The sequence below is a fragment of the Arachis stenosperma genome, chromosome 4, assembly GCF_014773155.1.
Source record: "Arachis stenosperma cultivar V10309 chromosome 4, arast.V10309.gnm1.PFL2, whole genome shotgun sequence".
NCBI lineage: Eukaryota > Viridiplantae > Streptophyta > Magnoliopsida > Fabales > Fabaceae > Arachis > Arachis stenosperma.
In genome coordinates, this window is record NC_080380.1 from 49,403,092 (window position 1) to 49,465,945 (window position 62,854).

The window sequence follows — 62,854 nt, forward strand, 5'->3', positions numbered from 1 at the left end:
AACGGTCATAACTTGAGCTACAAAGGTCCAAATGATGCGGTTTCAGTTGCGTTGGAAAGCTAACATCCGGGGCTTCACAACGATATATAATTTGCCATATCTTCTCCGAAGTTAAGTGATGCGAACGCGTGGATGACGCGTCCACATCGCATCTGCAAACTTCAATCCACGCAAACGCGTGGACGACGCCTCCGCGTCACTTTGTCGCGACCTGTACGGACCAGAAAGCGCTGGGAGTGACTTCTGGGCTATTTTTGACCCAGTTCTCGGCCCAGAAAACACAAATTAGAGGCTGGGAGTGGAGCAGAATCAGATCATTCATTCATAATTCACTTTTCATAGTTTTAGATGTAGTTTTTAGAGAGAGAGGTTCTCTCCTCTCTCTTAGGATTTAAGATTAGGATTTCTCTTAAAGGATTTAGGATTTCAACTCTTCATCAGGTTCAATATTCCTTTTACTTTATATTTCTCTTTTATTTTCAGATACTTTAATGCTTGTATTACTTATGTTGCCTATTTGGCTTATGAGCCATTCATGTTAGGATTTTCTTTATTTAATATAAATTGAGGTATTTCAGACTTATATGTTATGGATGCTTTGGCTTTATCCAAATTATTTTCATTTGAGTAGATTTTCTTCCCTTTTGGCCTTGGTTGATTAATTGGTAACTCTTGAGTTGTCAAACTCATTGTTGACTGAAAATTGGCATTCTTCATAAATTAACTCGAGTTCCAATAACTCTAGCCTTTTCCAAGGAAAGACTAGGACCTGAGGAATCAAAATTATTTCATCCACTTGACTTACCTTCATAGTTAGAGGTTAACTTAGTGGGAGAAAAATCCAATTCTCATTACAATTGATAAGGATAACTGGGATAGGACTTCCAGTTTTCATACCTTGCCAAGAGTTTTATTAGTTATTAATTTATTAATTCCCTACAATTTATTTCTCTTATTCAAACCTTTTTCAAAACCCCGAATTATACCTTAACCAATAATAATTCATATTTCCCTGTAATTCCTTGAGAAGACGACCCGAGGTTAAAATACTTCGGTTATCAAATTCAAAGGGGTTTGTTACTTGTGACAACCAAAACGTTTGTAAGAAAGGACTTTTGTTGGTTTAGAAGCTATACTTGCAACGAGAATTTATTCTAAATTCTAGACCACGCAAAAGTTCTCTATTCAAAATGGCGCTGTTACCGGGGAATTGCAAACGTGTGCCTTATTATTGGTTATTGTAAATATTTTTCTTTTACTTGTTTATTTGTTTTTTTTCTCTTCCCCCTTTATTTCTGATAACTACTATGAATTTTCACCCCTCTCGCTTTGAGTTTGGTTCTAATTTTGTTGCAAGGAATGGAAGCTATAACAGGACTATGCATCAAGGTCTAAGCAATCAAAGATGGATGAAGCCAAAAGGATCTGATCACCCCTTTAGGCAACAACACCCTCCTAGATATCATGGACAGAGACCATTCTACAATGCATACACAACTGATAGATTTGGTGGACCACCTTGTAGCTACCAACAAGCCCCACCCTATGCTCAGAGACCATCCTCTAAATATAACTTTGAACCACCACACTCACAAACTTCTTTTCACCATTCACTACCACATGATCCTTACCCGCCCCAACACCAATCCAATTACTCCCAAGAACCACCACTCCCCTATACACCATGTTCACATTCATCGAGCCAAGAATCACAGGTTCGCTTCGAAGAATCAGTAAACCAATTTAATGCAACCCTTCATCAACTGGAGCAAGCAATAAATCAATTATCTTCCAGACGTTCAGACACTCAACAGACTCCCATGGCTTCATGTGGGGAATCTAATGAGGAACGCAGCACGAAAAAGACACTAGAAGCTCCTGTGGATAGTATAGAGCATAACTTCATACTGGAACAAATAGAGGAAGTTGTCATTGTAAAAGAAAAAGAGTTGGTTAAAGATTTAGGAGATGCCGAACTGCCACCTGAATCCAGAGTTGTGGAGAATTTCGTCAAGGATGTTACAATTGATGCTAAAGAGGATGTTGCGCAGTCTCCAATGCAAATATCTTATGAAGAACTGGACGGAATAACCCAAGAAGCAAGTTTTCTTGATGATGACGATCACAAGTCAAGTTCTCTTAGCAATGAACTTGCATCTACAAGTGAATTCTTTGAGACAGAAGAATCTTCCCCAAGTGAATACGAAGATTATGCAGAGGTCGACTTTTCTCAACCTCCTAATTATGACTCGAGTGATGAGGAAGATATCGAAGACTTTGATCAAAACATGATTGAAATTGAGGAAATTTGCAAGGAAGTGGAGGAATTCACTGAAGACCACAAGGGAGTAGAGCTTGCAAGACCACTGAAAACACCGATCCCAAGGCCATTACCACCCAACACAAACTTCAAGTGGGTACAATCTTTGACCTTTATCTTCAATTTTCCACTTGAATATGGTTTACTTGAAACAGATGGCCAGCTTAGAGCTCTCTGTGGCTTTAAGAGTAAAAGAGAAATAACTCGCACTTAGGGCTGGTACGCAAGATTCAATGAGGTTTCACACTTCAAATTGAGGTGCAAGGATTGGTGTCAAGCTCAATTGAAAGGATCTCGGAAGCTGTTTGGTCACTGTAGTGAGAATTCAAACTACTCACCATCCGACTGGAAAAATGTAGATCAAGACAAACACAGGTGTAAAAGTAGAGTTTAGGATCCTGGAATCTATTCTGATATTCAACACCCCGGGAGCCTTGAAGCTTGTTTGAACTTATCTAAGGGCTTTACGTACCTTGTTTGGGACCCCGGAGGATGTTGGCATTCCAAACACTGGTGGAGATTTCTGGACGAATTCAAGCACAAGCCACCATAGCAGGAAGCTCATCAAATGTCCAACTTAAGGACTTTAACTAAAAGTGCTAGGTGGGAGACAACCCACCATGGTATGATCGTTCCTTTTTCAGTTTGGTCTATTTTTGAATTCTAATTGAACCTGGAATTGTGCATAACATTCATTGCATTCTGCATTCTGCATACTGCATTACTTAAAAAAAAACAAGAGAGCACGCGACGCGACCGTGTCGCCGATGCGTCCGCGTCATAGGTGATGACAAGTCATCTAAGCCTAGTTTCACTAGTCTTTTTCTTTGTTTTCATTAGGTTTTATGCACTTTCTTGCATTTTAAGTAAGTGATTTGGAATGGAAATGCATGGTTTCTTTGAATCAAACAACCACCATATAATTGATGCTAAATCATGAGGTTTAGGCTAAAATTTAATTGCATTTTAATGATTTATAAACCTTGTGAATTTGGTGATACTTTGATTGGTTGTTTTGATTAATTGTAGGTGAAGAAAAGAAGAAAAGAAGAAAACGTGGCCTAAGAAGTGTGGCTCAAGAAAGGAGGAAGTGTGGCGCATGAAACCTTGAAGCTCACTCCAAGAGCACAATGCTCACTAAGTGAGCGCTACACTCACTCCCATGGGACCAAGGCACAATGCTCTTCTCACTTTGTGAGCTGAGCACAGTAGGAAGCCAAGAAACAAGGAAAAGAAAAACAATGCTCAGCTCACCAAGTGAGCATTGTCGAAAGCATTGAAGGAATAATTCAAAGAAAACAAGTTGCAAGTGCATGCCCCAAGACTTGAACCCATGACCAAGGGGGATGAGGGAGGCGCTACTCACAAGGAAAATAAGCTAAAAATGGCCAAAATGCATCCTCCAAGGTTCGAACCCCACACCTTGAGGAAGCAAGGAAGCAAGGCACCACAAGAAAACCAAGGAAAAGCTTCAGCGCATGCTTCCCATGGGTTTCGAACCAAGGACCTTCCCTTGAAAGAGCCAATGCTCAGCTCACTTAGTGAGCAGAGCATTATACTTGGTGCATCACAAGAACATCTCGGCACGGCCAGGGGAGAGGAGCGTGCACCAAGACACGGGCCAGCAGCACAAGACGCGCACCAACTTGGCACGGTACAAGGCAAATACACACAAGGCCTCAATGCTCAGCTCAACTTGTGAGCTGAGCATCCTCCTGGGAGCACATCTCAACTTGGGCTGAAATTCAATTAAAAATCCAACTTAATTCATTTCTTCACCAAATCAAAAGCCCATCCAAATCCCAAAATCCAAGAATAGAAAGTGTATAAATAGGAGCTAGTTTGATGTAATTAGGACCTTTTTTTTTACTTTGGAACCTCTAGACTTTACTTTGAATTTTGCATTTTAATTGGGAGCTTTTACTTTTGAATTGAGATCTTAGAGAATTGGGGAGGAGAATTGATCTCTCTTCTTCCTTGTTCTTGTTTGAGCACTCTCTACTTTTCTTGCTTTTGATCTTGGGTGAAGAATTGAAGAACTTCTGTTTCAATCTCACCTTGAGATCTCTTCTTTAATTTTCTGCAAAATTGAATTATACTTTCGGTTCATTGCTTCTTCTTCTACTCTTTCTGCAACTTGCTTACCTTTATTTTCTTTTGCAACTGTTCTTGTTGGATCAAGGAAGGATTTGAGATCTAGACTTGTTATCTAGTCTCTTCCACTCCTAAGATCTTCAACCACTTTCAATTTGCTACAAATTAAGCACTGCTTCTCTGTTTTAAATTCTCCAAGGCATTTCACTCTTCTGTTTGAGACCCACTTCAATTCAATTCATCTTCTGCTTTTCTGTTTGTTGCAATTTACCTTTGCTTGTTTAAATTCTGCAATCCAAATTCCCAATCCCTTTTATGATTCAAGCAATTTACATTTCTTGTACTTTAAGTTTCAGCCATTTACATTTCTTGCAATCTAAGTTTCTGCACTTTATATTACTTGCATTTTAAGCTTCAACTTCTTTTACTTTCCTGCTATTTAATTTACTGCAATTCTCCCCTCTCCCTTTACATTTCAAGCAATTTAAATTTATGTCAATTGCAAACAACTCAACCATGTGGGATCGACCTCACTCTAAGTGAGTTTTACTACTTGATGCGACCCGGTGCACTTGCCGATGAGTTTTGTGTCGGATCGTTTTCCACACATCAATAGGTGCGTTAGGAAGAAAATAAATTGAACAGAGAGTCACGCGAAAGCGTGGCTGGAGGCGTGCCTTTGGCACAAGTTGATCTACGCGACCGCGTCGCCTACGCGTCCGCGTCATGTGGGAAAAATGCCTCCCACCCGTCCACGTCACCCACGCGAACGCGTGCCTAAAAATCGACGTAAAAGGGTGTATGGCCGAAAGTTGAGCTAGAATTGGGCTGGACTCGTGCTAGAAGCACAAGCCTTGCCATGCGTACGCGTGCCCCACGCGTCCGCGCCATTTTTTAGAAAAAGGCCAACCACGCGATCGCGTCCCCTACGCGACCGCGTCACTCAGATTTTTGGCAAAATGCATTTAAACAGAGAGTTATGCGAACGCGAGGCTGCACTCGCGCCACTAGCACAAATCGAGTCATGTGTCCGCGTGCCACACGCGTTCGCGTCACTTTCTCGAAGCGCTATCCACGCGACCGCGTGCCCCGCGCGTCCGCGTCCCCTGCGCCGCACAGCCTATCCATCCAAGTGCCAACTATCTTATCTTTTCTTAATCTTTTTCTTTCCCCTTTTTTAATTCTTTCTTCTTCCTTCTTTACTTTCTTCTATTATCTCTATTCTTCATCTTATTCATTCTTTTTCTTCTTCTCTCTTTACTCTCTTCTTTCTCTTCTTCTCCCTTTCTTTTCTATATCTGCTGTTTTACATTGGTGTTACAATCTTTTTACTCGTCGGTTGCATATCTCCTGCATTATTTTAGGTGCTTCTTAACTTGTTTACTATTTAGTTGACATGCCATGTGCTTCTATTATTTTCTCACTTGCATGTTGTAGCTACCATGTAATTGAGACCCTCATTATTAGGCATTAACCCACCCAGACTTTATTTATATTCTTACTTTTATTTCTGGGTTACTTTTTCTTCTTTTTCCTCTTCTTTCAGGCTGGCCACCAAGAGGGTAAAAGACGAGTTTCTAACTGGAACTGTGAACAAGTTTACCGCACAATCTTTGGAGAAAAGCATCAGTTGGAGCAACCCATCCACCTGCACATCTCAGCATGTACCAAGGACGATGCAATCTTTAAGTGTGGGGAGGTCGATACCGATCTCCATGGGTTAGCTATTTTCTTCTTTTCAACACCATTGTTTCATTTGTAGTTCATTGTTGCATTTGCATGTTGCATTGCATGTTTGTTTGATTTTATGCATTTAGCTACTGCTTGGTTAAAGTAATAAGTTTCTTTTTAAGATCCTATTTTTGAAAAAATTTTCACTAATTTAAATAAAAAAAATTTTAAATTTTTCTATATGTTAAATTTGTTTGAAGTTGTATTTGGAACATGGTTTTTTTTTTTAGCCAAAGAACACACAACCTGTGAGATTTGAGCTTATTTACATGGTTACATTATTTAACCATAAATTTTTATTCTTGTGTGTTTTCTTCTCTATGATTGCAATCGTTGCTTTGTGGCATTCTATATGTCCATTATTTAGTGTATGTACATGCTTGCATATGATTGAGGCCATATTTAATTATTAACTCACTTATCCCAAATAAAGCCTACCCTTTTATGTCACCTTTGTTAGCCACCTTGAGCTTTTTACTCCCCTCTTATTTTATAACCACATTACTAGCCTTAAGCAGAAAAATAAAATAAAAATCCCAAGTTGAATTCTTGGTTAGCTTAAGATAGATATTGTGTATAATTTAAGTGTGGGGAATTTTATGGGAACATGGGATGATAGAAAAAGTAGGGAATTGAATTGAATAAGTTATTTGAAAATTTGGGAAGCATGCTCATGTGAAATCAAAATAATTAAATTACCATGTGCATTGATAAGAAAATAAAAAAAAATAAAAATAAAAATAAAATAAAAAAAATTATTAAGTAATTAAATAAGGGAATACAAAAAAAATATATTACCCCAAATGCAAAATAAAAAGAATCAATGCACATGGGACAAAACTCAAAAACAAGTTTGATACATGAGCGTGTAATACAAAAGTGGGAAAAATTTGGGTAGCTAGGTAAAGCATTTTAAATTATATAAAGTGTGTATGTTAGGTGAGATCTTAGACTAATCAAGGATTCACTTTGTTAGCTCACTTAGCCTTATACATATATCCTCACCTTTACCTTAGCCCCATTACAACCTTGAAAAGACCTCATGATATTTGCATTGGTATATTAAATATTTGTTGATTGGTTAGATAAAGAATAAAGTTTTAGAAAGCATGATTAGAGAAGAATAGAGTGATTGACCCTAGACACTTGAGAGATTAGAGTGCATATACACTACCAGTAAGGGTTCAATGCTTGATTCTATGTTTCTTGCTTTCATTAGCTATCTTCTTACAGGTTTACTTGCTTTTTATTATATAATTTGAATTAGTGGAATTTGATTCATATTTGTCTTGAAGAACTTATTTACTTTTAACCAAGAAGGTAGAAACATTTTGCATGTAGTTGTATTCATATAGATAGGTTGCATTTCATACATTCTATCATTCCTCTTCACTCTCTTATAGCTTCTCTTGAGCTTAGCATGAGGACATGATGCTAATGTTTAAGTGTGAGGAGGTTGATAAACCACTATTTTATGGTTTATCTTGTGCTCAATTGAGTGGTTTTTATCAAGCCTTTACCCACTTATTCATATGATTTGCATGGTTTTACATTCTCCTTCCTGATTTTGCACTATGATTAAAAACATGCTTCTTTGCCTTTTATTTTCTCTTATTTAAATTCTCTCTTATTATCATTCGATGCCTTGATATGGGTATTAAGTAATTTCAGGGATTACAGGGCATGAATGGCTCAGAGGATGGAAAGGAAGCATGCAAAAGTGGAAGGAATACAAGAAGTTGAAGAAACTGCTAAGCTGTCCAACCTGAACTCTTCGCACTCAAACGGTCATAACATGAGCTACAGAAGTCCAAATGACGCGGTTCTAGTTGCGTTGGAAAGATAACATCCGGGGCTTCACAACGATATATAATTTGCCATAGCTGCCTCGAAGTTAAGCAACGCGAACGCGTGGATGACGTGGCTGAAAAGCGCGAACTGCCAGCTTGATTTTACATCTCTCAGACGGCTAATCCATGAATTCGTTGGGGACTTCTCGAGACACCAGTTCAGCCAATTTACAGGGAGATTAGGGTCTCTTTGGTAAAGGCTAGAACCCAAAGGAGCAGCATTCTCTGATCCGGAAGATTCGACCTTGTCTGTGGCATTTTGAGTAGGATCACCAAAGAGAATGAACTGCTGGAGCTTCACCCTCGTTTAGATTGGATGACCACAGCCATACAGTGTTTGATCTGAAGCAGAAGAGATTAATGACTACGGCCATATGGTGTTGATCACATACAGCCTGCCATAGAAGAAATCATTCACAAGCAAAGGAGACAGTAATACTACAGCTGATTCAGAAAGACAAAGAAACTCCAATCCTTAACCATCTTCCCATTACTGATTACCATTTAAATTCACAAAGTATTTTATACCCTTTTCTTTATTCCTTTTACTCTATCAAACAGTCAAATCAATAACCTCTTGATTTTGCCTGACTATGACCTGCAAGATAACCATAGCTTGCTTCAAACCACAATCCTCGTAGGATCGACCCTGACTCACTCAGGTATTACTTGGACTACCCAGTGCACTTGCTGGTACAATTGTACAGAGTGTGGGGATTCGCGCACCAGCACACCATCTCCTTCCCTAGTGCTTCTGTTCTGTTGCTCTTTGATTATTCTTGCTCTGCTACTTGAGTTTCTTATCTTTAAAACCTTGCATTTCCTTAAAAAAACTCTGAAACTTGTTAAGCACTAATAGTTTATTTTAATAGGATTGAAAGAGATTTATGTATTTAAACTAAAGAAAACATAAAGAAAACATAAAAAAACATAATAAAAATTACTAAAGATGCGGATGCATCAAAATCCTCCTATTTTAAAAGTTTTTAAGCATTCTTACTTCAGAAAATTATAAATTTTTCTAAAGATCTTAAACATTCCTAATCTTTGGAGACAACATGTAACACTCTACCACACAGAACCTTTCGCTCGAGTCGTAAAGCAGAGGTGTGGTGAGGTATTACGAGTTCTAAAAATTAAAATATATACATAGTAATAGTTGAAAGAAATTTTATAACGAGGAACCTTTGAAGGAAAGTTTAAAACAAAGGGCGCAATGCTCACATAAACGGAAAACTTGTGTACGAAAAAACGTAATATATATATATATATATATATATCAAAAAATACAAAATATTCAAGCTCCAGACTCAACCTGCGAAGCCAAGGTTGGCCAGAGAATATTTACATAAATATACATAACCCAAAATAGACAAAACAATAACCTATTTCTCCACATCGACCTCTAAGATAGACAAATTAAAGTTAAACATACAGAGGAGAATCTGAGTACAGAATACTAAACGTAAGTTCAAAACACAGAGTCCCAAACATAACACTTCGCTTGCAGAATGAACTCCAGATGCTTATCGAGGTGCCACTCAACCTGCATCTAAAAACAACAGCGTATATATGGTATGAGAACCGGAAGTTCTCAGCATGGTAACGGTGCACACATAACTAACATATAAGGTCCCGGGAAAGCCAAAGGCAATCCTAGAACTTCTGACAAGGATTCAAACTTAAAATTATTCTTTACAACCATAAATAAGCCAAAAACAAAGTGGGGTAGTTAAGGATTCAAAAATTCTAACTCAACCTGTAAGAACTGCGAATTAATTAACCGATTAGTTAACATAGAATAATAATAATTTAATTACCCGAAATAGGTTCAAAATTTTAGAATATTAATTAGAAAATTTAAATATGATATTCAGACTCAGTAGATTTTTCTGAGTTGGAAAATGTGATTTTCTGCAAAAAAAACCCCATAAAAACGCGAACCGGTAAATGAACCGGAAGTACTGGCTTAGATCTATCTAGTACTATGCGAGAATAATTAAAAATTAGTAGAAAACATTAGGAATACATTTAGAATTAAAAACCAGGTAGTAATTTTAAAGGTTTGGCCCGAAATTGGGCCAAACGGGCCAAAATTGCTAATAGGTTGGACTGGGCCCAAGCCCAATATATAACCCTCCTTTAATGAACCCATCAGCCCCAAACACACACACACACACACACAAGGGTTTAGTGGCTGAAGTGAAGAGGAGAAGAAGAGAGAAAAGTCATTATTCACATACAACTTCAATCGACCATATCTCGAGCTACGGTGCTCCGATTTGCGTGCCATCAACGGCTACGTGAAGCTCTCGCCGAGCCCGTTAGTTCTATGTAACCTTTGTTGGTAAGATTTTAAATTTTCATCTCCTCTCCTCTGCCCTAAAAATCCAAAAATGTGGGTGATGGTTTTGAATGAATTTTTGTGTTTTTAATTGTTTAGATGGTACTTAAGATTGGGCAAATGGTGGTTTGTGCCCCAAACACCATCGGGAAAGGTAAAAAAACTCTTTACCTTGTGAAATTTTAATTATGATGAACCCTGGGTTGATTGGTTATAAATTATGTGCATATATAGCTTGAAGTTGTGATTGTTGGCATTTGTTTGGAGCTTTGGATTGATTGTGGTGATTGAAGGCTTGAGTTGGACTCAATTTTGAGATTTAGTGCATATTAGGAATCGGCCAAGGTATGGTTTTGGTTTTCTCTATCTAATATATAATATTTCTGGACACTTAGGCTAGTGACCCATAGGATAGGTTTAGATTGAATTGGTTGTTGAATTTGTTATATGATGATGTATGATGATTTGATGATGTTGGTTGTTTTGATGAATTGTGGGTTAATGTTGATAAATGAGGTTGGAGATGGAAATTAAGGTTGAATGAGGTTGATTTTTATGATTGATAGTGATAGAATGATGATTGATGAGTGTGTTTGTTGAAAAATGGTTTTAGTGTGATAAATTGATCATTAAAGTTGAAGATTATGTAATGTGAGTAAAAATTTGGTAAGAGTGGTGAATTGAGATACAAAAAGGGTAAGTTCTGATGTGAATAAGAGTTTGACGTAGTTTTGATTTGGTTTGGTTGTGAAATTTGGAAGTTGAGAACCATGTGAATTTTGGTGAAAACCAGTTTTTAGTGAACTTTGATGAATCATAACTTTAGCCTTCATTTTCAAAATTTGTTGAAATTTGTTTTAAATTAAATTTCATTGAAAGATCTTTAAATTGATATAAAGTTTGATGAAAATGAATTTTTGTAGAGGAAGTTATGAACATTTAAAGTTTAGGGTTTAAAACTTATTTCTGCAACTTTGTAAAATTTTCTAATTCTGGGAGTGTATGCATACACAAAACAGCCCATACGTATACGTGCAATTCTGTTTGGCACCAATGCATACGTGAACGCTTGCATGCGTACGTGAAATGGAAAAGTTGCATGTATGCGTACGCGTAATGTATGCGTACGCATAGACCCTGTTTTTCGAAAAAATGCTTTTTCTTCGTCTCCAAGGGTTCTCTAGTTTTCTAAACGTCCTTCCATACTATTTTAAGAATACAATATAATCATTAGGAGCTAATAATACTAAAGATAAGTTAGTGAATTATTTTAGAGAATTTCTATAAAAATTTAGAAAACGGAGACTTAGGTTTCTGGAGTACTGAGGACGGATTTAGTTAAGTGAGAAGGCGGGTTATTGTGTTGATGATCACTGATTATGAATTGTGGAAATTTTGAATTGATGGTGGTTGAGACGAGTATGGGACTTGGAATGGAATGATGGATCACTGATATACTGAAAAATGATTTCTGAAAACCACTGAATTACTCTTTTATACTAAGATTGTTGAGACGTTATGCGCCTGGCAGGGATGGCGGTTGGATCCCGCCTGTCGAGGTCATGGCGGTGGTGTAAGGGCAGTGGTTAGTCCCGCTTACATTGATATGTGAGGTCCGTTTCAAGAGTATCCTGCTCGCATCCCTTCGGAATCACTATAGTGTGCAGGCACTAACATCCTGGACCGTCATCCGAGCACGATATCTCGGGGGTTCCCATTATGAGACCAAAGGGCAACATCTCCACAGAGGTGTATCGGGTTGGCAGTTGAACTGACGATGTGATATCACAGCCAAATAGGACAGGCATTCATCATGTGTATGTTCTATCTGTTTGTTTGCTTTGCCGACTTGAATTGCTTGCCTAATTGTATGACATGCCTAATTGCCTACTTGAATTTATTGATATACATGCTATACTTGTGCTTTATTTGCATTGTTATTAATTGTGTATTCTACTAGGATTGAGGAGGTTTGGAAGGCGGTGGCGATGGGATTACATGGCGGTTAGGTTGGCGAAGGCTGTGGGACAGCGGAAAATTGTTAGATTAGAAATCCACTAAGTTAGATTACCCTTTTCATTATGGTTTTAAAGTAAATGTTTTAAGTTTACTTATGGTTTAAGCTTGAATCTCATGATGGATATAAAGCTCTAGGATTGCCTCTGGCGTCTAGGAGTCTTATATCATACATCATTGGACACTATTACCATAATGAGAACCTCCGGTTCTCATTCCATACTCTGTTGTTATTTTTCAGATGTAAGTCGCAACCCACCTCGATGAGTTGCTTTGATGGTGACAAAACGGAGGATCCTTGCTATATTTTGAAGTCTTTTGATTTATTTGGTTTAGAACTCTCACTTTTGTATTTATTTTGCTTAGAGGCTTACTTTGAGAGGAAGTTTGTATAAGTTGTGTTACTTTCTAAACTCTATATTGTCTATATATAACTAGCCGGCTTAAACTCCGCGAGCCACTGCTAGACTCTTATGACTATTATACTTTGATATATCTATATATATGTCTTGATATCTATATGTATATCTTGTGCCTTACATTATAGCTTTGTGTGAAAGTTTTGCGCTTTTCAAACTCTGTTTTTTAGCTTAATTTTCATCGGGCTTCTAGAATTATTATTTCTTTCTATATATAAATATGTACAAGCTTTAGAATTGTCGTAACCTTTGATTAACCTTTGCTTTACGACGCAAGGTAAGGCTTAGGGTAATTAGGGTGTGACATTTAGTGGTATCAGAGTGGTTCATCCTCGTGAGCCTTAGGGATGGACCGATTGTGCTTCATTGCAGACTCTGTGTCTTTTTCTTTTATGCTATTTAGGTTATCTATTTGATATTTCATAGCATGCTTGTTTGTGAGTACCCTTAGGGATAATCGAAGCACTAGGCTTTTGATATTGAGACTGATCACCTTGATATCGATTGTGTGGTATAGATAGGACCCTGAATGGCATCTTGTGGACAAGGTTAGTCACGTATACGGAGAGATTATGAGGGTGACCCGTCGACGGACAATCACACTGAACTCATGGCAGCGATGACTAACTTAGTAAACATGATTCAAGCGAGCACTGCCATGACTACTCATGCTATGCGTCGGACAAGGCAATCAGCTGGAAACAAAAATAGAAAAGGTGCGGAGGACAGCTTAGGTGGTGTTTCGAAAACTCTAGCTGCTTTTCTGAAAGTTGATCCACCGATTTTCAATGGATCGACAAACCCTACTGAAGTAGGCAACTGGTTCTAAGCTATGGAGCGTGCATTGCAAACTCAACATGTACTGTATGACCATTTTATGGAATATACGGCTTATAAATTAGGGGGAGAAGTCAGCAATGGTGGCAAGGAGAGCGCCGACTGCTACACCAACAGAATGTGGACATTACATGGACGTTATTCCAGGCAACTTTCTACAATAAGTACTTTTATGAGTCAATAAAGGAGGCCAGAGACTTGGAATTCTTACGGTTGAAGCAAGGGTCCATGACTGTAGCTGAATATACCAGCAAGTTTGAGGAACTCTGTAGGTTCTCGAGAATAAGTCAGGGCGTCCCTGAGTCCTATGAGGGCTAAAAATACATCAAATACCACGTAGGGCTGAGGGAAGATATCATGCGTGTTATGGCTCCATTGGAGATTAGGAGATTCTCAGAATTGGTGAACGAGGCAAGAGTTGTGAAGGACTACATTAAGAATATGACATTAATGGGAGATACGCGCGGGGGTACCAGTAGTAGAGGTCGTGGAAAGTATCTTCCACCAAGAGGCCAAATCTTCAAAAGGGACGGACATGCCACTTATCATTCTCATGGTCAAGGAAACTTCTGAAAAAAACAACAATGTCCTATTTCACCTGGCGAAAAAAAACAGTCAATGCTATACTTGTGGACTGTTTGAACACATTGTCAGGGATTGCCATCGTGGGAATAACCAGGATATGAGTCAAAACCAACAGTAAATTCGTGTATTCGCTGTGAACGCCCTATGTGGGAACCTGAGATAAAGGGTAGGTGTATAATTGGTTATAAAGCTTTAACTGTATTGTGCGATATTGGGACAACGCATTTATTCATAGCTTATAATAGGGATGACGGTTCGAGACTAAAGGTGTCAAACTTAGTATCAAACTTAGGACCAAGCTCACTTGTGTTGCATAAAGTATTACTGCTAGAGCCGATAGAACTTAGGGACATTTTTGGTTGACGTGGGCGAATCATTAAATTCTTAAAGACCAACAAGTCAGGGTAACGTTGTGGAAGCACGGTACTCTTAAAGGCGGTGTGAGATTTTATATGAATAAGAGCATCAAAACATCCTTGCGAACCGACCTATCTTTTCCCGTGTAAGTTGCATTAGAGCTCTTTATTTCAGAATCCCTTTTGGTGAATAAATTGAACCTTGCTAAATCCTATTCCTTGTTTACACATATCCTTGCGCAAACCTTGTATTCCTTGATGTGAGCCTAACCGTGTACTGTTGAGTTAAACTACCTTTATTTAAGGGCTCGTAATCCTCTTAAAATTAGTACAGACCTATTTTGAAATTCAAATTGCCTTATTGTTTCCACCAAAGATTACTAATTTGAAATCTCTTTCTTGAGGTGCACTTTAACTCTCTTTCTGGTGCATTTTCATATTTTCTATAACCTCTTTTGATCACAACATAATGTATCTTTTCAATTTCTTACGTATACCATTCGAAATTGTTTACTTTCTTTTGAACTTGATATTCCTTCAGATAACTTGAGCTCATTTCGATATCGCATACAATCCTTAGATGCAACCTTCGATATGTTAGTTCCTTAGGACACAATTTATGAACACGAAGGATGAAACTAGTGACTGTGCAACCTTATGAGGGGTTGTGAAGCTTTGGTTTTGTAAATGGAGTTACCGAAGGCTGAGTCGACACACAAATGTGCCTATTGGTGTGAATGTCTGATTATGGGGGAAAATTTTTCAAAACTTGAAGGAAAGAGTAACTACATTGCCAATGCTTGTGTTACTTGAATCTCGTGAACCAGTTGGGATCTACAGTAATGCTTTGTTGGCAATCTTGGAGTGCGTTCTGATGTAACATTAGGATGTAATTACTAAAAGACTAAGATTTTGAGTTAAGCTACCACCTAGGGATGTCCACATTTGATTTTAATTTTTATGTATAGGTTCTAGGATGATTAATATAACACTTATACATGTTGAATTATTGAATGCAGAGGTAAGTAGAGAAGGAGAAAAATAAGTGAAAATAAATCTATGCTTGAGTTTTTGGCTAAGTCTAACATTTGATTTTAGTTATGATAAGTAGAAATTCATTAGTTATTTAGTATGTCTAAGGGAGGTTGAATTGTACACATTGGTGAGATTGTAAATGACTTGGATAATTAGATGCGGAATAAATGGTGTGGTGGTATTGTGGACCTTGAGATTTTGTCAAATGAGTAAAGAAAATGTAAAATAGAATATTTTAGGTGTTGAAATGATTAAGTGTGTTATGAGTGTGATTGAATGGATGGTATTGAAATTGTGGTTAGTATAAGAACTATTGCTAGGCTTTGAAAGTGTTGAATGGTTGGGAATTGATGGATATTGTAATTGGAGTTGTGGAAAATTATTTAAGATTAAGGATTTAGTGAAACCTTATATTAGGCATATAAATGCTATAAGACACTAAGTTATGGCTTAGTCTTATAATGAGCATAAACACTATTTTGGATCAAGTTGAGGGAGTTCAGGAGTAAGCCTAGGTTGTGCAATCCAATCATGATGTATGACTTGACTGAATAGATGGATTAGTTGATTACTTAGTAGCTGAAAATCAGAGTGGCACAGCAGAAGCTTGCAGAATGTAATAGCACATGATACTTGTGAGTAAAGGTGATGAGTGACCAAAAGCATAGGTTTGGATTTTTCACAATAAAAATAGGATTGACGTTGCAAGTATAGTCCAAACCCAATAATTGGTCATCAATCAAATGTTATCACAATTCAAACCAAATATAAATCGAGAGTATTTAGACCCTCGGGTCGTCTTCCTTTTGAATTGCAATGAAATGTACATGTATTGGCTATGGGAGGAAATGGGGGTTATGAATGCATGAGAGAGCAAGAAATGTAAATAGAAAGAATTGAAACAAGCATGCAAGGAATTAAGAGGAAAGCAATTAAAGTAATGGAAATAGAAATTAAATACTAAAAGGGACTCTTGGGAAAGAAGTGGGTAATCTAGGTTTTCTATCCTAATTGTGGACTACAAACATGGTAATTGTGTGAAATCAATCCAAATTAGTCAATCTTCCTTGAGAATTAGCAAAAGTGTGTAATTGATCTCAATCCATAAGTCCTAGTGGTGGACAAAATTGTGATTCGTACTCTTTGTACTTGTATGAAATTTAATTCGAGATAATAGCTCTTTACTATGTGTGGACACAACTCCGTTCAACTAACCAGCAAGTGTACTGGGTCGTCCAAGTAATAAACCTTACGTGAGTAAGGGTCGATCCCACAGAGATTGTTGGTAAGAAGCAGCTATGGTCATCTTGTAAATCCCAGTCAGGTAGAGTCAAATGTAATTGGATTAGATATTTAAAAGATAAATAAAATAAAGGGATAGAAATACTTATGTAAATTAATAGTGGGAATTTCAGATAAGCGTATGGAGATACTGTGCCCTTTCTTTTTCTACTTTCCTACTTCTTCCTTCAATTCTTCTTACTCCTTTCCATGGCAAGCTGTATGTAGGGCATCACCGTTGTCAATGGCTACATCCCATCCTCTCAGTGAAAAAGGTCCAAATGCTCTGTCACAGCACGGCTAATCATCTATCGGTTCTCAATCAGGTTGGAATAGAATCCCTTGATTCTTTTGCGTCTGTCACTAACGCCCAGCCTTCAGGAGTTTGAAGCTCGTCACAGTCATTCAATCCTAGAATCCTACTCGGAATACCACAGACAAGGTTAGACTTTTCGGATTCCCATGAATGCCGTCATCAATTCTAGCTTATACCACGAAGATTCTGATTAAGGAATCCAAGAGATATGCGCCCGGTCTAAGGTAGAACGGAAGTGGTTGTCAGTCACGCGCGTTCATAAGTGAGAATGATGATGAGTGTCACGGATCATCACATTCATCAAGTTGAAGTGCAACGAATATCTTAGAATAGGAATAAAGAGAATTTGAATAGAAAAGAGTAGTAATTGCATTAAAACTTGAGGTACAGCAGAGCTCCACACCCTTAATCTATGGTGTGTAAAAACTCCACCGTTGAAAATACATAAGTGAAAGATTCAGGCATGGCCGAATGGCCAGCCTCCAAAATGTGGTCAATGGCCTCCTAAGATGAAGAATAAAACAAAACTGAGACCAAAGATGTAACGTGGTCAAAAGACGCTGAATACAATAGTAAAATGTTCTATTTATACTAAACTAGCTACTAGGGTTTACAGAGGTAAGTAATTGATACATAAATTCACTTCCGGGGCCCACTTGATGTGTGTTTGGGCGGGGCTTGATCTATCCACGAGCTGAGGCTTCTTTTGGAGTTGAATGCCAAGTTGCAACGTGTTTTGGGCGTTCAACTCCGGGTCGTGACGTGTTTCTGGCGTTTTACTCCAGACAGCAGCATGGAACTGGTGTTGAGCACCAGTTTACGTCGTCAATTCCCAAATAAAGTATAGACTATTATATATTGCTGGAAAGCTCTGGATGTCTACTTTCCAACGCCATTGAGAGCGCGCAATTTGGAGTTCTGTAGCTCCAGAAAATTCATTTCGAGTGTAGGGAGGTCAGATTCCAACAGCATCAGCAGTCCTTTGTCAGCCTCCTATCAGAGTTTTGCTCAAGTCCCTCAATTTCAGCCAGAAATTATCTGAAATCATAGAAAAATACAAAAAACTCATAGTAAAGTCCAGAAATATGAATTTAACATAAAAACTAATGAAAACATCCCTAAAAGTAGCTTGAACTTACTAAAAACTACCTAAAAACAATGTCAAAAAGCGTATAAATTATCCGCTCATCACCTAGTCAACTCACTAATTACATAGTGAAAGACTAGCATCAATGAAAACCAAACTAATTAACTATTCTCACACAATGCAGAATGGACATCCACAACTCAATTCTACCCAAACACCCAATTTCTTAACCAAGAGTATGAAAACTAAACATGCAAGAAATAAAAGTCAAACAAGCAATAAAAGTCAAAGCAAGTAAAGTGCAAGGAAAGGAAACTTCAAATGCAAGAAACCTCTTGGCAAGTAATTGAGAACTAAGGTTACCTATCATAGCCATTGACCACAAACACATGATGATTATGAAGAGTTAATCCTACTTAGTCAACCTTACATCGAAGATAAGTCAAATAGGCATAGTTGATTTCAATCCATAAGTCCTATGTCAACACTAAGGGGTCACATAGAGTCAATGGAGACCAAATCAACTAACTACTCTAATGTATCAAACAAGAATGGACATTAATGACTCAAGGGTCACCAAAGTCAACAATTTCAAGCCAAGAGTGAGGGAAAACTAAGTAAAAGCTAAGCCAAGTATTTTATCAAACACTTGGTGTGCATGAAAATAAAATAACATTAAATTACATTAAAATAAAGTCTAAAGCTACCAAAGCAAGAAAATAACAATAACAACTAAAGAAAGCAATAAATGAGATAAAAACATAAATTTGTATTAATTGAAATTAAAATAACAAAAGTATCCATAAACATAAAAAATGACAAAATAAAGAAAATGACAAGAGAAATAAAGAAGATAGAAACAAGAAAGCATGAAAACATAAAGGAAACTACATTAAAACAAGAATTAAAGTGCTAAAATTAAAAGGAAACTAAACTAAAAACCCTAATTCTAGAGAGAAGGGGGAGCTTCTTGATAAACCACTATATCTTATGCTCAATTGAGTGGTTTTTATCAACTCTTTACCCACTTATTCATATGATTTGCATGTTTTACATTTTTCTTCTTGATTCTGTGCTATGATTGAAAACATGCTTCTTTGGTCTTTAATTTGTGTATTTTAATCATCTCTTATTACCATTCGATGCCTTGATATGTGTGTAAAGTGATTTCAGGGATTACAGGGCAAGAATGGCTTAGAGGATGGAAAGGAAGCATGCAAAAGTGGAAGGAATACAAGAAGTTGAAGAAATTGCTAAGCTGTCCAGCCTGACCTCTTCGTACTCAAACTGTCATAACTTGAGCTACAGAAGTCCAAATGATGCAATTCTAGTTGCGTTGGAAAGCTAACATTCGGGGGCTTCGCAACGATATATAATTTGCCATAGCTGTGATGATTGAATTTTTGACGGTTTAGAATTTCACAAATGAATTCTCGTTGCAAGTATAGTTCCTAAACCAACAATAATCCTTTCATACAAAAGATTGTTTGTCACAAATAACAAACCCCTAAATTTATAAATCGAAGTATTGAACCTCGGGTCGTTCTCCCGAGGAATTACAATAAAGTGTCTTGTTATTGGTTAGAAATGTGTTTTGGGGTTTTGGATAAGAAGCATGAAAGTAAATGGCAATGAAAGTAAACTAACAACTATAAAAGGCTCTTGGCAAGGTATGAAAATTAGAAGTCCTATCCTAGTTATCCTTCTCAATTGTGATGAGAATTGTTCATTGCTACCACTTAGTTAACCCTTACTAAATAAAGGAAAGTCGAGTGGATGAATTGACTTGAGCCACAAGTCCTAGCCAACTCCCAAGGAAAGACTAGCTTTAGTGCACTCCAAACCAATTAGCAATCTCTCCAATTACCAATCAACAAAGGAATTAGATAACTCAAGTATCACTAATTACTCTACCTAGACCAAGAGGAACAAAATCTAACTAATAGCTATAAAAGACATTTCATCAAACACATAGAGTGCAATACAAGTAAACACATGAATTTGCAAGAATTAAAGAGAGATCTAACTACAAAGGCAAGAGGTCCACAATAGAAAACCAAATCAATCATGAAACAACAAAGAACTTACCAATTGCATTGAAGGAGAAATGTAGATCTACAAAAGAGAATTCACAAACTACAAACAAAGGAATTACATTAGAAGAAGAATTCTACAACTACAATAGAGGAGAGGAACGAAAATTGGAAGAGAGAAGAAGAAGAAATTGATCTAGATCTATGAACTAACCTAATCCTAATTCTAGAGAGAAGAGAGAGCTTCTCTCTCTAGAAACTAACTAAAAGATAAACTAAACTAATTGGTAACTAACTTCTAAAGTATGAAAAGTATATCCCCATTCCCCCTTTAATCCTTGGCTTAAATAGCATCAGAAATGAGTTGGATTGGGCCCACAAGTCTTTAGAATTCACTGGCCACGTATTGCTTTAAGTGGATCATATGGCACCAACGACGCGTGCACGTACAGTATGCGTACGCATCACCATACGTGTAGAAACTATGGCAAATCTTATATCGTTTCGAAGCCCCGGATGTTAGCTTTCCAACCCAAGTAGAACTGCATCATTTGGACCTCAGTAGCTCATGTTATAGTCGATTAAGTGTGAAGAGGTCGGCTTGACAACTTTTGCGTTTCCTTTATTTCTCCATGAGTTCTCCATTGCTACATGCTTTTCCTTCATTCCCTTGGTCTAATCCTTGCCTCCTAAATCTGAAATCACTTAGCAAACATATCAAGGCATCTAATAGAATCAAGGAGAATTAGATTTAGCTATTTTAAGTCCTAAAAATTATGTTTTCACTCTTATGCACAATTAAGGGAGAATTTATAAAACAATGCTATTTCATTGAATAAATGTGGGTAAAAGGTGATAAAATCCCCTAAAATCAATACAAGATAAACCCTACAAATGGGGTTTATCAACCTCCCCACACTTAAACCAAGCATGTCCTCATGCTTAAACCAAGAATGAAATAAAGGGCATGGCATTTATTCAATGGAACTAAACTATATGCAAACTATCTATATGAATGTAATTGCTTGGTCAAAATAAATCAATTCCCAAGAAGCATATATGCACAAGGGCTAAGGACTAGCAAGTCTAATCCGCAATTGAATTGAGTTATTAAATATTTTTACAAACTTGCATGAAAAGTGATACTTATAGATAGAAACATGTAATTAAGCATCAAACCCTCACCGGATGTGTTTGCACTCTATTTGCTCAAGTGTTTAGGGTTGATTTACTCAATTCTCTCCTAATCATGCTTTCCAAGATTTGTTTTTCTTCTAACAATCAACAAATGTTTCATGCATGCATACTGTTCCGAGGGTTACCTGAAACTATAGGTCGATCTCGGACGAGATCTTCTGTGTTGATCGGAGCCGACGTGTCCGGCAGGTGTACAGCGGCCGGAGCTGGTGTGTCTGACTTGTTGGACTTGGTGGTGGTGCTGATCCTTCGTCCCCGGAGGGTGGGGGGTACCTGCAAGGGACTCCGATGCTTAAGTTAGCAAGGGTATTAAGCAGGTTTATGTAGAATCAGAGTATCAGTTATACCTGGGTGCTCCAGTGTATTTATAATGGTGAGATGTGGCCTCTTGTGGATAAGATAAGTTAGTTATCTTATCTTATCTTTATCTTATCTTTAAGTGAGGTCATCTTTAAGGGAACCGCCTTTATCTCTATGGGCTTGGGCTGCCCTTGGATTTGGGACGTGTTCCTCTATTTAGGCCCTTTGTTTGGGCTTTTCTGTGACTTGGCCAAGCTCTTTGAGAAGAGGTCGGGTTGTCCTGACCTGAAGAGGTCGGTTGCTTTGTCTGTAAAACATCCCGGGTCGGACAGCTCGACCCAGGGTATGAACAGTGCCCCTACTTGAGCTCGGTCTTCTTTTTTGAGGCCGAGTCCTTTACTTCGGTCCTTCTTTGGTGAAGCCGAACTCAAGCATTTTTTCGATTCCTTTGTATCAGCTTTGAATGCAGAACGTTTCCTCTAGAAGACGCGCACTTTTATACCAGCGCTTTTTTGGGAACGTGCGAGGGTTTAATGCTTTTAATTTTGAGCATTAATTGCCCTGTTTCTCTTAGGCTCTTTTACTTTGGATTTTGAAAACCTAAAAACGGTTTCTCTTCTTTTGTTCTTTCGTAACTTCTTTTCTTAGTTCTCTCCACTCTCAGTTTTTTCGTTTGCATTTCTGTTTTCCTTGCGTTGTGGCGTCATTTGGTGTTGGAGCTTGGGGTCTTTGTATTTCTTCCGGCGACATTGCTCTTGTTCGCATTCCCAGATTTCGTCTTCCTCCTTTGGATTTTGTTGAAGCTCGCTGTCCTTTCCAGATTGGTAATAGCTTTTCTTGTTTTCTTCGTGGCTTCGTCTTTAATTTTGGTGAAGTTCTGATTTTGCATGTTTGAAAGTTTGGATCTTTTTGTGATCTTATATTTACCTGTTGCCGTGATATGCTTTTCCTTTTGAGATTCTTGGAATTTTGAGGCTTTCTGAGTTTTTACTGTTGCTTCTGGTTGTTTTTTGGTACTAGCACGAAATCTGTATCTGTTTCTCACCTTTGGAGATTGCTTTCTGTCTGATCTTTGAAAAAAGGTTGCTCTTTTAATGGTCTTGTGCTCGATAATTGGGAGTGGTTTTTGCTTGGTAGGCTTGTAATGTTTTGCTGTGTTTTCTTTTGGTGATATCGCTTTTTGTTTTGAATTCTTTTTTGAGAAATGCTGGGATGTGATCTGTAGAGTATTTCTGGAGACCTTGCTTTGTTGTTGCCTCCAAAGGATGCCCCAGGACTTTGGTTTGAGTCTTGGGGTTTCCTTTTCTTGCTTTTCATTGCCTCAGAAGTATTGACCGAGTTGTTTTCCCCTTTGTCTGAGATGTTTGTAGTAACCTCATTTTCTTTTCTTACTTGTAGGATTAGTTGGCCTCATGCCTTCTCGCAATAACATTGTAGAGATGTCTTCCAGAGTTCCCGAGGGGATGTCCGATTGGCTGGACTCCCTTGTTTTGTTGTGTGTTTCCGTTGTGAATGCTGAATTTTGCACAGAGCTGAGGAAGCGTCATAGGATTTGTGGTAATAATGCTCGCGAGGGGGATTACGAGCTTGTTGCTCCTGATTCTGATGAGAGGGTTTGCTTTCCAACTTCCATTGAGATGGAGCGTCCCTTCTTCTATGCCTATGAATACTTTTTCAGCCAGTTGAATGTTACTTTTCCTTTTACTGCTTTTGAAACCGACCTATTGTGGTCGTGTAATATTGTCCATCCCAGCTTCACCGCAATTCCTGGGGTTTTATTAAAATTTTTCAACTTCTCTGCCGTGAACTAGATGTAACACCTTCCCAGACTCTGTTTCTTTACTTGTTTGTTTCTGCCAAGCCTGGTGGTTCTTCAAAAAAGAAAGCTTCTTGGGTTTCTTTCCGGTCCGCCCAAAGCCATAAAGTGTTTGCGATGTATGATGAGTCCTTTAAGGACTTCAAGAACTACTTCTTTAGAGTTCGAGCTGTTGAGGGGGCCCGCCCCTTTTTTCTTGATGAGAATGACGAGCCCTCCTTCCCTCTAGAGTGGCAGAAGGATGTAAGAGTGTCTCGCTATTCTTGGGAGATGCTTGATGATGTCGAACGCGCTTTTGTAGTTGTTCTTGAGGATCTCTGGGGGAAACCTCCTCATCTTGATACAAAAAGATTTTTGACTAATCCGTCCTTGGTTCGGACTGCTTTGGATATTTGTTTGTCTCTTTGTCTGACTTATTTCTATGTTTGTTTCTTTTTCTTCTTCTTTTGTAACTCTTTGTCGTGGTTGTTTTTATGTTTGTAGAGATGTCAAAGAACAATGACTCTATGAAGGCTTTCAAAAGGGCAAAGAAGGCAACTGCTGCTCTGAACATCTCGGCCAAGGTGGCCGGCGAGGGATCTTCATAGGTCCCCGTGAAGCCCCCTGTGCCGAGTTCCCTTGGGCCGAGGAAAGTAATTCCTACTCCCCAGTTTCATCAGGTCGATCCTCCTCAGACTTCTGTTGTTGCTTCTGGTGCCCCACCTTTGAAAAAGCAAAAAACATCCGAGCCTTTTAACTTGGATGCCCCAGACTTTGATGCCATTGAGTTTGTTGACCAGCAAATTGCCCCCTATGGTGGGCTTTCCATGGACGACGTGTCTCTTCTTCGGCATTTGGATTTTATCACTAAAAATAGTGTGAAGATGGCTCATATGGGTGCGGCTATATTCTAGACAGTTCAGGGGATTCCGATTCATGCCACAAAATCCTTTATGGAAGAGGCCAAGTCAGAATTTGATCGAATCAAGGGTCTGAAGGAGGAGTTGGAGGTGAAGTTGGCGAAGGTGGAGAAGGAGCTGGAGGGTGAGAAGGCCAGCTCTATTGCCCTTGCTGCTTCTTTGAAGCTGGCCGAAGACATGGCATTGAAACATAAGGATAACTATGTCTCGGCTTATAGGGAATTGATGCATCTTCGGGAGGATTTGGAAACAGCTCGGGTTAATTATGGTGAGCTTTAGGGTCACCTTGTGGGTAGCGTAACTGCTGCCTCCGAGAACCTGATGGAGCAGTTCCGGGCTGTTGCTCCTGATGCCGACTTAACTCTCATCAGCCTGGACAACGTCATGAGAGATGGTAAGATTGTCCCTGATGACCAGGATGATGATGAGACTGATCCTCCCCCCGTGCCTTCTCTTAAGGTGTCGACCTCCTCTGTTTCCCCTGTTACATCTGATCCGAAATGCCAGATTCTAAACCGGGAGGATGGGACCGTAGATGCTGTGCCCCTTCAGACTCGTCCTCCTTTTCCCCATACTGATGCTGCCGGAAAAGCTCCCGATCTTTAGCTGATCTTTTTCTGGATATTTTGTGTAAATAGCCCGGTTTGTGGGCTTTTAAACTTTGTTTTGTTTATTCTTCTTGACGCTTCTAGTTGTGTGCCTTGCAAATCTTTTGAAAAACAAAAGTAGCTTCCGAGGTTGGTTTTGTGGTGACCTCTTGAAGCTTTATCGTATTATGCATGATATCTGTTGAAATTTTACTGTTTGGCTTCTTTAGGTTGTTTTCGTGCTTATCGTTTGTAGCTTGGATCCTTTTGAGGCCGTGCCTATGGGGGGTCCGACTTGTTTCTCGGTTTCCTTGCTCTTGTTTGTATATTTAGCGCCTTATGACCGATTTCTTTATGTTGGTCCCCTTCAAAAGTTATTTTTGTGATCCCCTTTTCTGGGCCTTTACTCGGTCTCTTTCAGGGATTATGTTGATAACTTTTTAATGGTAGGAGTCCGAGTTGGTTATATCGGTCTCCTTTAAGTTATTTTTTGTAGTCCTCTTTCTTGGATCTTTGTCAGATCTCTTTCAGGGATTACTTGTATAACTTTTTTAGTGGTAGGAGTCCGACTTTGGTTATGTCGGTCTCCTTTAAGTTATTTTTCGTAGTCCTCTTTCTTGGATCTTTGTCAGATCTCTTTCAGGGACTACTTTTATAACTTTTTTAGTGGTAGGAGTCCGACTTTGGTTATGTCGGTCTCCATTAAGTTATTTTTCGTAGTCCTCTTTCTTGGATCTTTGTCAGATCTCTTTCAGGGACTACTTGTATAAACTTTTTAGTGGAAGGAGTCCGACTTTGGTTATGTTGGTCTCCTTTAAGTTATTTTTCGTAGTCCTCTTTCTTGGATCTTTGTCAGATCTCTTTCAGGGACTACTTGTATAACTTTTTAGTGGTAGGAGTCCGACTTTGGTTATGTCGGTCTCCTTTAAGTTATTTTTCGTAGTCCTCTTTCTTGGATCTTTGTCAGATCTCTTTCAGGGACTACTTGTATAACTTTTGGGCTGACTTTGTTATGTCAGGCCCTTCTAAGTTAAAGTAATCCTCTTCAATAGGGTTGGCCAGACCTCTTTCCAGGGTTTACTTATAACTTGGGTTGACTTGGTCCGACTTCTGAATGTCAGCCAGTCTTTAAGTTATTATATTAGCTATCCGTAAGACCTCGTCAGGTTCTTTTTTGGATTGCTTTCGATAACTTCTTACATTATTCTGTATTCATCTTTGCCGATTTGTAGAAAATGGTTGGCGTCTTTAGATCGTCCTTTGGGTGAATCGCATTTTCACCTTTATCGGACGATTGTCTTTATCGTGGTCGCGCAGTGAATTTGTTTTTCACTTTCTGCCGACCTGTTGCTTTATAATCGGACGATGAATACTTCAGATTAATGCATCTTGGAATCTTGTAGAATATCTAAATAAACTTTATTCAAAGAAAAAATGCAAATATATACATGTGGGAATTTCCTTGTCCCTTTAAGTCGGGTATGATCTAGGTCTCGACATGGTGCCTCATTAAAAAACCTTTTCAGGAAAAAGAGCGCATCCATTTAGTGAGATCCTTTACCTTTTCTAACTGTAGTACCTTCTTAGGTTGCAGGCGTGCCATGATCGGGGAAGCTCTCGTCCATCAAGCTCGGACAGTCTGTAGTAGCCCTTCCCCAGTACTTCAATGACTCGGTAGGGTCCTTTCCAGTTTGCTGCCAGCTTTCCTTCTCCGGGTCGAGTTGTTCCAATGTCATTTCTGATTAGGATGAGATCATTCTCTGCAAAACTTCTCGGCACTACCTTTTGATTATATCTGGAAGCCATTCGTCGCTTTAGAGCTTCTTCCCTGATCCGAGCTCTTTCTTGGATTTCGGGTAACAAGTCGAGCTCTTCTCTCTAAAGTTAGGAGTTTGCTCGTTCATTGTAGTGGACTACTTGGGGAGATCCTTCTTCGATTTCTATTGGAATCATTGCCTCCCCTCCGCATGCTAGTCGGAATGGTGATTCATTTGTAGTAGAATAGGGGGTTGTTCGATACGCCCATAGGACTTGTGGAAGTTCCTTGGCCCAAGCTCCCTTTGCTTCTTGTAGCCTCCGCTTTAGTCCGGCCAATATGACTTTGTTGGCCGCTTCGGCTTGTCCATTGGCTTGGGGATGTTCGACGGAGGTGAACTGGTGTTTTATGTTCAAGTCGGCCACCAATTTTCTGAAGCCTGCCTCTGTAAATTGGGTACCGTTGTCCGTGGTGATGGAGTATGGTACCCCGAACCTCGTAATAATGTTCCTATATAGGAATTTTCGACTTTTTTGAGCAGTGGCGTTGGGTAGGGGTTCTGCCTCGATCCATTTTATGAAATAGTCTACTCCTACTATGAGGAATTTTACTTGTCCCAATCCCTGTGGGAAGGGTCCGAGAAGGTCGATTCCCCATTTCGCAAATGGCCAGGGTGAGGTCACGCTGATGAGCTTTTCTAGTGGGGCAATGTGAAAGTTGGCATGCTTCTGGCATGGTGGGCATGTCCTCACAAATTCTGTAGCCTCCTTTTGTAGAGTTGGCCAATAGAATCCCTCCCGGAGTATCTTTTTGGTGAGAGCTTGCGCTCCGAGATGATTACCACAAATGCCGCTGTGCACTTCCTCCAAGACTTCCTTTGTGTTAGAAGTCGGTACGCATTTTAGTAAAGGTGTTGATATCTCTCTTTTGTATAGTGAGTTATTTATGATAGTGTAGTACTGTGCCTCTCTTTTCAGCCTCTTTGCCTCCTTTTCATCTGTAGGGAGTGCTTCTGTTTTGAGCTAGTTTATTATGGGGGTCATCCATCATTGATCCTGACCTATTATGGCTAGGACTTTTCTTCTTCCGCTATTAACGGGTTCTGTAGTATCTCCTGGATGAGGCTTCTGTTGTTGTCCCCTGGTTTGGTGCTGGCTAATTTTGAAAGGGCGTCAGCTCGGGCATTTTGCTCACGAGGTATGTGGTAGATCCTATATTCCCCGAGTTGTCCGAGCTGTTCTTTGGTTTTATCCAAATATTTTTTCATGGTCGGATCTTTGGCTTGGTAGCTTCCTGTTATTTGTGAGGTGATGACTTGTGAGTCATTGTAGATGTTGAGTTTCCGAGCTCCAACCTCCTTAGCCAGCTTCAAACCAGCTAATAGTGCTTCGTATTCTGCCTGGTTGTTTGAGGCCGGGAATCCGAATTTAAGGGAGAGCTCAAGTTGAGTTCCTTGGTTGCTTTCGATTATCACACCCGCACCGCTTCCTGTTTTATTCGAGGATCCGTCCACGTATATGTTCCACTCTATGGGGATTTCCAGGGTGTCTGTGAATTCTGCGATGAAGTCGGCCAGGTGTTGTGATTTGATGGCTGTCCGCGCCTCGTATTGGAGGTCGAACTCAGACAACTTGATTGCCCATTGTAGGATTCTTTCTGCTAGATCTGTTTTCTGCAATATCCCTTTTATGGGTTGGTTGGTCCGAACTTTAATGGTATGCGCTTGGAAATATGGGCGAAGCCGCAGGGATGTGAGGATCAAAGCGTAGGCAAACTTTTCTATTTTCTGGTAGTTCAGCTCAGATCCCTGTAGCGCTTTGCTAATGAAGTAGACGGGTTTTTGCCCATGTTCGTCTTCTCTGACTAGTGCTGAGGCTGTTGCCCGGCTCCCTACTGCGAGATATAATATGAGCGGTTCTCCTTCTCGTGGCCGAGATAGGATAGGTGGCCGTCCTAAGAACTCTTTGAAGTCTCGGAAGGCTTGCTCACATTCTGTCGTCCATTCGAACTGTTTTCCCTTTCTTAAAGTAGCATAGAAGGGAAGAGATCTTATCACAGCTCCTGCTAAGAATCGGGATAGAGCGGCCAACCTCCCGTTGAGTTGTTGTACTTCTTTGACACAGGTTGGGCTCTTCATGTTGAGTATGGCTTGACACTTGTCTGGATTTGCTTCAATCCCCATTTGTGTGAGCATGAAGCCTAAGAATTTGCCTGCTTCTACTGCGAAGGTGCATTTTGCGGGATTGAGCCGCATGTTGTGTTTCCTGATAGTGTAAAACACTTGAGTCAGGTCGGATAATAATGTATCTTCGCTTTGTGTCTTTATCAACATGTCGTCTACATAAACTTCCATGATTTTTCCGATGTGATCTGAGAAAACTTTATTCATTAGCCTTTGATAAGTAGCTCCTGCGTTCTTGAGACCGAAAGGCATCACGATGTAACAGTTGTTTGCTTTCGGTGTTAGAAACGAGGTCTTTTCTTGATCTGGTGGATACATGGGGATTTGGTTGTACCCTGAATATGCGTCCATGAACGAGAGATACTTATATCCTGATGAAGCATCTATTAGAGCATCGATGCTTGGGAGTGGGTAAGGGTCTTTTGGGCAGGCTTTGTTGAGGTCGGTGTAGTCGGTGCACATTCGCCACTTCCCATTTGACTTTTTCACCAAAACGACGTTTGCTAGCCATAGTGGGTATTTAACTTCCCTTATGAACCCGGCCTCTAGTAGCGCCTGTACTTGTTCTTCTACAGCTTGAGCTCATTTTGGTCCGAGTTTTCTTCGTCTTTGTTGTACCGGCCGGGATCCCGGGTAGACTGCCAATTTATGGCTCATTAGTTCGGGATCAATGCCTGGCATGTCGGCAGCTTTCCATGCAAAGAGATCAACATTATCTCGTAGGAACCGTATTAATGATTCCTTTGTGTCTCCTTTCAGGATCGTGCCAATATTAGTTGTTTTATCCGAGATGTCTCCGATCTGGACTCTTTCTACTTCTCCTTCGGGTCGTGGTCGGAATTCTTCTCGCCTCTGAACTCCACCGAGCTCGATTGTGTGGAACTCTCCTCCTTTGCCTCGGAGGTTTAGACTTTCGTTATAACAGCGACGTGCCATCTTTTGATCTACCTTTATTGTAGCTATCCCTTCCGCAGTTGGGAATTTCATACATAGATGTGGAGTTGAAACTATTGCGCCGAGTTGATTTAACGTTGTCCGACCTATTAAGGCATTGTAGGCCGAGCTTACGTCGACCACGATGTAGTCTATCTTGAGTGTTCTGGATTGGTTCCCCTTTCCGAAAGTTGTATGCAGCGATACGTATCCCAGCGGTTGAACTGGGGCATCTCCTAGTCCAAACAGGCTGTTCGGGTACGCTCTTAGCTCTTTTTCTTCTAGGCCGAGTTTATCGAAGGCAGTTTTGAATAAGATGTCAGCAGAGCTTCCCTGGTCAATTAGTGTACGGTGAAGGTTGGCGTTTGCCAGTATGATCGTAATGACCATGGGGTCGTCGTGTCCTGAGATGATTCCGGATGCGTCTTCCTTGGTAAACGTGATTGCTGGGATGTCTGGGGCTTCCTTTTTTCCTTCGACGTGGTACACCTCTTTGAGGTGTCGCTTGCGGGATGATTTGGAGATTCCTCCTCCAGCAAATCTGCCGTGTATTACGTGAATGTATCTTTCCGGTGTGCGAGGTGATCGTTCAGATCGTCCGACATCCTCATCCCTTCTTCTTTTTCTAGGTTAGTCATCTCGATTGGCCAAAAACCAATCTAGCTTTCCTTCTCTTACTAGTTTTTCTATGGCGTTTTTCAAGTCGAAGCATTCGTTGGTGGAATGCCCTCGAAGTCGGTGATATTCACAGTATTCATTCCGATTTTCTCCTCCTCTTTTGCATTTAAGTGGCCGAGCTGGAGGGATTTTCTCTGTATGGCAGACTTCTTTGTAAACATCTACCAAGGATACCCTAAGAGGAGTATAGTTATGATATTTTTGATTTTCTCTCCGGAGCGATCTTCCTTTTTCTTGGATTCTTTATCTCGGTAGGCAGAACCAAACCTTGAGGCTTCGCCAAGTCGAGAATTTTCCTCCATGTTGATGTATTTCTGCGCCCGTTCTTGTACTTCGTCTAAGGATGTCGGGTATCTCTTTGATATAGATTGGCTAAATGGTCCTTCTCGCAGGCCATTTATGAGGCCCATAATGGCAGCTTCTGTTGGTAGACTTTGTATGTCCATGCATGTTTTGTTGAATCTTTCCATGTAGTTGCGAAGGCTCTCCCGATCTCCTTGCTTGATCCCTAGTAGGCTAGGTGCGTGTTTGGCTTTGTCCTTTTGTATGGAGAATCGGGCCAGGAACTTTTTGGTCAGGTCGTCAAAACTCGAGATGGATTTTGGAGGTAGGTTGTCAAACCATTTAATGGCTGTCTTGGTGAGAGTTGTTGGAAAGGCTTTGCAGTGAACTGCATCTGAGGTATCAGTGAGGTACATTCTACTTCTGAAGTTGCTGAGATGATGGTTGGGGTCCGAGGTGCCGTCATATAGAGTCATATCCGGAAGTTTGAAATCTTTTGGAATTTTGGTCTTCATAATTTCTCTGGTAAATGGATCTTGATCTTTCTGAGAGCTATCCTCTGTGGATGGTCGAGTAGCTTTAGTTTTGAGATCAGCTTCGAGTATTATAAGCTTATCTTCTAATTCTCGGCGCCGCCTTATCTCCCGGCGTAAATCTTCTTCTTTTTCACGTCGATGTTGGGCTTCTTTCTCAAGTTGCTCCAATCGATTTTGAAGTGCTTCTATTACTCCTGGATTTGATGAATTTTTGTCTCCGTTGGTTTCTGGAGTATCTTTGAGTATTGTGTCCGCATTTTTATGCGGCGTTCTGTCTTCCAAACCTGAATCGTGGTCGTTGTCATGGTCATCCGCCATGTTAATGGGATGATTTCCAGGTTCCCTGGCAACGGTGCCAATGTTCCGAGGGTTACCTGAAACTGTAGGTCGATCTCGGACGAGATCTTCTGTGTTGGTCGGAGCCGACGTGTCCGACAGGTGTACAGCAGCCGGAGCTGGTGTGTCCGACTTGTTGAACTTGGTGGTGGTGCTGATCCTTCGTCCCCGGAGGGTGGGGGGTATCTGCAAGGGACTCCGATGCTTAAGTTAGCAAGGGTATTAAGCAGGTTTATGTAGAATCAGAGTATCAGTTATACCTGGGTGCTCCAGTGTATTTATAATGGTGAGATGTGGCCTCCTGTAGATAAGATAAGTTAGTTATCTTATCTTATCTTTATCTTATCTTTAAGTGAGGTCATCTTTAAGGGAACCACCTTTATCTCTATGGGCTTGGGCTGCCCTTGGATTTGGGACGTGTTCCTCTATTTGGGCCCTTTATTTGGGCTTTTCTGTGACTTGGCCGAGCTCTTTGAGAAAAGGTCGGGTTGTCCTGACCTGAAGAGGTCGGTCGCTTTGTCTGTAGAACATCCCGGGTCGGACAGCTCGACCCAGGGTATGAGCACATACATATATCATGAGGTCTTTTCTTTAGGTTGTAATGGGGTTAGGGTCAAGGTAGGATGCATATATGGTTAAGTGAGCTTGGAATTTGAATCTTTGATAAGCTTAGACTTCCCACCTAACCTATGACATCCTATACAATTAAGTTCTAACCTAACTACCCATTCCTCACTTTTTCACATACTCATGCATTCTCTTTTCATTTCACAACACTTATGCATTGATCTTATTGAGCTTTACTTTGGGGTGTTTTGTCTCCTTTTTATTTATTTCTTTTTTTCTTTCTTTTTCTTTCTTTTTCTATTTTTTTTCTTTTCTTTTTTTTCACATTTATTATATTTTTTTCTTTTTCTTTTGTTTTTCTTTTGTTCTTCTCATTTTTTTTATATACAAGAGCATCAATGCATAAGGTTTTACATTATCAATACATGAGTATGTACCCAATTCCCAATATTTCCAATAAAAATACAAAACTACCCTTTTACTCCCCCAATGTCCCAAGATTCCCACACTTGAATGATACTCACACACACTAGCCTAAGCTAATCAAAGATCCACATAGGGACATTCATGGTTTTTCGCTTTAAGGCTTGTAATGTGCTAAATTAAAGAATAAGTGGGTTAAGCGTAGGCTCAAATTGGCTAACAATGGAAGATACAAGGTAGGCTATTTGGGTAAGTGAGCTAAATAAAATGATGGCCTCAATCATATAAATGCATGAATACACAAAATAATGGACATAAAGAATCAAATAATTCAAAGATTACAATCATAGAAAGAGAATAATGCACACAAGAAGGGAAAATAAGTGGTTATAAGATGTAACCATACCATTAGGCTCAAATCTCACTTGCTTGTGTTCTTAGCTCAAAAACATGATCCACAAGATATATAATTCAAGCAAGTTCTATGAAAAGTTTTCACTCAAATCAATTGGTGCCCTATAGATAGAAATCTAGAAAAATTTCATTATTTGGACTAAGCTTATTGTGTATATATATGCAAAAATAAGAAAATACAAGTAAAAATCCTAAAAACCTAAAATGAAATGCAAAAGTGTTGGAATTAGAAACTTGTCACCCAAAATCGCCGACCGGTCGGACGATCTCCCCACACTTAAAAGTTTGCACCGTCCTCGGTGCACTCAAAGATGAGCAAGGGGGTACGGCGACTCTCCGGATTGCTACGTGTTCTTAGTCTTGCTTCCATGTTTGCTTGTGGTGCATTCATCATGAAAAACAAAAATATAACATCATAAGATCAGAAGATATAAAAGCAAGGAAGCATACAATGTTGGAATGAGGTAAATAACTAGAATTGAGTGAGTGAATTAGTGTGACATGAATGACAAATAAGCGTGTGAATTCTAAATTGCGCAGTTTAGAACACATACTAGCCTAAAAGTTATGTCACAAAAGAAGCATGCACTTCACTTATCCTAGTGTGCTTGAGATGCTTCAAGTAAACTTGTAAGGTAAAACAAGCATTAGAGAAGCATGAAAGCATTCAAGTCAAACATATGGATGGATATAATCATGAAATACAATGCATCAAGGTAAATGCATAACATCATCAAGAGGTTGCCTAATCGTAGAATAAGGCTCAAATCATATGGTGGCCAAATCATGTAATTCAAGAAGAGTTACAAGCTCGAAGGCAATTCTCATCACTTGGTATTCGCAAAGGTAAGCATGAAAAACTCAAAACCAAGTAGCAAAATATAACCTCAATGATAGAAGCCAACAAAGAATATTTAAAACAATTATGCTAAGATAGCATTCAATTAGTAATAAGCAGCAATATATGGTAAGCAAAATCCATAATCCAACACTTATAATGGAAAGAGAAAAAAATAAAATAAAATAAAAACTAAACTAAAACTAACTAATTAACAACAAACTAACTAATTAACTAACTAAAATAAATGGTTATCAATGGTGTTTGGAAGTGTTGGATGAGGGGTAGAAGAAGGGAAGAAGAAAGGAGAAGGAAAGAAATGGAAAGAGGGGAAGAAAAGAGAAGTGTTGAGAAAAGGGGATCCGCGCGTACGCACACATGGCGCGCGTGCATTGATGGCTTATTTCGAGAGTGGCGCGTACGCGTCATGTTCGCGTACGCGCGAGTGGTGTTTGTGCCACAGGCACAACGTTGGCGCGGCACAGGCACAACTCTCTGGAACATGTATGGAAGGTGAAACTTCTCAATCCACGCATACGCACGTATGGCGCGCGCGCGTGGATGGTCCAAAACGCTAGATGCACGCGTACGCACGCAGTGCGCATACGCGTGGATGGTGCTCTGTTTTTCAAAAATTTTTGCTATGTTTTTTTTTTTGCACCAATCCAAGCATTCCAAACCTCCAAACAGCTACCAAAATACCATAAAACCTTATTTAACATACTAAACTACCAATTAAACTCATTAAAACAATCAAAACAAGAATTTAAACTAATTCTACCAATATGTACAAAAAGATAAAATGAAAAGAAGTTACCATGGTGGGGTGTCTCCCACCTAGCACTTTTGTTTATTGTCCTTAAGTTAGACTTATGGGGAGCTCCTCTCAAGGTGGCTTGTGCTTGTATTCATCTTGGAACTCCCACCAATGCTTGGTTCTCCATTGTGCCCCAAGATTTCTTATGGATTGAGCCAAGTGTTGATGAAGTTCTTCACAAGTTTGGGGCTCCCAAAGTTGATCCTCTTCTTGTGATCCGGGGTCCCACACTTTATTTTCACACCCTTCTAGAAGTTGATCATCATTATTAGTCCAACCGGGTGGTGAGTAAGGTGAATTCTCTATATAGTGGCCAAAAATCCTCCTAGACCCATCTATTTGAGCACTACTCCAACCTTTATATCTCATGTTTGATGCATCAACCATAATGAGCCTTGATTTGCAATGCCCACCACAAAACCTTTTCCGCTTACGCTTCATCCCACAAACTTCTCTAAGTTGGCCATCCGTTTCAAGCAAGCCATATTCAAGTGGGATAATAAAGCTAATAGAAATGAATTTCACCCACTCAAATGAAGGTGTAGATGGCAACCTAGGCAAAGATGTTTCCAAAGATCTTGACAAAGCATAACCAACCCTCGTTCTTCTATTTCTAGGGACTTCCACCTCTTCACAAGATCTCTTAATCTCAATCCTTTGTTCAACAATTTTATCAAAACCTTTTCCCTTACTCAAATCATAATAGGGAGGGTGAGAAAATTTACCTCCTCAATGCTTTCAAATCCAACCGGAGAAGGTTCTTCATGCTCAAAGGATTCTTCACCAATAAGACTTGATGCTTGATCTTCATCACCAAGAGAACTCAATTCTTTCTCTATCCCATCTAAGTATTCATATGGAATATGCCTTGGAAGGTGTGCACTTTCCTCCCTAGCATCAATTTCAATCATCTTGGAGGGGTTTTCTTCAACTTTATGTCCCCATGGAGGCTTCGCATCTCCTAAGTCTTCTACCACTTCTTCCTTGTCTTCAACAATTAAAGCTTCCTCCAATTGTTCCAATACAAAGCAACTTTCCTCATTTCCCACCGGAGTTTCCAATCTCTCCTTCATGCTATGTTCTTCATTCGATTCTCCACATGTAGCCATGGGGGTTCCTTGAGTGTTCAAGCATTGGGAGGCTAATTGATTTGTTACCGCATCCAAGGCAGCCATGAAATTTTGCACATCCCTTTTCATCTCTTCTTGCCCTTGAACAAGAACACCAAGGGTTTCATCCATTAGAGATTAGGGTGGTTGGAAGGACTCATCATTTTGGGGGAAGGGTTCATAGTAGGAAGGTGGTTCTTCTTGGTAGAGTTGTGGTGGTTCAATATTTTCCACTCTTTCCACTTGTTGCACAACACACTCCATGGTTGCTTGAAATTGATCCAATGCTTCCTTGAGATGATCCCTTGACTCTTGTTCCTCTTGGATGTCATGAGTAGGATCATAGGGCTCTTGGATTGAAGGACATAAGTATTCTTCCATGGGAGGTTGTGGTGGAAAGTAGTATTCATCTTGTGGTTGGAAATTTTTATATATTGGAGGTGGTTCATCTTGGTAATAATATGGAGGGAGTGGCTCTTGAAAATATTGATGTTGGAGTGGTAGTGGCTCTATGTGTGGTTCATATGGCTCATATGGTTGTTGGTAGGATGGATGTGGATTAGGGTCATATGAAGGTGGTTGTTGAAAAGAGGCTTGTGAGTGTGATTGGAGGCCATGTTGAGGAGGGTGTTCATAGGCATATGGTGGTGGTTCTTGAAAGTCACAAGGAGATTCACCATAGCCATTGGATCGGTATTCATCAAAAATTGGCTCTTTTTCATAGTGCATTGGTGGAGGTTGTTGCCATGAGGATTGATCATATGCATATGGCTCCTCCCACTTTTGATTATCACATCCTTGATGCATCTCTTCATTGTAATCTCCACTTCCTACAACATAGTTGTAATCACACTCATGGCCAAAATGAGAATTCATAATGGAAAGAGAAAACAAAAATCAAAAGCTAATAGAAAACAAGAGAAACAAAATTCTATAACTAGCAAATAAGGCAAAAAGCAAGATATTCACACTATTCACATATGTATAATAACCAATAACATAACACCATTGCAACTCCCCGGCAACGGCGCCATTTTGATGATTGAATTTTTGACGGTTTAGAATTTCACAAATGAATTCTCGTTGCAAGTATAGTTCCTAAACCAACAATAATCCTTTCATACAAAAGATTGTTTGTCACAAATAACAAACCCCTAAATTTATAAATCGAAGTATTGAATCTCGGGTCGTTCTCCCTAGGAATTACAATAAAGTGTCTTGTTATTGGTTAGAAATGTGTTTTGGGGTTTTGGATAAGAAGCATGAAAGTAAATGGAAATGAAAGTAAACTAACAACTATAAAAGGCTCTTGGCAAGGTATGAAAATTAGAAGTCCTATCCTAGTTATCCTTCTCAATTGTGATGAGAATTGTTCATTGCTACCAATTAGTTAACCCTTACTAAATAAAGGAAAGTCGAGTGGATGAATTGACTTGAGCCACAAGTCCTAGCCAACTCCCAAGGAAAGACTATCTTTAGTGCACTCCAAACCAATTAGCAATCTCTCCAATTACCAATCAACAAAGGAATTAGATAACTCAAGTATCACTAATTACTCTACCTAGACCAACTGTAACAAAATCTAACTAATAGCTATAAGAGACATTTCATCAAACACATAGAGTGCAATACAAGTAAACACATGAATTTGCAAGAATTAAAGAGAGATCTAACTACAAAGGCAAGAGGTCTACAATAGAAAACCAAATCAATCATGAAACAACAAAGAACTTACCAATTGCATTGAAGGAGAAATGTAGATCTACAAAAGAGAATTCACAAACTACAAACAAAGGAATTACATTAGAAGAAGAATTCTACAACTACAATAGAGGAAAGGAATGAAAATTGGAAGAGAGAAGAAGAAGAAATTGATCTAGATCTATGAACTAACCTAATCCTAATTCTAGAGAGAAGAGAGAGCTTCTCTCTCTAGAAACTAACTAAAAGATAAACTAAACTAATTGGTAACTAACTTCTAAAGTATGAAAAGTATATCCCCATTCCCCCTTCAATCCTTGGCTTAAATAACATCAGAAATGAGTTGGATTGGGCCCACAAGGCTTTAGAATTTGCTGGCCACGTATTGCTTTAAGTGGATCATATGGCAGCAACAACGCGTGCGCGTACAGTGCATGTACACGTCACCATACGTGTAGCAACTATGGCAAATCTTATATCGTTTCGAAGCCCCGGATGTTAGCTTTCCAACCCAAGTGAAATTGCATCATTTGGACCTCAGTAGCTCATGTTATGGTCGATTAAGTGTGAAGAGGTCGGCTTGACAGCTTTTGCGTTTCCTTTATTTCTCCATGAGTTCTCCATTTCTACATGCTTTTCCTTCATTCCCTTGGTCCAATCCTTGCCTCCTAAATATGAAATCACTTAGCAAACATATCAAGGCATCTAATGGAATCAAGGAGAATTAGATTTAGCTATTTTAAGTCCTAAAAAGCATGTTTTCACTCTTAAGCACAATTAAGGGAGAAGTTATAAAACCATGCAATTTCATTGAATAAATGTGGGTAAAAGGTGATAAAATTCCCTAAAATCAATACAAGATAAACCTTACAAATGGGGTTTATCAAGCTGCCCCGAAGTTAGGTGACGCGGACGCGTGGATGACGCGTACGCATCGCATCTGCAAACTTCAATCCACGCAAACGCGTGGACAACGCCTCCGCGTCACTTTCCCGCAACCTGTATGTACCAGAGTGATTTCTGAGCTGTTTCTGACCCAGTTTTTGGCCCAGAAAGCACAGATTATATGCTATAAAGTGGGGGAATCCATTCATTCATCATTCATACTTCAGATCAGATCATAATTCACTTTTCATAATTTAGATGTAGTTGTTAGAGAGAGAGGTTCTCTCATCTCTCTTCTCTCTTAGGATTAAGATTCCTCTTAAAGGATTTAGGAATATTTTTATCTTCTTCATCACAGGTTCAATGTTCTTTTTATTTATTTTTTCTTTTATTTGTTTATGAACTATTCATGTTATGATTTTCTTAATTAATACACATTGAGGTATTTCAAACTTATGATTGCTTTTCCCAATTTATAAGTTAGATTTTTTACTATTGGCTTTGGTTGATTAATTGGTGACTCTTGAGTTGTCAAACTCATCGTGATTGATAATTACTATCTTTGCTGATTAATTTAGATTCCTATAACTCTAGTCTTTCCTCAGGAGTTGACTAGGACTTTATGTGTTAAATTGATTTGTCCACTTAACTTACCTTCATAGTTAGAGGTTGACTTAGTGGGAGCAAAAATATAATTCTCATCACCATTGATAAGGATAACTAGGATAGCACTTCCAGTTTTCATATCTTGCCAAGAGTTTTATTAGCTATTGATTTATTAATTCCTGCAATCTATTTTCTTTTATTCAAACCCTTTTAAAAACCCAAAAACATTGTTTTCCATAACCAATAATAAAACACACCTCCCTGCAATTCCTTGAGAAGACGACCCGAGGTTTGAATACTTTGGTTTATAAATTTCAAAGGGGTTTGTTACTTGTGACAAACAAAACTTTTGTACGAAAGGATTTTCTGTTGGTTTAGAAACTATACTTACAATGCGATTATATTTGTAAATTTCTTTACCGATAGAAAATCCGTTCGTCAAAATGGCGCCGTTGCCGAGGAATTGCAAACGTGTGCCTTATTATTGGTTATTGTAAATATTTTTCAAAAAAAATTTTCAGATTTTTATTTTAAAATTTTTATCTTATCTTATCTTTTTTCAAAAATCATATCTTTTTTCAAAATCTTATCTTATCTTTTTTTTTTCTAAAAATCATATCTTTTTCAAAATATTTTCTTTTTATTAGTTTTTGTTTTTATGTTCTCCTACTACTATGAACACTCACCCCTCTGGCTTCAAGTTTGATTCCAATGTTGTTGTTAGGATTGGGAACTATAATGAGAACGGGCATCAAGGTTGGAAGAATCAAATATGGGAGGAGCCACAAGGATTTGATCAACCCTCATGGCAACAACCATCTCCAATGGACTATCAACAACCATTCTGTGATGCATATCAAGGCAATGGCTATGTGAGCACTCTTTTGATTATCAACAACCACCACCATATGCCTATGAACCCCCCTCCCTCAACATGACTTTGGACCAGTAAACTCACAAGCCCCTTACTACCAAATAACCTCATATAATCCTAACCCTCAACTACCATACCAACCACCTTATGAGCCATATGAACCATATATAAAACCACCCCAATTCTAACCCAATTACTCCCAAGAACCACCACCTCAATATTCACCATCTCCATATCCATCAATCCAAGAGCACTATGATCCTACTTATGATAGCCGAGCGCAACAAGAATCAAGAAATCGTCTCACGGAAACAGTGGAAAAACTTCATGCAACCCTTCGCTAATTGGATCAAGCGATAATTCGATTACCTTCTCGACGTTCGGACATTCAAGGAAACCCCATGGCTTCATGTGGAGAATCTACTGAAGAACGTGGCAGGAAGGAGAAGTTAGACACTCCGGTGGACAGTGAGCAGCACGATTTGGTATTGGAACAATTGGAAGAAGCTACGCCTGCCATTGAAGAGGAAGAAGTGGTTGAAGACTTAGGAGATGCGGAACCTCCATGGGAAACTCAAGTCACAGAGCCCCCTTCAAAGGAGTTTAAATTTGATGTTGAGGAGGGTGTACAACCTGCAAGGCATATCATGGTTGAAGACTTTGAAGGGGACGATCAAGAGATGGATTCAATCATTAATGAATTCTTATCTACATTTGAATCCTCTCCCATTGGACTTGACATGGAGATTAAGGAAGAAGAAGCACAACCTCCCATGCCCTTGGTGAACGATGAAGAAGAAATTAAATCGGAAGAAAGCTCCCAAGAGAAAGAGGTTGATATTAACGAAGTTTGCAAAGAGGTGGAAGTTGTCAGAGAAGAGCACAAGGGAGTGGGGCTTGCAAATTCATTAGAAACACCTCTCCCAAGGCCATTACCGTCCAACACAATGTTCAAGTGGGCAAAATTCCTATCATTATCCTTTACTTTCCCACTTGAATATGGGCTACTGGAGACGGATGGTCAACTTAGAGCTCTTTGTGGCATTAAGAGTAAGAGGAAGGTGGTTAGTGGTTAGAGTTGTTAAGCAAGGTTCAACATGGTTGTGTGCTCAAAGTTTAAACGTAAAGGTTGGTGTAGAGCTCAGTTGAATGGGTCTAGAAAGTTATTTGGCAGCTCCCCTGAGGATTCTAGGAAGTTATTTGACAGCTCCCCTGAGGATTCAGATTGCTTGCTACACGGATGGAATCATCAGGATCAACAAGAAGACGGGTACAAAAGCAAGGTTTGGGACCCCGGAATTCATCTTGGCAATCCACACTCTTGGGGCCTTGTCACTTGCTTTAACTTGCTTGAAGGCTTTCTGTGCCTGGTTTGGGATCCCAGAGACTACTGGAATTCTAAACATTGGTGGAGATTTTTTGATGAATACAAGCACAAGCCACCATAACAGGGAGCTCATCAAATGTCTAACTTAAGGACTTTAACTAAAAGTGCTAGGTGGGAGACAACCCACCATGGTATGATCGTCCCTTTTTCAGTTTTAATTTTAGTCTGTTTTGTTTGTTTTTGAGTTTTGATTGGACCTGAAATCATGCGTAACATTTATATTATCATTGCATTCTGCATACTGCATTATATATATATAAACGCATGCGACGCGTCCACGTCACAAGTGCATTGGAAAGAAAAGAAAATTAAACAGAGAGCCACGCGAAAGCGTGGCTGGAGGCATGCCTTTGGCACAAATTGATCCACGCGATCGCGTCGCTGACGTGTCCGCGTCATGTGGGGAAAATGCCTCCCACGCGTCCGCGTCACCCACGCGAACGCGTGGCCCTGTATAATCGACGTCAAGAGGTGTATGGCAGAAAGTTGCGCGACCGCGAGGGTGCCCTCACGCTAATGGCACAAATCACTCCACGTGAACGCGTGACCCACGCGTCCGCATCACTTCATAGAAGCTCTATCCGCGCGAACGCGTGACCCAAGCACTCGCGTCGCCTGTGCCGCACAACTTATCCAAATCAGCGCCAATTATCTTATCTTTTTTTTTCTAATCCTAATTTCTTCTATCTTTTCTTCTTTCTTCTTCCTTTTCTTACTTTCTTCTTCTTCATCTCTTTAACTTCTCATCCCTCTTCACTTCTATTCTATTTCATTTAATTTATTTACATACTTTCATTCATTGCATTATTTTCATTGGTGTTAGAAATTTATTTGGGTCATTATTTTCTATATTTTGCTTGTGGATTATTAAAGGAATTGTTTGACAATTATATATTACTTTTTAAATGGTTGCTTGCATGTTCAATTTAATACATTCAATAACTCATTTACCATGCATGCTATGTATTTGTGAAAACGCCTGTATGGCATTGTGCACTATTTTTAGATTTCTTTTATTCTACTACTCTAAATGCTTGCTTTTCACAAAACCCTTTTTATATTTTATTAATTAAATATAATTGTTATTACAAACATATTGTTAGTTTGAAAGACTTGGTAATTTAACTTGGACATTGAATGCTTGATCTATGCTACTCATGCCTTTGCTAGCATGCCAATAAACCTCTTGCATTTAATTGTCATTACATGCACTTGCTATATTTCCATTGATGAACTTTTCACATGTAGTCATGACCATGTGTTAACGTCATTCTTCTTTACTGTGCATTGATTACCACCTTTCCCGCTCTCTTACTTGCTCTAACCTTTCAATTTAAAAAGTTACATTTTTTTCCTTTTTAGGATGGCCACCAAGAAAGGAAAAGAGAAAGCTACTTCCAATCCATCAGCAAGGAAAGGAACAAAAAGAGCACCAGCTGAGGAACCACAACCCCCATCCACTTGTACATCTTAGCATGCACCGAGGACGGTGCAATCTTTAAGTGTGGAGAGGTCGATACCGATCTCCGTGGGTCAGTTACTTTTTTTTTTCAACACCAATGTTAATTTATTAATTGTTGCATTTACATGTTTGTTTGATTTTATGCATTTAGTTACTACTTGGTTGAAGTAATATTTTCTTTTTCAAGAAATTTTTATAGTATCTCACTAATATAAATTGAAAATTTTTTTGTTAAATTTGTTTGAAGTTGTATTTGGAACATAGCTTAAAAAGCTAAGAACACACAACCCGTAAGATTTTGAGCTTATTTACATGGTTACACTATTTAAACCATGAATTTTATTCTTGTGTGTTCTCTTCTCTATAATTGCAATCTTTGCTTTGTTCCATTCTATATGTCCATTATTTAGTGTATTTAAATGCTTGTATATGATTGAGGCCATCATTTGTTTAGCTCACTTATCCCAAATAAGCCTACCCTTTAAATTACCTTTGTTAGCCACTTTGAGCTTTTTAATCCCCATTTGTTTAATATTTTACAACATCACTAGCCTTAAGCATAAAAATAAATTAAATATCCCAATTAAATCTTTGGTTAGCTTAAGATAGAGGTTGTGCATCAACTAAGTGTGGGAAAAGTGTGGGAACATGGATTAATAAGGGAATGTATCATGTTTCTAATTTTGAATATTGGGAAATTTGGGTACCTACTCATGTAAAATAGAAAATTAAAAAAATCCATATGCATTGATATGTTATTTTAGTTTTTATGTCTCTATAAAAAAAAGAAAAAAAGAAAAAAAGAAAAAAATATATAATATAAATAAATAAATAAGGGGACAAAATTACCTCAATGTTAAGCTAATGAAAAATCAATGCATATGTGATAAAATTAAAGAAAAACTCATGCATGAGTAGGTAATGCAAAATGAAGGATTTTAGGTAGCTAGGCATGGTTCTAAAGTTATATAGAGTATATGTATGTTAGGTGAAAGCTTAGGTTAATTAAAGATTCAATTTATAAAACTCACTTGGCCATACATATATCCATACCTTCACCTCAGCCCCATTACAACCCTGAAAAGACCTCATGATGTTTGTATTGGTATACTAAATATTTATTGATTGGTTAGATGAAGAACAAAGTTTAGAAAGCATGATTAAAGAAAAGTAGAGTGATTGACCCTATACGCTAAAGAGATTAGAGTGCACATACACTACCAGTGAGGGTTCATTGCTTGATTCTATGTTCCCTGCTTTCATGAGCTATCTTCTTACAAGTTTACTTGCTTTTTATTGTACGATTTGAATTAGTGGAATTTGATTCATATTTGTCTTGGAGAACTTATTTACTTTTAACCAAGTAGGTAGAAACATTTTGCATGTAGTTGCATTCACATAGATAGGTTGCATTGCATACTCTCTATCATTCCTCTTCACCCCTTTATAGCTTCTCTTGAGCTTAGCATGAGGACATGCTAATGTTTAAGTGTGGGGAGGTTGATAAACCACTATTTTATGGTTTATCTTATGCTCAATTGAGTGGTTTTTATCAACTCTTTACCCACTTATTCATATGATTTGAATGTTTTACATTTTCCTTCCTGATTCTGTGCTATGATTGAAAACATGCTTCTTTGGTCTTTAATTTGTGTATTTTAATCATCTCTTATTACCATTCGATGCCTTGATATGTGTGTTAAGTGATTTCAGGGATTACAGGACAAGAATGGCTTAGAGGATGGAAAGGAAGCATGCAAAAGTGGAAGGAATACAAGAAGTTGAAGAAATTGCTAAGTTGTCCAGCCTGACCTCTTTGCACTCAAACGGTCATAACTTGAGCTACAGAAATCCAAATGATACGGTTTCAGTTGCGTTGGAAAGCTAACATCCGGGGGCTTCGCAACGATATATAATTTGCCATAGCTGCTTTGAAGTTAGGTGATGCAGATGCGTGGATGATGCGCACGCGTCGCATCTACGAACTTCAATCCACGCGTTCACTTTCCCGCGACCTGTACATACCAGAGCGATTTCTGAGCTGTTTCTGACCCAGTTTTTGGCCCAGAAAGCACAGATTAGAGACTATAAAGTGGGAGAATCCATTCATTTATAATTCATACTTCAGATCAGCTCATAATTCACTTTTCATAATTTAGATGTAGTTTTTAGAGAGAGAGGTTCTCTCCTCTCTCTTCTCTCTTAGGATTAGGATTCCTCTTAAAGGATTTAGGAATAATTTTATCTTCTTCATCACAGGTTCAATGTTCTTTTTATTTTTTTTCTCTTTTTTGTTTATGAACTATCCATGTTATGATTTTCTTAATTAATACACATTGAGGTATTTCAAACTTATGATTGCTTTTTCCTATTTATAATTTAGATTTTTTACTATTAGCTTTGGTTGATTAATTGGTGACTCTTGAGTTGTCAAACTCATCGTGATTGATAATTACTATCTTTGCTGATTAATTTAGATTTTTATAACTCTAGTCTTTCCTCAGGAGTTGACTAGGACTTTAGGTGTTAAATTGATTTGTCCACTTAACTTACCTTCATAGTTAGAGGTTGACTTAGTGGGAGCAAAAATATAATTCTCATCACCATTGATAAGGATAACTAGGATAGCACTTCCAGTTTTCATATCTTGCCAAGAGTTTTATTAGCTATTGATTTATTAATTCTTGCAATCTATTTTCTTTTATTCAAACCCTTTTAAAAACCCAAAAACACTGTTTTCCATAACCAATAATAAAACACACCTCCCTGCAATTTCTTGAGAAGACGACACGAGGTTTGAATACTTCAGTTTATAAATTTATTGGGTTTGTTACTTGTGACAACCAAAACGTTTGTACGAAAGGATTTTCTGTTGGTTTAGAAGCTATACTTACAACGCGATCATATTTTTATATTTCTTTACCGATAGAAAATCTATTCGTCACTTCTCTCTCTAGAAAATAAACTACATGATAAAAATCTACCCTAATTGCTCCCCCCTTTCACATGGAAAGAGGGTCCCTTTTATATGGCAACAATCAGCTTTAGAAAGTCCCAAAACTGGGCCCTAGAGGCCCAGAAATCGCCCCCAGCGATTTCCAATAAATGAGTCACGCGCTGGGACCTGTACGTACGCAGAGGTGTGTGCATACGCACATATGCTGATTTTTCTTCTTGTGTGTATGCATAGTTGGTCGTGCGTACGCACACATGACTTTGTGGTTCTTGTGCGCACGCACACTCCAATGTGTGCTTCTCCTTTAATTTCTTCATGTTTTCTTCCCATTTCATGTTTTCCTTCCATTCTTATCAAGCCATTCCAACCTATTACACCTGAAATCACTCATCAAACCATCAAGGTATCAAATGGGATAAAAGTGAAATAAAAGTGATTAAAATAAGTACAAAATAGCATGTTTTCACATTTAGGCTCAATTAAGGGAGAGAACATAAAAGTATGCTATTTGGGTGAATAAATGTGGGTTTGAGTGATGAAATCCACTCAAATAAAAGCAAAATATATCGAAAAATATGGACTCATCAAGAGGTCGTAGGACGATGACTAAACATATCTTAGACTCGAATACTTAAAGAGTTAGTGAGTTGATGTAAGTAAAGGTTTTCTAAGAACTAAGTTTAATTATGGTTATAAGGTTAGAATGATTTAGGATAGGTTGTGGACATGAGGGTAGGTGACTAATTTGGATTTGGATGGCACGTGAGTGCAATTGCCGAGTTTGATTAACCTTTGCTTTACGACGCGAGGCAAGGCTTAGGGTAATTAGGGTGTTACACAACCTAACTTGATTGTTTAGCTTCTTGCCTTCCTCCATTCCTCCAGAACTCTATAGTACAGACAACCAAAATACAGACAAAGCAAAGACAAGTAGAATACAATTATAGCAGGTAGCAAGTTTAGTGAGTAAGCATAATAATCACATAGGCAAGCCCAATTAATGTAAAATCAAACAAGCAACATAAATGCATATGAAGCATGCTTGTCCTATGGCTGATGATATCATCTGTCGGTTATATAGCCAACCCGACACGTTTTGGTAGCTAACCATGGATAGAAACAACCATTGCGAAGCAAGTGGGTTTGAGCTACAACCCCTTTGCTACTACCCGCTTAACCCAGAGCCAGTGGAATAACCACTACTACAGCTACAACCTAGGCGGGTGTTTAAAAGCTCAACCTGGAGCAAGTGGAATCACCACTACTGCTACTACTACCCAAGTGTCAATCACTACATGGAGCAAGCGGGACAAACCACAATTATTGCTACTGCCTAGGATCTCAAACATACATTCATTCAGTCCAAATCAATCATTATTATTATCGAATCTCAAATACTGACTTGGAGCAAGCGGGACGAACCATAATCTTTACTACTGCCCAAGTATCACAAATATACATTCATTCAAAACTCCATAATTAAATTCATTTTTCATACTTTCGAGTAATTACCCAAATCAGTCCAAGGATTTTAAAAGCAGACATTTTAGTCCCCAAGAAAAATTAATACATAAATTAATCCCTAAGATTTTACTTTGGCAGACAAATCAATCCCCAGTTCATTTTCTGGCAGAGTAATTACTAGATCAGTCCCCAAGGATTTTAAAAACGTACATTTTAGTCCCCAAGAAAAATTAATACACAGATCAATCCCCAATGTTTTTCTCTGTTAGACATAATAATCCTCTATCCAAAAAAAATAAAATAAAATAATTAGTATTATTATTATTAATTGCATAATAATATTGGACCATAATTTTTTGTATTTTTTGGATAAAAGTAATAATAAATTTATTCATTAGATTTTTATGTACGTATTTATTATATATATATATATATATATATATATTAAAATTAATAATAAATAGAGTACTAAAAAGTACCGTGAATATAATAATAAAATCTAATATATCAATAATGAACTAAATATTAATACTCACTTGATGATGGAGTAATATGAACTTGTATTATAATTCAGAGGCTTGAACCAAAATACAAATGATGAACCTTTTAAACACAAGGATTGCAATGAAAGCTTAAAAGTGTTTATGTTTCAGAGTATGAGAGGACGTGTGTAGAATTGCGGATGATCAACAACCCCCTCCCCCTCCCCTTTTATATTAGGCTAAGCCCTTTATTATTTTACATTCTAACCCTTGGTTTTGCAAATCCATTTGCTCTTGCTGTGGGCTGATTCAGAGGTTCTGTCTCCGAGTTAATGTCTTATGTTCTAGTTTTCTGTAAACTGGTAGCTAGTTTTGTTCTTTCTGCTGTGATTCTGTTGGAATCCTACTAATGACTTTTGTTCCTTTCTGCATGAGATGCTTTTATTATTTTCTGAAATCGTCTTGACATCTTCTCTCTCAACTTTGTACAGGTGTCTGTTTTCTAATTTTGGGACTTTTTTTTTACTCTTCAAATGGATCTTGGGTATCTTGTATGTACAGTCCTGGACTGGACTGGACTTATTCATCTTCGTTTGTTGGTTCTGCTTTTATTGCTTTTAAAGAATTATGGATCTCTTCTTCTGAGGTGGCCGCTGCAAGGGCCGCCATCATTTGTTTTTTATGGGCTAGAAAGCGAGTTTCTTTTTCGAATGATATTTTTTCGAATCCTAAACTGTGGCTTGGGGGTTATGCTCTTTTTTGGGATATAGTCATCCAATTATCAATTGCTTTTACTAATTAGGTTCAGATCGAATTTATTCCACCATTTCACTTTTATGTTTCTAATTAAATATTATACACTTGGAGTATCTTCATATCATGCGGAATTATATTCCCAGGTCATTATTCAACATATTCCCATAGTGGGAATGAAGGAAATCAGCTTATATCCATCTAGAAATGATGTTTTATTTTTGAAATATTCATAAGTCATACTGGCTTCTTTTGGAAAAATTGCTTCTATTGGTCCAAACTCTTGAAACCATATCTGGAACCATTTGGAAAACTGTAGAGAAATCCCTTTTCGGAACCAAATGAACCAAGAGTGGGGATTTGGAGAAAGATATAAGGTGTTCCACCAGGCATCTATATAATCATAATAGGAGTAGTACTGTGGTTCAAAGTTTTTAGTAAAACTTTTACAATGAAAATGAGGGTTTTCCCATTCTGATAATGTGATTACTTTCATAATCTTAATTTTTAAGAATATTGTATCTTTTGTGGTATGGTCTTTATTATGAGTTAATTCAATTGATCCTGTGTCTACTAAGATAAACTCATAAAAGGTTCGGGTTTTTTGGATGTTTGTTGGAGGATAGTGAAAAGTATTTGGAAAAACTATTTTATAAAGGATTCTTCTATTCATCTTAAACCATTTTTTCTCTAAAGCTATTATTTTTAGAGGTACGGGTTTTTCATGATAAGGATGTTCTTCAAATAATGGTTTAGTTTTAAACAAATTTAATGGCTGCAATAATGTATATCTGTTAAGTGTAGGGACCTCATATAAACTTTTAGTTGATGCTGATGATTTTTCACTTTTAACAACCTGTGACATCGTCAAGGGTTAGATAGATAATTGTTTAGCTTGTATTGGAGTTGCTGGTTGGTCAAGAGGTTGACCATAATCTTCACTGCTTGCTTGTTTCTTGCTCATTTTTACCTTGCAAAAAATCTCTTGTTAGAAAATCAGGTAATGCATTTGATTCTCCTTTAATATGCTCAATAGAAAAATCAAAGCATGATAATATAGCTTGCCATCTAGCAAATATTTGTTTAGAAACTAGATTTTTAACATCATTCTTTAATACACTAGGCGCTGCTTTGCAATCAGTTCTGATTAAGAAGGTTCTATTGAATAAGTCTTCTTGAAAATGTGAAACACATAAGACAATGGCTAATATTTCTTTTTTAATAGTAGCATATTTTTTCTGGACTGAATTCCATACACCCGAATGATATTTGACTATTAGTTCCTTTGAGGAGTTTGGAAGAACTTGTTTAAGTATTCCTCCATACCCTAATTCGAAGGCATCTGTTTCTACGATTAGACTTGTCTTAGGGTCTGGTATACTTAAACAAGGAATTTCTTTTACTAAATATTTAATTTTTTGAACTATTTTAGACATGTCTTCTGTCTAAGGAGGAGGCTGTTTTCTTAGCCTTTTATACAAAGGTTCACATAAAGTTCTTATTCTTGGTAGAAATTCAGCTACAAAATTAAGACATCCTAAAAATATTTGTAATTATTTTTTGTCGACAATTTCATTGGGAAATTTTTCTGCAAATTCAACAGATCTCTTAATCGGAGTAATTGTTCCTTGGAAAATTTCATATCCTAGAAACCTTACTTTCGTTATAAATATATTCATTTTCTTTTCAGATAGGACAAGACCATTTTTTTATAATATTAATAAATTTTTCTAGGTGTTGAATATGCTGGTTTATTCCTTTAGAATATACAAGAGCATCATCTAGGTAGACTATGGTAAAATCTACATATGCATAAAAAATATTATTCATAATTTTTTGAAATTCACTTGGTGCATTTTTTAATCCTTGGGGCATTACATTCCATTCATAATGTCCAAAGAGTAATATAAAGCTGTTTTATATCGGTCTTCTTCTTTTACTGAGATTTGGTAGTATCCGGATTTTAAATCAAATTTAGAGAATATAGTAGCCTTACTTAGTCTTTTAATTAAGTCATTTTTATTTGGTAAAGGATATCTCATCCATTTTAAGGCTTTATTTAAAGGCTTATAATTAATTACTAACCTTGGAGCTCCTCTTTCGATTTCTAAAGCTTTCATTACATAGAACCCTGTGCAACTCCAAGGAAATTTTAATGGCCTGATTAGTCCTTTATCTAAGTATTCCTGGATTTTTTTTTTACAATATGTCAATAACTCTTTGTTCATTTGTATTGGTTTGGCTTTAGTGGGGATATCTTTTTCATTAAAGTCATCTTCATAGGGTAAAGATATTTCATGTAACTTTCTATGATGAAAAGCTTTTGGGTTTAGGCTACACAAGTCCTTTTTTATTCTGTCTTCTATCCCTTTTATTAAAGTCTGAATTTTTTTACTTTCTAATTGTTGTTCTATTTTTTTATATACAATTTCTTGGTTCAGAAAACTAACTTGTTTCTTTTTCTTTCTATTATATAGATTTGTGAAGTAGCCATTTATTGTAGTAAGTTTAGTTCTTTCCTTTTTGGTTTTTGTATAAATTCGAATAGAATAGGTTGGTTTGGTATACAATAGGTGGTTACACCATCTACGTCTACCGTAAAAGGGTATAATAGTAGAGTGAAGGGATTTCCTAATATAACTTGTTGAGATATTCTTTTTGCTAAGAAAAAGGTAGTTGAAAAGCATACACTTCCTTTACAAATTTTTGCTTTAGAAGTCTTATAGTTTATAGTCATTTTGTCATTTTATGCTTTGAGAATAGTTTCAGTTGTTTTTTCATAGTACTTGGTAGGTATTAATCCTTCTTGGATACAATTTACATCTGCTCCTAAGTCTATCATAGCTATAAACTCAAATTTCTCTATTCCGATTATTATGACTATAGGGATATACCATTTTTGGTTAATTAATAATGATAATTCATTAATAAAATTAATTGGATTTATAATTTCTTCTTCTTCTTCTATTGATTCTAATTTTTCTTTTCCTTTTTGTAATCTTACTATGTTGTTTCCTTCTAATTTTAGTATTCTATAGTCAAGAGATATATTTTGTTGTTTTAATTCAGAAATTTCGGATTTTAACATTTTTATCTCTTCTTGTAAGTGTTTTAAAGAAGTTTCTTCTTTAGGTGTTCTAAACCTATTATATATTTCCTTAATTTTTAGCCTTATTTCTTCTTTAGATTTTTTTTCTTTCCTAATCAGATCATTTAATTGAAATAAGAATTCATCTTTTAAGGGAGAATCTCCTAATTTATCTATTATAGAAATTAGAGTGTTTGTTTGTTCCCTCGTTAAGGTATTGATTGACTTTTGAGTTCTCGTAATTACATTCAGGAATTTTACACAACTATCACAGTTGCATATTCCTTGTCCTTGACACGAATCTTCCTCTATTTCAGAAGACTTGGAAGAAGATGATATATCTAATTGCTGAATAAAATTTTCTGACTCATCAGAAGAATATTCTTTTTCCGTTTTGCTCTCTGATTCACTATCAATTAATATAGCTGCTAAAGCTTTTCTTACTTCTTCATTAATGATTTTGTTTATTTTTTCTTCTGTTTTGCAGTTATTGGCATAATGACTTGATTTTTTACACTTCCAAAAAACTATTTATTTCTTATTATTTTTCTTTTGATTATTCCACTTTTGTTTTCTCCTATAATTTTCTTTTGGCTTATTTCCTGTTGTATAAGATTCTTTGGATTGATACCTATACCAATTTTCAATAGTTTTTGTATTTCTTTTCTTAATGACTCTATTTTGATTGCTAGGTGGTGCTTTTTCAATTGTAATGCCATATTGTTGACAAAAGTTTTCTAATTCTCGTTTATTGCTCATATTCTCTCTTCGCATTTTCTCTTGTAATCTAGTGTCAGTGCATATTTCTACTCCGGTTTGTACTACTATATTATGTATTTGGCCAAAAGCTAGGTCTTCATATGGTATTTGAGTACCAAATAAAGATTGTAGTTTTGTAAAACCTTTTTTGAAAAGAGTTTGGGTAGGGCAACTATGAATCTTTCTTTCCAAAAAGGGGCTGCTGCATTATCTCTCATCATAACTTTAGAAATAAAAACATCTTTATACCATCGATAGTCAGACATTGTAGGTCATCGTAAGTTCATTAATTGGGTTCTTATTCGATCTTTAAAAATATTTGGGTATCCTAGGAAGTTTTTTATAATTGTAAAAATTAAGGTTACTGTGGCATCTTGTGATTGGTCTTCTGGTTTTATACTACTTAGGATTAATTCTCTTTCTGGTATAGTTAAAAAGTTATCCCACCATCCTTTTAATTGTCCCGTGAACCCTTGTGTGATCATGACTGCTGCTTCTCTATCAGTAGCTCGTTTTGCCTTATAAGCAGTTGCTGCCATAGTCATACTACACATTAGATCTAAAATGGCTTGTTCACTTAACCCATCTAAATTCCATTCTACTAATTCGGATCTGGTAAAACTATTTTATACTAGCTGTGTTCTTTCTTCAAGGCTTACATTAGCCGGGGTTGGTCTTGGATAATAATTTCTTAGTTTTGGATAATACTGATTCTTGTGTGTCATTTTGTTGATTTCTATTATATTAATAGCTGTTTTTTCTAAAGTTATGGACTTAAGTTTTTCTTTTAACTCATAAATATTTGCTTTCACATTTGTTCTAAGTTTGATTATATCTGGACTTTGAAACTTATATATAGGTTTTTCAATGGGCTTAAGTTGTTCATATTGATATTCAATTCTTTCTAACTGGTTTTTCATAATATCTAGGACTGTGCTGGTGTAGTTGAGTTGTTGATGTACCTTTTTAATCTCTCTTTTGTCTACACTTCTTTCTATTCCACTATCTTTATAGGGGGTGGCTTCTAGTTCTAAATTGTGTGCTACGTGTATTTTATGGTTTCTTTTAGTGGATATTGGGATTCTATGGTTTGCCCTGTGCTTGTTTTCCAAATAGTGGTTGTCTTAGTTAAAGGACAAAATTCTTTTTTGAAATCATGAAAATAGATTTTTAACCAGTAGAAGAAGTATAAATTGATTTTATTTTTTATTAAATAATCATAAAATTCCTTTCTTATTTCGATAGTTTCTTTTTCAAAATATCTAGTAAAATACCAGTTTCTTAATCCTATATTATATTCTGTATAAATATCTTTACTAATCCAATTTTTATCAATCTCAAAAGGTTCTTCTTTCATTATAACTCCTAGGATTTGAGAGGTAGTTGGTGATGGGAAATTTTGGTGGAAAAATGAATTTCACCCAAAACAACACCAATCTAACCGGCAAGTGCACCGGGTCGCATCAAGTAATAAAAACTCACGGGAGTGAGGTCGATCCCACAGGGATTGAAGGATTGAGCAATTTTAGTTTAGTGGTTGATTTAGTCAAGCGAATCAAGATTTGGTTGATTGAGTGGTACTTTGCAGAATTTAAATTGCATTGAAAGTAAAGGGAATGGGAAATTGGCATGAATCTTAAGAAGCAAGAAATTAATGGCATAAACTTAAAGAGCAAGAAATGAAAATTGCAATAATCTTAAATGACAAGAAATGTAAATGGCTTGAAATGTAAAGGGGATTGGGATTTGTATTTGCAGGAATTAAACTAAGAGAAATTAACTTGCATCAAACAGGAGAGTAAATGGGATTTGGGATTTAATTGAATTCAAACAGAGAGGTAAAATGAACAATTAAAGCAAGAACAGAAAATTGAAATGGTAAAGTGAGATCTCAGGACCCAGAGACTAGAAAACCAAGTCTAGATCTCAATGCCTTCCTAGATCCAACAAGAACAATAGCAAGAGAATTTTAAATTGCAAGGAAATTAGATGAAGAAGCAAGTAAAAGAAACAGAAGCTTAATTGCAGTGAAAATAAACAAAATCCAAGGTGAGATTGAAACAGAATTCCTTCAATTCTCTAACCCACGATCCAAGACAATTGTACTTGAAATTGAAAGCAATAAAACTAAGAGGAAGAGAATGGAATTCTCCTTCCCCCAAACTAAGAAATTAAAGGTCACTCAATACCAAAAGCTCTCCGAAAACTACTAAGCAAAACTAAAAAGAAGAGCTCTCTCTCGACTAACTTGAATCTTAGCCTATTTATACACTTTCTCCAATTGATCTCCAAGCCTTGAGTTGGGCCTTTGCTCTTGGTGAAATTGGGTTGAAAGAGGCCTTGGTTAATTGCTCTTGAAGTTTGGAGAGAAACCCAAGTGAACCATGTGAACCGGATTTGAGTTTTGTAAAGTTGGATTCAAAGTTTGAGTTGAAGTTAGGGGGCTAACTTTAAGGCCAACTTTTCATATCAGCACACCACACTTCCTGATGCCAACGTTGGTGCCAAAGTTAGGGGGCTAACTTCAGCGCCAACGTTGGCCCTTCCTGATGCATGAATGGCGCCAACGTTAGCCTCCAAGTTAGGGGGCTACCGTTGGCGCAAACTTTGAATGCCCTGGGTGAGAATTAACATGCCAACGTTAGCCTCCAAGTTAGGGGGCTAACGTTGGCGCAAACTTTGGCCATCCTGGGAAGAAATTGTCATGCCAACGTTAGCCTCCAAGTTAGGGGGCTAACATTGGCGCAAACTTTGAGTGGCCCAGGGAAGAAAATTCAACTTCTCAAGTTAGCCTTCAAGTTAGGGGGCTAACTTTGAGGCTAACTTTGCACCAAAAGTTTGTGCCAAAGTTTGAGGGCTAACTTCAACTCCAACTTTATATTTCCTGGTTCAATTTCACTTGTTTCATTGTTCCCTCTTTGCTTCTAGCCATTCCTTCTTGCTTCAACCTTTTTCCAAGCTTTCTTCACCTATCATAAATCAACCAAACACATCAAAGCTATGCTCAAAATCATGAGATGTTCAATCTATCATAATATGCAACATTTATGGCTTCAAACCTCATGAAATTGCATTAATTCACATATGGTTGATTCAATCAAAGGAAGCATGAAACTTTACCCAATTGGCTTGCTTATGGCTCAAGAAAGTGCATAATTCAAGTGAAAACAAAAGAAAAAGACTAGTAAAACTAGGCTAAGATGACTTGTCATCACAACACCAAACTTAAAGCTTGCTTGTCCCCAAGCAAGAAATGAATTATTAAGAAGAAAGAATGAAATGGAAGAGGGTGTTCATGCTAGCAGGAAGTTATTGGTAGTTCATGGGGTTTTGTGTGGATATGCAATACTCACTTCTTATTGACTCTTAGGCCTAGAAAGTCTCCTTCAAGCTTCAAGTAACTTACAGCTATGACCTCTCATTATTCACTTATCCTTGGCTATTACTTTGTTCAAAGCTTTATTTGAGTGTCATGTGTAGCAAGTTCATTTTCTTTTCTGTATACTTGACACATTATTCACCATGGACACTTGGCTCACCTTTCCTTTTAAACATTGATGCCCAGCACCTTTTTTTTTGGTTACTAAATGCCTTGTAGTTAGGTTGCTCTTGATAGTGGATTTTCAGCTGATGATCCCGGATTAGTTAATCCAAGTCACCGAGTGTTGAAGCACTCCAAAGAGCTTAGTAGTCCAAGCAGATCCTAATACACAGACACCACAGGCATATATTTTAAAGTTCAAGCTATTGGTGTCCAGCTTTGTTTCTTTTTGTTTCCTTTTCTTTTTTTTTCTGCCACTTTTTGGCTATCTCTTTTCTTTCTTTCTTTTTGTTTTTCTTTCTTACCAAGGATCTTTATTTAATTGAGATCCATAGACAGTAGGTCACTCTATACTTGGAAGGAGATATCCTAGCTCTTTATTCACTAAAAGTGAGCTATTATACAATCACACACATACCACCACTTACTATTATTCTATTTCTATCTAACAGAGACTATCTTACTTCACATTCCAAACATTTCTTTTTATTGAATTAAAGATGCAGGGGACAAAGCATGCATTTGGTTAAGTGAAAGTAAACACGCAAGCACACACTTAGACTAGCTTACTTGTTGCAGAGAGTGATTCTACTTGTACTAAATGAACACTTTAGCAAGACATAAGTCAAAACATTTCTCAACAGCAAGAGTTAAGTATAGATACAACCTATTGGTTTGCAGTCCTCTTGTCCTTCCTTCTGTTGTGCTCCTTTTGAGTTATGATGTATAATATCTTCAAATGGTTGTTAGTTCCCTGCACAATTCTCAAAAGTTGCTTGCTTCTCAAGCCCTTAGGTGACTGGTTAGTATGCATGAATTGAATGTGGCTTTTGGATTTAATTTGGTGTGGGAACACCAAACTTAATTCCTTGCCACTTCCTTTTGATGCAACAGATTAACTATATGTAAAATCTTGTGTCCTTGCTAAAGGTTATAAAACTAAAACTAGAAAGCAATTAAATGGTTGAATGATTTGTCTGATTGCTTAGAGCTAGCTTTGTGCAGGAAGTGAGAATGTGCTTTTAAGTGAGATTTTGGTGGAACACCAAACTTAGAATGCTTCATTCTCTCTTAATTTGTTTTGGTGTGGAACACCAAACTTAGCTCCTTGCGATACATACCAATTATTCAACCTTTTTATTGAAAAAGTTATGAAAAGAAAACTACCTCATGTTGGGTTGCCTCCCAACAAGCGCTCTTTTAATGTCACTAGCTTGACATCCTTCATTCTTTGATCATGGAGGTTGAAAATCATAGTGCCTCAGCTTTTCTCCTCTTACTGTGAACTTCCTTCCAGTCTCCTCTTTGATGATCTCTAGGTGTTCAAATGAAAGGACTCGGTTCACAGTGTAGTATTCAGATAATTGTGGAGACACCTTCACTGGTTGGGTGTTTAACACCACTTTATCCCCTGGTGAAAAGCCTTCAGTAGGGATTTTCTTATTTCTCCACCCTCTTGGCCTCTTCTTCTTTTCTTTCTCAAGAGATACTCCCTGCCTTGGTGGTTCTTTATCTGGGATGCTGAATTTCTCATCTGGGGGTTTTGGATCTAGTTCCTCCTTAACTTCTTTGGTTTGTTGCACCATTTCTACTTCTTTCAATCGTAGATTTAGAAGTCTTGGATTTGACTCATTGAATGCCTGCTTCAAGCTTTGATCTCTGGCCTTCTCCTTCATACAATCTTCTTCTTGAGTGGGCTCATGCAGGGTTTTAAAAACATGGAATGCTAGGTGCTCATCATGCACTCTTAGCAACAATTCCCCTTTTTCAACATCTATCAATGCTCTGCCCGTAGCTAGGAAAGGCCTCCCCAGGATGATGGGAGTGTTAGGGTCTTCTTCTATATCTGAGATAACAAAGTCAGCAGGGAGAAAGAATTTTCCCACTTTTACCAATACATTCTCCACAACTCCCAGTGCTTGCTTAGTGGATTTGTCAGCCATTTGGAGAACTATTCGTGTGGATTTCAGCTCAGAAATTTGAAGTTTCCTCATTAGAGACAAAGGCATCAGGTTTATGCTTGCACCCAGGTCACAAAATGACTTCTCAATTGTTATGTTTCCTATGGTGCAAGGTATGTAAAAACGCCCAGGATCATCTTTTTTCTCTGGCAACTCTCTTTGGAAAATAGCACTACATTCCTTTGTCATCTCAACAATTTGTCCTTCTTTTAGGGACTTTTTCTTTGTCAGCACTTCCTTCATAAATTTGGCATACACTGGCATCTGTTCAAGTGCTTCTAAGAAAGGAATATTGATGCTGAGGGTCTTGAATATGTCCAGGAACTTTGAATATTGCTTATCCTCATTCTCTTTTTTGAACCTCTGAGGGTATGGAAGTTTGGGGATATGTGGCTTCACCCTTTCCTTCTTCTCTTGTAGTTGTGTTTTAAGAATGTCCTTATCTCTCTTTGAGCTTTTTGCATTCTTGATTTTCTGATCCTCTTCACTTCTCTCTTCTGTCTCTTCTTGTGGAACTTCTCTGTTGTGTTCTTCCTGATTGATGGCTTTCTTCTCACTTTCCACTATGATTGCTTTACACTCTTCCCACTTTGTAGCTTTTCCTTTGTCCCTTGGGTGGTCTTGAGTGGCACTTGGGGATGCATCTGTAATTCGTTTAGCCATTTGTTCCATATGCCTCTCGAGATTTTTGATTGAAGCTTCTTGGTTTTTGCTTGTTGTGGCTTGATCTTTTCTTGCTGCTTCTTGATCTTTTCTTGCTGCTTCTTGATCTTGTCTTGCCATCTCTTGATTTTTTATGAGTTTCTCCATCATTATCTCTTGGTGCTTCATCATCTTTTCCATCAATAACTCCAAATTGGAGATTCTTTGAGTGTCTTGTGATGCTTGTAGCTGAGTGTGAGATGTTGAAGGTTGATGGTAGGTGTTTTGGTTAGTGGTTTGGTTATTGGGTGGATAGGAGCTAGAATTTGGGTGGTTGTTTTGGGGTTTTCTATATGGATTGGGGTTAGTGTTCTGCTGGTTGTGGTTTTGGTTGTTTCTTGAGTTGTTTTGGTTTGAGTTTCTTTGCCATGGTTGCTGGTTTTGAGTGTGGTTATCTCCCCATCTTATGTTTGGATGGTTCTTCCAAGATGGATTGTAGGTGTCACCATAGACTTCATTTTGGCCGGAGCTTTGGTTGTGCACATATTGAGGTTGTTCCTGCTGCTGATCTTCTTGGTTTTCTTCATTTTGTCCCCATTTGGTTGATGGCTGGCTTGTATTCACTGCTGCAACTTGCAGGCTATCAATCTTTTTAGCCATCTGCTCAAATTGTTGTTGAATCTGCTCTTGCATTATCTTGTTTTGAGCCAAAATGGAGTCCACTCCTTCCAATTCTAATACTCCCTTTCTCTGTGATGGTTGGCGGGTTCTTTGATGAGCAAAGAAGTATTGATTGTTGGCCACCATGTCCACAAGATTCTGGGCTTCTTCAGCAGTTTTCATCAGTTGTAATGAACCTCCAGCAGAGTGATCTAATGCCTCTTGAGATTTCAACGTCAAGCCTTCATAGAAATTTTGTAGCACATCCCATTCATTGAACATTTCTGGGGGACACTTTCTGATTAGAGCTTTGTACCTCTCCCATGCTTCATACAAGGATTCGGCATCTAATTGGGTGAATGTCTGTACCTCAGTTTTCAGCCTGACGATCCTTTGGGGTGGGTAAAATTTGGCTAAAAATTTAGTCACCAAATCGTCCCAACTAGTGATACTTCCTTTGGGAAAAGTTTCAAGCCATTGTGCAGCCTTATCCCTTAATGAGAATGGGAACAGCAACAATTTGTATGTGTCTGGATGCACACCATTTGTCTTGACCGTTTCACAAATCCTTAAGAAAACGGACAAATGTTGGTTGGGGTCTTCAAGAGGGCCACCTCCATAAGCACAATTGTTCTGCACCAAGGTGATTAGTTGAGGCTTCAACTCAAAGTCATTTGCCTGAACATTTGGGGCGAGGATGCTGCTCCCATAATGTCTGGGATTGGGGATAGTGTAAGAGGCCAACACCCTTCTTTCAGGCTGGGCATTGTTGCTCACTCCCTCTTCACGCACCTCAGCCTCCATGACTTGCAAAAATCACAAACAAACCAAATAAAACATGAGTATTCTAGTGCTAGAATGTGGTTAGAGGGTTAGGTGACACAATGTGTCAAACAGTTAATGTGCTTAGTAAAAATAAAGAAAAATAAAGAAAAAGTGCTTGATCTAAACTACCACCTCACTTAATCATTGTCAATCTAATCAATCCCCGGCAACGGCGCCAAAAACTTGATGGGAAATTTTGGTGGAAAAATGAATTTCACCCAAAACAACACCAATCTAACCGGCAAGTGCACCGGGTCGCATCAAGTAATAAAAACTCACGGGAGTGAGGTCGATCCCACAGGGATTGAAGGATTGAGCAATTTTAGTTTAGTGGTTGATTTAGTCAAGCGAATCAAGATTTGGTTGATTGAGTGGTACTTTGCAGAATTTAAATTGCATTGAAAGTAAAGGGAATGGGAAATTGGCATGAATCTTAAGAAGCAAGAAATTAATGGCATAAACTTAAAGAGCAAGAAATGAAAATTGCAATAATCTTAAATGACAAGAAATGTAAATGGCTTGAAATGTAAAGGGGATTGGGATTTGTATTTGCAGGAATTAAACTAAGAGAAATTAACTTGCATCAAACAGGAGAGTAAATGGGATTTGGGATTTAATTGAATTCAAACAGAGAGGTAAAATGAACAATTAAAGCAAGAACAGAAAATTGAAATGGTAAAGTGAGATCTCAGGACCCAGAGACTAGAAAACCAAGTCTAGATCTCAATGCCTTCCTAGATCCAACAAGAACAATAGCAAGAGAATTTTAAATTGCAAGGAAATTAGATGAAGAAGCAAGTAAAAGAAACAGAAGCTTAATTGCAGTGAAAATAAACAAAATCCAAGGTGAGATTGAAACAGAATTCCTTCAATTCTCTAACCCACGATCCAAGACAATTGTACTTGAAATTGAAAGCAATAAAACTAAGAGGAAGAGAATGGAATTCTCCTTCCCCCAAACTAAGAAATTAAAGGTCACTCAATACCAAAAGCTCTCCGAAAACTACTAAGCAAAACTAAAAAGAAGAGCTCTCTCTCGACTAACTTGAATCTTAGCCTATTTATACACTTTCTCCAATTGATCTCCAAGCCTTGAGTTGGGCCTTTGCTCTTGGTGAAATTGGGTTGAAAGAGGCCTTGGTTAATTGCTCTTGAAGTTTGGAGAGAAACCCAAGTGAACCATGTGAACCGGATTTGAGTTTTGTAAAGTTGGATTCAAAGTTTGAGTTGAAGTTAGGGGGCTAACTTTAAGGCCAACTTTTCATATCAGCACACCACACTTCCTGATGCCAACGTTGGTGCCAAAGTTAGGGGGCTAACTTCAGCACCAACGTTGGCCCTTCCTGATGCATGAATGGCGCCAACGTTAGCCTCCAAGTTAGGGGGCTAACGTTGGCGCAAACTTTGAATGCCCTGGGTGAGAATTAACATGCCAACGTTAGCCTCCAAGTTAGGGGGCTAACGTTGGCGCAAACTTTGGCCATCCTGGGAAGAAATTGTCATGCCAACGTTAGCCTCCAAGTTAGGGGGCTAACGTTGGCGCAAACTTTGAGTGGCCCAGGGAAGAAAATTCAACTTCTCAAGTTAGCCTTCAAGTTAGGGGGCTAACTTTGAGGCTAACTTTGCACCAAAAGTTTGTGCCAAAGTTTGAGGGCTAACTTCAACTCCAACTTTATATTTCCTGGTTCAATTTCACTTGTTTCATTGTTCCCTCTTTGCTTCTAGCCATTCCTTCTTGCTTCAACCTTTTTCCAAGCTTTCTTCACCTATCATAAATCAACCAAACACATCAAAGCTATGCTCAAAATCATGAGATGTTCAATCTATCATAATATGCAACATTTATGGCTTCAAACCTCATGAAATTGCATTAATTCACATATGGTTGATTCAATCAAAGGAAGCATGAAACTTTACCCAATTGGCTTGCTTATGGCTCAAGAAAGTGCATAATTCAAGTGAAAACAAAAGAAAAAGACTAGTAAAACTAGGCTAAGATGACTTGTCATCAGTTGGCGAATAATTATTCTCTGTTCCATATAAAGGAGTTGCTATATGTGGTCTATTGTTATTTATTCCTATAACTCCATCGTTTATGAAGGAATTATCTATAGAATGTTTTGGTGAAATTTCTTCTTTATTCTGATAATTTGGTATTCTAACTGAATGAGACCTATTAATTCTTAGTCTAATATGTGGACCTTCTCTAATAATGTCCCTAATTTCTGTATTTTCTATTTTTTCTTCTTCTACTATATCTTCTAAAATCCATTCTTCAGGGATATTCCCCATTAGTTCTTCATGTTGAAGTTTTTTAGGTGTTTGAACAAAAGACCTTCGTAAATTAGCATGAATAATAATAGTTTCATCTTTTGATGATTCTCTTTTAGCCCTAAAGTTATAATTTACCTTAGTAATTTTATAATATATCCTATAAATTACTTCAAAAGGTCATATTTTTCATCAATGATGTCTTTAGGTGTTTTAATATATAATTTGAGAGCTTCAAAGGTGTATTCATTTTTAAGGCTCATGAAAAAATTTGGATAACAATTAAAAAATACTGGACCATCAAGACAAATACTTTCTTATATAGCTATTAGTGAGTCTCTAAATTTTTTAAACCTTGTATCTCGTAATACCATTAAAATAGGTATGTTAATTCCTAGTCTAAAGTTAGGTTTGGCTACTACTTGGATAAGTCCTATATGAATAAAATTATAACCTTTTTGTTGATGCTCTTTTAGTTTTTGTTCCTCTAGTATGTTTATAATGTGATTATTACTAGTTCATGGGTAACTGTATTCTAGCATGTGTATTTCATTATCTTTTTG

General features: G+C 37.9%; 1 protein-coding gene across 1 annotated transcript; it reads right to left on the reverse strand.

Moving 5' to 3' along the window:
* Positions 1-48,811: 48,811 nt before the first annotated feature.
* On the reverse strand, positions 48,812-59,999 carry LOC130974964 (uncharacterized). Its single transcript, XM_057899798.1, has 4 exons — positions 59,625-59,999; positions 59,049-59,285; positions 57,885-58,727; positions 48,812-48,937 (listed from the first exon to the last, which is right to left on the reverse strand). Exons 1-4 carry the CDS (start codon positions 59,997-59,999, stop codon positions 48,812-48,814), a joined length of 1,581 nt encoding a protein of 526 aa, XP_057755781.1.
* Positions 60,000-62,854: the final 2,855 nt, after the last annotated feature.

Coding starts and splice junctions, on each gene's coding strand:
- LOC130974964 (XM_057899798.1), bottom strand. CDS start 59,999: ATGGAGGCTGAGGTGCGTGAAGAGGGAGTGAGCAACAATGCCCAGCCT. Junction 59,286..59,624: donor TCACTAGTTGGGACGATTTG/GTGACTAAATTT, acceptor CAACCATCACAG/AGAAAGGGAGTATTAGAATT. Junction 58,728..59,048: donor AAAGCTCCGGCCAAAATGAA/GTCTATGGTGAC, acceptor TTGATGGAAAAG/ATGATGAAGCACCAAGAGAT.